This window comes from Musa acuminata, chromosome BXJ3-4, assembly GCF_036884655.1.
Source record: "Musa acuminata AAA Group cultivar baxijiao chromosome BXJ3-4, Cavendish_Baxijiao_AAA, whole genome shotgun sequence".
Classification (NCBI taxonomy): domain Eukaryota; kingdom Viridiplantae; phylum Streptophyta; class Magnoliopsida; order Zingiberales; family Musaceae; genus Musa; species Musa acuminata.
In genome coordinates this window covers 12,319,464-12,391,552 of record NC_088352.1, presented here as the reverse complement: position 1 = coordinate 12,391,552, position 72,089 = coordinate 12,319,464, and the positions used below count along the sequence as shown (strand labels likewise).

Below are 72,089 nucleotides of genomic sequence, written 5' to 3'. Positions count from 1 at the left end.
CTCAGCCATATCAGTATCTATATCTCTAGAAGGATGAAATAGAAAGGATTATAAAAGAGATGCTTGAAATAGGAGTTATTCAGTCAAGTTGCAACCTCTACTCTTCACCGGTGCTACTTGTACGCAAGAAGGACGGAACATGGCGAATATGCATTGATTACCGAGCTCTCAATGGCATAACCATCAAGGATAAATATGTTAGGATCGAGAGCACTAAGAGGGGGGGGGTGAATTAGTGCAGCGGAAATCTTTCAGCGATTAAAAACGAAAGCTGCGTTCGTTCGATAAAAACTATTTTGATGCAAAAGCCGATTCTAAGATTACTTATGATTAAGTGCAGTTTACGTTTAAACACAGTTAGCGTCTAAACGCAGTTTGCGTCTAAATGCAGATTGCGTCTAAACTCAGATTGCGTCTAAGCGCAGTTTGCGTCCAAGCGCAGATTACGTCTAAGCGCAGTTTGCGTCAAAGCGCAGATTGCGTCTAAACACAGTTTGCGTCTAAGCGTAGTTTAAGCAGAAGTATAAAGACAATGTGCTGCTATTGTACAGCTCAAAAAGTAATCTGCAGAAAGCAGATTTACGTCTAAACGCAGATTTACGTCTGAACTTTGAAACTCGTTTGTATACTCGCAGAAGGCAGTATGCAGTTGAAATCAAGACGTAAACGTAAACTGAAATCTGATGATTGTGCGAGGAAAGCCGATTTATGTCTAAATGCAGTTTTACGTCTAAATGTTGAAACTCGTTCGTAAAATTGCAGAAGACAGTTTGCAGTTGAAAATAGAATCAAAATGTAAATGTAAACTGCAAGGAAACTCGTTCGTAAAAGCGCAGAAGACAGTTCGCAGTTATAAACAGATTCAAGACGTAAATGTAAGCTGCAATGTAAAGATCGTACGAAAACACCTATTGACGTCTAAATCCAGATTCGGAAAGATCAGCACTTAGAACTTGTTCGTAAAGGCGCAGAGAGCAGTAGTTATGTAGGAGGTTTGCAGTAATGATAATGTACTCGAAATAAAAGCAAACCAGAGATTTAGAGTGGTTCGGTCAGTCTTGACCTACTCCACTTTTGGCTTCCTCCTCCGACGAGGTCACCGACGTCAACTAGCTGCCTTCTTTCAATGGGCGAAGGCCAACTGCCCTTTTACAGTTTCTCTCCTTTTGACGGGCTCAGGAGACAACCCTTACAGATCCTTTCTCTCCTCTCTTTACAACTCAAGACTTTGAAGAACAGAAAAGAGGAGAACTTTTGGACTTTACACAAATTTGAGCTCTTAGAATCACTGAAAAGATCAAGAATTCGGTGTAGATCTATATACCTTCAGTGCTGAATGGGTGGGGTATTTATAGGCCCCAACCCAATTCAAATTTGGAGCTCAAAACGATCAAATCCCGGAATTTCGGGATCAAGCGGTTGCACCTCTTGACTGGAGAGGTTGCACCGCCTGGCAGAGCTCGAAGACCGAGCTCAGGCGGTGCTACCTCTCTGTCAGGGAGGTTGCACCGCCCAGTCTTGCTCGAAGACTGAGCCCAGGCGGTGCCACCTCTCTGTCAGGGAGGTTGCACCGCCTAGTCTAGCTCGAAGACTGAGCTCAGGCGGTGCCACCTCTCTGTCAGGGAGGTTGCACCGCCTAGTCTAGCTCAAAGACTGAGCTTAGGCGGTGCCACCTCCTAGCTGGGGAGGTTGCACCGCCCAGTCTCGCTGGGAGGCTTTAGCCTAGGCGGTGCCACCTCTTGGCCTAGGCGGTTGCACCTCCTGGTGCAATCAGGGTCCGAATGGTTAGCTCCATTCGGCCCAATTTCTATCTTTTCAGGGGCCCAATTGCCCCAAGATTAAGCTAATGGGATCACCTCCCATTTTCCAACTTAATCAACGTGCTAACTACGATCAAATCTAAGACAATTTCTGCAGCTTTGCTCCGATGCGTCAATCGCTTCTTCCGGCGAGTTTCCGGCGAACTTCCGTCGATCATCCGATGAACCCTCGGTGATTCTTCTGCGGACTTCCGGCAAAATCCTGGACTTTGCGATGATCCACTTGGCGAGTTCCGACGAGCTTCGCTTGGCAAGCTTCTGGACTTCTCGAATCTGTTCTCGCAGAACCTCCGACGACCGTCCGAACTTCCGTCGAACTCTCGAACTCCCAACGTGATCATGAACTTGACTCCGGTGCAACTCCTGCTGCTTGTCTAACTTTCATCGTAGTTAATCCTGCACACTTATCTCAACACATAGATTAGACAACAAATGACAATTGACTTCATCATCAAAATCCGAGATTCAACAATCTCCCCCTTTTTGATGATGACAATCAATTGATAATGGAGTTATCCTTAACTCCCCCTGTCTATATGCCATAGTTGAGATAAGTCAACCTTGAATTCAAGACCTAAGAATTCAAGTGACGTATTGATAAGATAGATCAGTTAAACTTATCAATACTCCCATCATGATACTCATCATGATGTATCTCTTCAAAGATGATGTCAAGGCTTGACATACATCATCAAGTTTGTATGATTGTGTTTGTAACTATTCATCATGTAGTTTGAACATTATCATATTAAGCTGTGAAGCGCTATTACATGATGCACATATTTGAAATATTCTAGCAAGTTTTGCATTTTCTTCACATGATAAGATATCAACTCAGGGCATAATGCAAACTATAGCACACGTTCATATATCTCTTGGTGATGCAAGGATGGCATAATCATAACATTGTTTATAGCATCACTCAAGTATTTTGCAAGTATGACATGATCATGGCAGTTTTTATCAATTCATATGTTTCTCCCCCTTTGTCATCAACAAAAAGCATGGTAATTATGATACCAGGAAAATAATAATAGCAAGCTTATAGAGGAATTTTACATAGATTGCTTTAATTTCTTCCCCTTTTTGTTATAAGCCATTGTCTATGTAAAGATTTAGCAGGATGGAATACATACACATGAATCACTTCATCAAATCTATTTCAGAAACTTATTTTTCATGAAAGTGTACGAGAAAATTTGTTTTATAGCATTCGAATAAATAAGATGCATTCAGACAAGATTTTGTTGCAGATTTTCACATGGCAATCAAGTGATTTGATCATTCAATATAGTCCGAAAAATAATTTTAACAAGTTTATCTATTCGGACATATCAACATTCCTAATTCGCTTCTTATGAAATCAAATTGTTCTTCACTTAGAGGTTTTGTAAAGATGTCAGCTAGTTGATGTTTCGTATCAATGAATTCTATGATTACATCATGATTCGTAACATGATCTTGTATAAAGTGATGTCTGATATCAATATGTTTTGTTCTCGAGTGTTGTATAGGGTTTTTTGTTAGGCATATTGCACTTGTGTTATCACATTTAATGAGAATGTTTTTGAGATGAACTTTATAATCTTCTAAGGTATTTTTCATCCAAATAACTTGTGCACAGCATGCACTTGCTGCAATATATTCAGCTTCGGTTGTTGATAGTGCAACCGAGTTTTGTTTCTTAGATGTCCAGGAAACAAGGGCATGTCCTAAGAATTGACATGTTTCTGATGTGCTTTTTCTATCTTATCTACAACCAGCGAAGTCCGCATCAGCATAAGCAGTTAACTCAAACTTCTCTGATTTTGGGTACCATAATCCTAGATTTGTGGTATCATTAAGATATCTGAGTATTCTTTTAACTGCTTTGAGATGAGATATCTTAGGGTTTGATTGAAATCTAGCACAAAGTCCTACACTAAACATTATGTCTGGTCTAGTTGCAGTGAGGTAAAGTAAACTTCCTATCATACCCCTATAGGTTTTTTTATCGAAGCTTTCTCCACTTTCATCAATTTCTAACTTAGTGGAGGTGCTCATAGGAGTGTTAATAGCTTTTGAGTTATTCATATTAAACTTCTTTAGTAAACTCATAGCATATTTAGTTTGGCTAATAAAGATGCCATTGCTTCGTTGTTTGATTTATAGACCTAAGAAGAATGTTAATTCTCCCATTAGACTCATTTCGAATTCACGACTCATAGTTTTAGCAAAGGACTCACAAAGAGATTCATTCGTAGAACCAAAGATAATATCATCAACATAAATTTGAATAATGAGAAAATTATTTTCAAAGTCTTTGATGAATAATGTAGTATCAACCTTGCCTTTTATGAAATTATTTTCAATAAGAAAGGAACTAAGTCTCTCATACCACGCCCTTGGAGCTTGTTTTAAACCATAGAGAGCTTTAGTCAATCTAAACACATGATTAGGGAGACTATTATTTTCAAAGCCAGGAGGTTGTTCAACATAAACTTCTTCGGAAATAAAGCCATTAAGAAAAGCGCTTTTAACATCCATTTGAAATAACTTAAAATTATTACAACTAGCGTAGGCAAGGAGCATCCTTATGGCTTCCAATCGAGCCACAGGTGCGAAGGTTTCTTCGTAATCGATACCTTCTTCTTGGTTGAAACCTTTGGCCACTAATCTAGCCTTGTTTCTAACCACGATACCATTTTCATTTTGCTTGTTTCTAAAGACCCATTTAGTACCAATAACTAAATGGTCATTTGGCCTAGGAACAAGCGTCCACACCTCATTTCTCTCAAATTGATTCAATTCATCTTGCATTGCGATAATCCATGAATCATCTTTCATGGCTTCATCAACACATTTGGGTTCAATTTGCGAGAGAAAGGCGGCGTTGCCACAAAATTTCTTAAAAGAGGATCGTGTTTGAACCCCCTTTGATGTGTCTCCTAAGATTAGCTCCTTAGAATGAGCATCTACATACTTCCAATCCTTGGGTAAGGAAGTGGATGCATCCAAGTTGCTAGTTGGAGACGGGGTTTCGTTTAAATTCAAAGAATCAAAGTTAACATCATCATCAAGATCATTCTTCTTAATTTCAGAAATCTCATTGAAAACAACATGGATGGATTCTTCAACAATTAAGGTTCTTTTATTGAAAATACGAAAAGCTTTAGAAACCGAAGAATAACCAAGAAAGATTCCTTCATCAGATTTAGCATCGAATTTTCCTAAGTTATCCTTTTCATTCAAGATAAAACACTTACACCCAAAGACTTTAAAATATGAGACATTGGGTTTTTTGTTATTCCATAACTCATAAGGAGTTTTGGAGAGTAAGGGTCTTACTAGAACTCTATTCAAAATATAGCATGTAGTGTTTACAGCTTCGACCCAAAAATATTTGGGTAGGCCATGTTCATTCAACATGGTTCTTGCCATTTCTTGTAAATTTCGATTTTTTCTTTCTACTACCCCATTTTGTTGAGGATTTCTTGGAGTAGAGAAATTATGGTTGTATCCATTGAGTTCACAGAATTCTTTGAAATCATGGTTTTGAAATTCTCCACCATGATCACTTCTAATTGACGAAATCATAGATTCCTTCTCATTTTGAACAAGTTTACAAAACTTGGTAAAATATCTAAAGCATTCATTTTTCTGTTTTAAGAAGTAGGTCCATGTATATCTGCTGTAGTCATCAACAATGACAAAGGCGTATTTGCTACCTCCTAGACTCGATGTAGAGATTGGTCCGAACAAGTCCATATGGATCAATTGTAAGGGCCTAGAGGTGCTTATTTGATTCTTAACTTTGAAACTACCCTTAATTTGTTTACCTAATTGGCAAGCATCACATACATTGTCTTTGATGAACTTGATATGAGGAATTCCTCTTACAAGTTCTCTAGATGATACTTGAGTGATTAGTTTCATGCTAGCATGACCTAATCTTCTATGCCATAGCCAAGCATCCTCATTCATAACCGCAAAACACATTTCATCACATAAGTCATTGATGTCAATAGTGTATACGTTATTTTGTTTTAATGCAATCATAGACATATTTTTATGTGGTTTTTCAATGATGCAAGCATTAGATTCGAATTTGACAGTATATCCTTTATCACATAATTGACTAATACTCAAGAGGTTATGTTTTAAACCATCAACTAACAGAACATCTTCAATAAAAAGGTTGGATTTGTTACCTATGGTTCCTTTGCCAATGATTTTACCCTTGTTGTTGTCTCCGAAGGTGACATAGCCTTCGTCTATGCTATTGAGCTTAGAGAAATGAGATGGATCTCCGGTCATATGCCTTGAGCATCCACTATCAAGGTACCATCTCTTGCTCCTAGCTTGCGATGGTGTGGGTTTCTACAAGAAAGGATGATTTTTAGGTACCCATTTATTTTTGGGTGCCTCAAAGATAGATCTGCATTGTTTATCATGTTGCATGGAGTTTATCATGGTTCCTTTAGGAACCCAAATCAATTTGTTTGGACTTATTTTCTTGAATGGACAACAATGTGTCTTGTGTCCAAATTTACAACAGAAGTTACATTTGTCTTGATGTCGAATATGTAGGATGGAGCCTTTTATGAAGGTGGTTGGATTTTGGTGAGGACTTCTCACGAATCCAATTTCACTTCTTTTGGGAACGTGACCCTTGTTTGTAAGGATCATGTTCAATGACTTGCTACCAACCTCGAATTTCTTCAAGGTGTCCTTATGTAGCAAGTTTTCTTTTTGGAGAGTTTCTAGATCATGGCATTTTATGCATGGGCTTAAACTATCATGATGTTCAGCATTTAACTTATCGAAATTACAAATAAGACTATCATGCTCCTTTTTTAGCAATTTGTGTTTACTACTGATAGTCTTACACTCATCAAACAATTCATGGAAAGCATTTAATAATTCATCGAATGATAAATCTGCATCTATTGAATTTGTTACCTCATCTTCGATGGCCATTAAGGCGTAATGAGCAACTTGCTCGGTGTTGGACTCCTCTTCTTCGGATGCGCTTGAGTCATCCCATGTTGCTTGAAGCGCCTTTTTCTTTGACGTTCTCCTTTTGACTTGGGGACAATCACTCTTGTAGTGTCCCGACTTTTTGCATTCATAGCAGATTACTTGGTCCTTCTTGGGTTCAAGTTTATTTTTTGCATCATTTTTAAACTTGTTTCTTTTAAAGAACTTTTTAAACTTTCTTGTTAGAAGTGCCAAGTCATCATCACAGTCCTCATCACTTGAGTTTTCTCTCAAGTGGCATTCAGAAGTTTTGAGTGCCATATCCTTCCTGTTCTTTGGAAGGATGTCTTCTTGCTCTTCATGAGCTTTACAAGTCATTTCGTAGGTCATTAATGACCCGATTAGTTCTTCAAGAGGGAAATTTCGCAAATCTTTTGCCTCTTGAATAGCAGTGACTTTAGGATCCCAACTCTTAGGAAGGGATCTTAGTATCTTATTAACAAGCTCAAAATCCGAAAAGCCCTTTCCTAGTCCTTTTAGACCGTTGACGACATCCGTGAAACGGGTAAACATATCGCCAATGGTTTCACTCGGTTTCATCCGAAAAAGTTCGAAAGAATGTAACAGCAAATTGATTTTTGACTCTTTTACTCTACTTGTGCCCTCATGGGTCACTTCGAGTGTGTGCCAAATATCAAATGCAGTTTCACAAGTTGAAACACGGTTAAACTCGTTTTTATCAAGTGCACAAAATAAGGCATTCATAGCCTTTGCATTAAGAGTGAAAGCCTTCTTCTCCAAATCATTCCAATCGATCATTGGAAGAGAAGACTTCGAAAATCTGTTTTCGACAAGATTCCACAGTTCAAAATCCATAGAAATAAGAAAGATCCTCATTCGGGTCTTTCAGTAGGTGTAGTCCGTCCCACTGAACATGGGTGGACGCGTAATAGAATGCCCCTCTTGGTTTCCGGCGTATGCCATTTCTCTTTGGGTTTTAGTCCGTTAGAGAGTTAACCTTGCTCTGATACCAATTGTTAGGATCGAGAGCACTAAGAGGGGGGGGGTGAATTAGTGTAGCAGAAATCTTTCAGCGATTAAAAACGAAAGCTGCGTTCGTTCGATAAAAACTATTTTGATGCAAAAGCCGATTCTAAGATTACTTATGATTAAGTGTAGTTTACGTTTAAACACAATTAGTGTCTAAACGCAGTTTGCATCTAAATGCAGATTGCATCTAAACTCAGATTGCGTCTAAGCGCAGTTTGCGTCCAAGCGCAGATTGCGTCTAAGCGCAGTTTGCGTCAAAGCGCAGATTGCGTCTAAACACAGTTTGCGTCTAAGCGCAGTTTAAGCAGAAGTATAAAGACAATGTGCTGCTATTGTACAGCTCAAAAAGTAATCTGTAGAAAGCAGATTTACGTCTAAACGCAGATTTACGTCTAAACGCAGATTTACGTCTAAACGCAGATTTACGTCTGAACTTTGAAACTCGTTTGTATACTCGCAGAAGGCAGTATTCAGTTGAAATCAAGACGTAAACGTAAACTGAAATCTGATGATTGTGCGAGGAAAGCCGATTTACGTCTAAATGCAGTTTTACGTCTAAATGTTGAAACTCGTTCGTAAAATTGCAGAAGACAGTTTGCAGTTGAAAATAGAATCAAAATGTAAATGTAAACTGCTAGGAAACTCGTTCGTAAAAGCGCAGAAGACAGTTCGCAGTTATAAACAGATTAAAGACGTAAATGTAAGCTGCAATGTAAAGATCGTACGAAAACACCTATTGACGTCTGAATCCAGATTCGGAAAGATCAGCACTTAGAACTTGTTCGTAAAGGCGTAGAGAGCAGTAGTTATGTAGGAGGTTTGTAGTAATGATAAGGTACTTGAAATAAAAGCAAACCAGAGATTTAGAGTGGTTCGGTCAGTCTTGACCTACTCCACTTTTGGCTTCCTCCTCCGACGAGGTCACCGACGTCAACTAGCTGCCTTACTTCAATGGGCGAAGGCCAACTGCCCTTTTACAGTTTCTCTCCTTTTGACGGGCTCAGGAGACAACCCTTACAGATCCTTTCTCTCCTCTCTTTACAACTCAAGACTTTGAAGAACAGAAAAGAGGAGAACTTTTGGACTTTACACAAATTTGAGCTCTTAGAATCACTGAAAAGATCAAGAATTCGGTGTAGATCTGTATACCTTCAGTGCTGAATGGGTGGGGTATTTATAGGCCCCAACCCAATTCAAATTTGGAGCTCAAAACGATCAAATCCCGGAATTTCGGGATCAAGCGGTTGCACCTCTTGACTGGAGAGGTTGCACCGCCTGGCAGAGCTCGAAGACCGAGCTCAGGCGGTGCTACCTCTCTGTCAGGGAGGTTGCACCGCCCAGTCTTGCTCGAAGACTGAGCCCAGGCGGTGCCACCTCTCTGTCAGGGAGGTTGCACCGCCTAGTCTAGCTCGAAGACTGAGCTCAAGCGGTGCCACCTCTCTGTCAGGGAGGTTGCACCGCCCAGTCTAGCTCGAAGACTGAGCTCAGGCGGTGCCACCTCCTGGCTGGGGAGGTTGCACCACCCAGTCTCGCTGGGAGGCTTTAGCCTAGGTGGTGCCACCTCTTGGCCTAGGCGGTTGCACCTCCTGGTGCAATCAGGGTCCGAATGGTTAGCTCCATTCGGCCCAATTTCTATCTTTTCAGGGGCCCAATTGCCCCAAGATTAAGCTAATGGGATCACCTCCCATTTTCCAACTTAATCAACGTGCTAACTACGATCAAATCTAAGACAATTTCTGCAGCTTTGCTCCGATGCGTCAATCGCTTCTTCCGGCGAGTTTCCGGCGAACTTCCGTCGATCATCCGATGAACCCTCGGTGATTCTTCTGCGGACTTCCGGCAAACTCCTGGACTTTGCGACGATCCACTTGGCGAGTTCCGACGAGCTTCGCTTGGCAAGCTTCTGGACTTCTCGGATCTGTTCTCGCAGAACCTCCCACGACCGTCCGAACTTCCGTCGAACTCTCGAACTCCCAACGTGATCATGAACTTGACTCCGGCGCAACTCCTGCTACTTGTCTAACTTTCATCGTAGTTAATCCTGCACACTTATCTCAACACATAGATTAGACAACAAATGACAATTGACTTCATCATTAAAATCCGAGATTCAACAAAATACCCTATTCCAGTAGTAGATGAATTGCTAGATGAAAGGGAGCACAAACTTTACAAAGCTAGACCTTCGATCCAAGTATCATCAAATACGAGTATACGAAAAAGTCATACCGAAAATCACCTTTCGAACACACAAAGGCCACTACAAATTTTTGCTTTCTTCAATAAAAGGTGGAATATCTTGGGCATATCATATCAGAGGAAGGTGTAACGGTGGACCCCTTCAAAATTAGAGCAATGCAAAACTGGCCTACCCCGAGGAACATAAAATTGCTATAAGGCTTTCTGGGTTTAACAGGCTACTACCGTAAGTTCGTGAAAAACTATGGAAAGATCAGTGCACCACTTACTTCTCTACTGAAAAATGATACCTTCCAATGGTCAGACAAAGCCTCCGCTGCCTTCGACAAACTTAAGGCAGCCATGACGACGATGCCGGTGCTAGCGCTACCAGATTTCAACCGACCCTTCATCATTGAGGCTGATGTATCTGGAGACAAAATGGGAGATGTTCTCATGCAAGATGGTCAACCACTCACATACATTAGCAAGACTTTGTCTCCCCCCTATTAAAACATGTTAACATGTGATAAGGAGATGCTCGCCATTGTGCACGAACAACGAAGTGGAGATCGTACTTGATCAGGCGATGCTTTCAAATCAAGACCGACCATAAAAGCCTAAAATATCTCTTGGAGCAGAAGATATCTTCCCTCGAGCAGCAAAAATGAGTAACAAAACTTCTTGGATTTGATTATAAAATAACTTACAAAAAGTGGAAAGAGAATGTTATTGCAGATGTGCTTTCGCAACTACCCGAGCAAGCTAAATTTTTGGTCGTTTCACTTCCGACCAGCGACTTCCTTGAGGATATTAAGATGGAATGCAAGGAAGATTTGGAGACTAGTAAGATCATAAAAAAATTGGAGGAAGCACCAAGCTTCATGGCTCATTACAATTGGGACTCAAAAGAATTACACTATAAGGGACGCATTGTGCTTATGATAAATTCTACTTGCATCTTCATAAGCAGATTTTGGACAAAGTTATTCCATATGTAGGATACTAAATTGAAAAGGAGTATGGCATATCACCCACAAATCGACGGCAGACAAAAGTTGTAAATAGGTGCTTGGAGACAGCCCAAAGCCACCCACCAAATATGACTATCCAAGGAGAACTCCAGACCCAGCCAAGTGCCATTATTGATCGACGGATCGTGACTCAACGACGATGACCCACTACTAAAGTGCTAATATAGTGGGTGAACCTACCAACAGAAGATGCCACTTGGGAGAACTATGATAACTTGAAGATCAAATTCCCAAAATTCATGAATCGTTAGCCTCGAGGACAAGGCTGATTTGAAGAGGGCGGGTCTGTTAGGACTCTAGCTAGGAGAGTCCTAATTGAGAGGGACATTCATGTAAAACCTACCTAAGCCGACCCCTATTAAAGAGGTGAAGAGGCCGGCTAGGGTTAGAAGGTTGTTTCTTAGAGAAGAATTAGGAGTAATAAAGGAATAGGAGTTTTGAGTAGAAGTCCTATTAGGAGTTGGTTAGAGGTAGGAGTACTATTAGGAGTTGGTTAGAAGTAGGAGTCTTAAGTAGGAGTCTTATTAGGAGTTAGGGTTTAGAAACCCTATATATAGCCATGTATTCCTCCTCTTTTGATAAGCAATAGATGAATCTTTTCTGTAGCCTTTGAGCAGCAACTTGGAGGGAGGAACCCCTATAGAGTTCCAAGGAGGCCGATCCCCTAAAGAGATCAACCCCAAGTTTAGAATCTGCAAGGGTTTTAACAAAAACTCTAACACTTCTACATCCTAAAGATTCAAGATTATAATCACACTTCGGTGCCTTTTCATGCAGAAAAGGGTGGGGTATTTATAGCCCCCAATGACTTCAAAAATGAAGCTAAAAAGTGTATAATCTTGGTTTTCCAGGGTATTGGTGGTTCCACCGTCATTACTGTATAGTACTATTGCCTGTAGTATGATACTAGATAGTACTACCACTCAGTTTGGGCGGTACCATCGCTTGATCGAGCTCAAAGACCGAGCTCTAGCGGTACCGCCACTTGACAGGGGCGGTACCACCACTGGCAGTCTTAACTACTAGCAGTACCACCACCCAGTTTGGACGGTACCACCACCCAGACTACTTGGGAGACTGGGTCTTCCAAGCAGTGCCACCGCTAGTTAGAGTCCAACAACCTGGTTGGGCCTTGTATTCGACCCAAACCATCTTAGTTTCGAGCCCAGTCGGCCCCTAATAGAGTTGATGAGATTATCTCCCAAATCAAGTCTAATTATCATTTTAACTATGATTAAGGTAAACATGGTCCGGTACGTTAATTTTTCACTCGGCGATCCTCCGGCGAACTTCTCGGCGAGTCTTCCAGCAAACTCCCGACCAACTCTCGATTAGTCTTCCAGCATGCTTCCGGCGATCTCCTGACGAGCTTTCAGCAAGTCTTCCAACGTGCTTCTAGTGATCTCACGATGAACTCTCGGCGAGCTCCCGGTATATCGTCCCATTACACAGATCCAAGTACATCACAATATATACATGCATATATGCAATAGTAAATATAAAGTGATAAATACCAAAATATAATAAGCAAAATGACTATATGGCAAGTCACACATGCCATCACTCACGTGATTGACTTGCTGGGTACCTATGACTAGCAATCTCCTACTTAACCTAAAGTCAATCACCTATGTGTCTGATCCCTATCAAACCCTTATGACGCTCAAAGACAATTTGAGACAATGGCTTTGTTAGTGGATTTGCAATGTTATCTTCGGATGTAACTCTTTCCATTGCTACATCTCCTTGGGTCACTATCTCTCTGATCAAGTGGAACCTCCTCAGAACATACTTAGATTTTTGATGAGATCTAGGTTCTTTCGCTTGAGCAATCGCTCCGTTGTTATCACAATATAAGGAAATCAACTCCTCGCTACCCGGCACGACTCTCAAATCTATGATGAACTTTTTTATCCAGACTTTCTCCTTTGCTGCCTCTGCTGTAGTAATGTACTCTACCTCTATGGTCGAGTCAGCAGTAGTATCTTGTGTAGAACTTTTCCAACACACTGCTCCTCTATTCAAAGTATACACATACCCTAAATTCGACTTGCTATTATTGACACTAGACTGAAAACTTAAGTCCGTATAGCCTTCAACCCTTTGGCTACTACCTTCTATTAGGACCCTTTTTTTGAGCTTTTGAATAATGTTTATTGAGTCTGTTTAGTCCAGTTGTTTATTGAGTCGGTTTGGTTCAGTTAGAGTGAAGAAGAGGTTTATTTAATATTTATTTATTATTAGAGTTCAAGTTCCGATGGACTTTAGGTGAAACTCTATAAATAGGGATGTAACTGCTTCTTTTCAGTAATCTATGAAAAATACTATTCTGTCTTTGGACAAACCCTAGGAGGCCGATCCCCTCGAAGTGATCAAGGAGGGTCGATCCCCTCGAAGTGATCAAGGAGGGCTGATCCCCTCGAAGCGATCAAGGAGGCCGATCCCCTCGAAGCGATCATTATCATCCCCATTTCTCTCCTTTCTTCCACGATAAGACTTTAGGGTCTTATCATTTGGTATCAGAGCCTACGATAAGACTTTAAGGTCTTATCATTTGGTATTAGAGCATTTTCATTTCTTCCATTTCTTCTACGATAAGATCTTAGGGTCTTATCATTTGGTATCAGGGCCTACGATAAGACTTTAGGGTCTTATCATTTGGTATCAGAGCGACGATAAGACTTTATGGTCTTATCATTTGGTATCAAAGCCACGATCCTTGGCGCAGCCCGCCGCTGCCTTGCTTCCATTCTTCCCCACCACCACTACAAGGCAACTCTTTCTTCACCATTGTCGCTGTTTCTCCCCGGCCAGCGACCTTCGACCACCGCTCGACCTCCTCGCTGCCCCATCTCGATCAAAAAAAAAAAAAAAAAAAAAAGAAGAAAAGAAGAAACACGAGAGGAAGAAGAAGTCGCAGCCACCCCTGCGTCCCCTGCTTCCGGCCAGCCCACCCGCCGCTGCTGCTCTCCGGCCAGCGCCCACCATCGCCCCGCTTCCCGACCGGCGACCACCGCCGCCGTTGTTCCCCGACAGCTCACCTTGCTGCCCTTGTTTCCAGCCGCACCACAGTCGTGGGTCCCCTTGTTGCTGCGAACGCCGGCTGCCGTCACCGTCGCTGCTACTGCCCAGCCAGTGACAACGCTGCTCGCCGCCCAGCCGTGATCCTCGCAGCCTCTCCCTTACTCCGATAACAGAAACAATGTAAATCACCAATTGCCTTTGTTCCCGCAGAGCCACCGTCGATTCCTATTCTCCACTGCAACCTCAACCCCGACCACTTCAACGTTGCCTCTCCCTTGCTCTGCCTCCACTGCTGCAGCCACCGGATGCCATCATTGCAGTCTCAACCTGACTATTTAGCGATCGCTTCCGTGAGTCACAACAGTTGCAGTCGTCACCTTCCAGCCCTTGACGCTCTCATCTCACGCAGCAACTGAAACATAGGGCAGCAACTCTTCCTCCGTCGCAGCCACCGCATCGGTGAGCCCTTGCCGACGCTGCCCTCAATCGCACCACCATCGCTACCTCTCAGTCCTCAGTAGCAGCGATCCCTCCACGTAGCGATTGTAACAAGCATCGTTGCCTCTCACCAGTGCCTCCTTCTGCAGTGTGACAGAGACAGAGCAATGCTGCCTTCCATCCGCGCCATCGCAGCGACGAGCCCTTGGCGGTGCTACCCCAGCCGCACAACCATCGCTGCCTCCCAGCCCTCAGCAGTAGCGATCCCTCCACGCAACGACCACAGCAAGCATCGTTGCCTCCCACGCAGCGAACGCAGCTACATCCCCACATCCTCGTAGCAACCATTCATTCCAATAGTGCTACCACCGATTGCATCACAACAACAACACCGAGTAGGGCAGTGATTTATGCCCTAGTCTTGACACCAGAAACAGGAGTTGAGATTACAGATTTGCGGTTTTACAAAATGGCCACCGATAACTCAATGAAAGCACAAATGGAAGCATTGGAAATCAGAATTGAGAACCGATTGCAAGAAATACTTAATGATTTCAAAAAGGACTTACTGGGGAGCTTTAGTAAATTTCAACAAGGTGGGAGCTCAAGTTCTATATTGCACAAATCTGGAAATACTATAAAAGGGCCCCAAGATTGTGACACAATCTACTCGTACATGAAGGTGGATGGACAGTTGTCAAAAATTTGTCAGACTTCTACAGTGTTGGAATATCAGAGTAGGTTTGAAATATTATCAAATCAAGCTAGAGCTTGGTCGGAATGACAACTTCTTGATACATTTATTGAAGGTCTTATTCCAGAGATCCGGTGTGAAGTTAAGGCTCGTCAACCTCGCACTATGATAGCTGCGATCTCATTCGCACATCTACATGAGAAAAAAATCAACAGGGAAAATCATGGAAACAGAAGTGATAATAACTAGATGATCAGTAAGCCACCAGCCCTATCTACTCCCAATCAAAGCCTTGACACCCGAAGACTAACCCAAGAAGAACTTAAGGAAAGATCAGCAAAGGGTTTGTACTATGATGAAAAGTGGAGTATGGAGCACCGATGTAAACAAGGGCAACTTCTGATGATTGAGCCAATTAGAGAGGAACCGGAAGTAAAAGAGTTGGACTCCGATCATAAAGGTATGAAAACTGATGAAGATATTGAAGCCATCACACATACAGTGCATGCATTGGCTGGCTACACTAACCCACAAACTATGAAAATCGGAGGAACCTTGAAGCATCAACCTGTCACTATTTTGATTGATACAGATAGCACTAATAATTTTATGGACAGGAAAGTTACAGCCCAATTAGCCCACCATATTGAAGGATGTGATATATTCGAAGCTGATGGACAGATTTTAACTTATGATAGCAAAGGCCAGGAATTTCTTACAATGATTACTACACTGAAAGATCGACCTATTGCTTACACTGTCAAAAAGTGGAGACCATACTTACTTGATCAATGGGTTGTGATGCGTTGCAGATAGCCTATGACTGAAGTGCTAAAAGACAAGCTCCCTGAGATTGATGCTGCTCAGCCTTGAGGACAAGGCTGATTTGAAGAGGGAGGAACTGTTAGGACCCTTTTTCTGAGCTTTTGAATAATGTTTATTGAGTCTATTTAGTCCAGTTATTTATTGAGTCGGTTTGGTTCAGTTAGAGTCAAGTAGAGGTTTATTTAATATTTATTTATTATTAGAGTTCAAGTTCCGATGGACTCTGGGTGAAACTCTATAAATAGGGATGTAACTGCTTCTTTTCAGTAATCTATGAAAAATACTATTCTGTCTTTGGACAAACCCTAGGAGGTCGATCCCCTCGAAGTGATCAAGGAGGGTCGATCCCCTCGAAGTGATCAAGGAGGGCCGATTCCCTCGAAGCGATCAAGGAGGCCGATACCCTCGAAGCGATCATTATCATCCCCATTTCTCTCCTTTCTTCCACGATAAGACTTTAGGGTCTTATCATTTGGTATCAGAGCCTACGATAAGACTTTAAGGTCTTATCATTTGGTATTAGAGCATTCTCATTTCTTCCATTTCTTCTACGATAAGATCTTAGGGTCTTATCATTTGGTATCAGAGCCTACGATAAGACTTTAGGGGCTTATCATTTGGTATCAGAGCGACGATAAGACTTTAGGGTCTTATCACCTTCATATACTAGTAAAAGATCCTTAGTCATTCTCAAGTACTTAAGGATATACTTTACTGCTTTCTAGTGGTCCAAGCCTGGATCCGCCTGATACTTGCTCGTGACACTCAAAGCATGCACTATATCAAGCCTAGTATATAGCATGACATATATGATAGACCCTATCATTAAGGCATAAGGTATCATATCCATGTTCGCCTTTTCTTCAGGAGTCTTTGGGGACATACTCCTAGAAAGCGATATCCCATGTCTCATTGGTATGAGAACTCTCTTGGAGTTTTCCATGCTAAACCTTTTGATAATGGTTTCTATGTACCTGGGCTGGGACAAGCCAAGCATCATCTTAGATCTATCTCTATAGATCTGAATCCCCAAGATATAGGATGCTTCTTCTAAGTCCTTCATGGAGAAGTGTCTAGATAACCAAGCCTTTACTATATATAACATTCCTATATTATTCCCAATGATCAGGATGTCATTCACATATAACACCAAGAAGATGATAGCGCTCCCACTTACCTTCTTGTATACACAAGGCTCATCTTCATTCTTAACGAAGTCATAAGATCTTATTGCCTCATCAAATCTTATGTTCCAACTTTGGAAAGCTTGCTTTAGTCCATAAATAGATCTAAGCAACCTGCACACCTTATCTGGGCAGTCCTTGGGCACGAATCCCTCGGGTTGTATCATATACACCTCCATCTTGAGGTTCCCATTGAGGAATGTGGCTTTCACATCCATCTGCTAGATTTCATAATCATAGTGTGCTATAATAGCCAAAAGAATTCGGATGGATTTTAGCATTACTACGGGTGAGAAAGTTTCACCATAGTCAACACATTGCCTTTGACGATATCTCTTAGCCACTAGGTTCTACCTTTCCATCTACTCTGATCTTTTTCTTAAAGATCCACTTGCAACCAATGGGTACAATACCCTCGGGCACATCAACTAGGTTCCAAACCTTGTTGGAGTAATGGAATCCATCTAAGAATTCATGACTTCTTGCCACTTCTAGGAGTCTATACTCATAATAGCCTCCTCGTAGGTTTGAGGATCAATATCCTCAACATCCTCTCCTCCAATATGTCTCACAAATCACCAATAATAATAATCATAAGTACACATATCACACGGTCCATGATCATCCGTCCATATATCATTTAGGACTACTAGATAATAATAAATAATAATAATTAATATTTTTTGAATTCAGGGACATGCAAGGAATTTGGATGTATTTTCATAATTTGGATAAAAGGATAAAATTAGAATTTGTCAAATTCATAGGGGCAAAACTATCTTTTTGTCGAACCTAACCTTCTTTCTCCCTTTCTCTTGCTGCTGCTGCTACCCGGCCAGTAGCAACATGTGCGACAAAGGGGTGCGAGGCGCCGCCATTCCCCACGAGCGGCTTGCCGGCGGGCAGCGCTGCCCCTAAATGTGAGCACCCCCGTGGGCGGCGCCCCCACCTGCGGGCGCCCTTGCAGGTGGCGTTGCCCAACGCAGCACCCCTAGGCGGTTGTGCTCATGGGCACAGCGCCCTTAGTCGTCGTTGCCCTACGACGCCTCAACCCATGTGCGTAGTGCCCGCAAGCGCCGCTGTCGCGCGACGCCTCTGCCCGTGGGTCTAGCACCCGCTAGCGCCGCTCTTGCACGCAAGTGGCTGCCATACCTGCGGCCCTGTCTGTGGGCGCCACTGTAGGGGGCCTGCTTGCACGTGGCCGGCCTTGCGATTGCTGCTGCAGGTGGTTTTCCTACACGCAGATGGTAGTGCTGCCATCTATGATGACAACTAAGGCAGCCACAGTTGCTACCCTTTCTCGCCCTTTCTCGCTTTTGCGTCAATGATTTTGATGCCAAAAGCTTCTTCAAAACACAACACACGTAGTTCAAAACTAATCTATCGCATGAACTTGGCTCTGATACTATTGTTGGGAAATCTTGGGGGTGACATCACATGCGCAGCGTTAGAACAGAAAACAAAAATCTCCTATTCCCAAAGAGATGTTCGTCGTCATGCAAAGATTGGTGTATAAAAATCTGTGAAATTTAAAACTACATATAAGATAAATTGTGTTACCTAGGGAGATCGTATATCCCTGAATCCTTGCAGATATCTAAGATAGAGTGAAGGAGGTCAAGCGCCCTCTTCTCTAATAGTGATCCGCATAACAAGGCTGCGAAGACGCTCCTCAAAACTCCAGGCCTACTCTAAGGTGGAGAGGGGGGAGAATAGGAGAGGCAAGCAAAGCATCTAGCCTATGAACCACTGAATCCCTCCTATTTATAGAGGTCCCTTGTCAACTTAACCCTAATAGATCATCTCCTATTGGGTATTGGATCTTCATCCAACTACCCAAGCCTCTTAGATTAATGGATCTCTATCCAATATTCTCTTATGAGCTTTTATTGGATCTCATCCATGGGATCCAATAATTCAATGGCTTATTGGATATCCAATAAGATAGGGGGTCCGGCGTATATCTCATATCCGAACCTCTACTCATCGTAAAGCCTATCATATGTGTGTGACCCTCTAGGCCTAATATCGAGCTAACTGTGAGTCATACCTATTAGAACTCCTTCTAGCTCAATGAATTATTATCTCCATAATAATTCACTCGACTCATCGACTGCGGACGTACTAGGCCACTACGCCGTAGTCCCCATACGATACAGGGGAATCCAATCCATTGGACCTGTCTGTCCTCAATTACCATGTACCTATAGTCCCTCATCCATCTAATATCCTAGAGACCATATACCGGGCATGGTGCTGTCAAACTCATACGGTTTCTTCTCAAGTTTTACTCTAGTCGGGTTCTCCTAGAGAACTCTTTCTCTCTCAATCCGAATGACCCTAGGTAGGGATTTGTCTAAGCAAGAACACACGAGATATTCCACTCATGACACCGAGAGTGAATGATCCTCTATCGACACTCAATAGCCCTCGTAAGGTTGACTACCACTCCCGATGACCGGCTATACTAGATCTAGGACATCCAAACCTATAAGTCTGGTATCAAAGAATGGAGCACTCATACAGGACATCCATGGTGTCTCAAGTCTAAGGACTAGATACACTACTGGGACTACGGAATCGTTGTCTGACAATAAGGTATCATCAACCATCCAACATTCCATAAGCGGATCAATAAGTGAACTCATTCTTCATTAAGCACCTATACTGTATCCCTAGTGTCCTCACACAAGCAACTATAAGACTAGCTGCATCCATTATATGGATGGGTATATAACACACCGGTCTATCCTATTATCTCGATGTCCCTCTCGAGTAACCTATGACCGAGATTATTTAGGATCTGTGTTTAAAGGCGAATCAGTCTCATTATCATGATCTCATCACGATTCAATTCCCTTAAACAGATCCAAGGACATCATAATATATACATGCATATATGCAATAGTCAATATAAAGTGATAAATACCAAAATATAATAAGCAGAACTTGATTTCACTATAGCCATGCATGTGATGTCGCCCCTAGATTTCCCTGTAGCCCTCCTTCGCCTAAGGTGGGAAACTTGATTCTCTCCTTGCCTATAGTCACCAGCAAGGTGTAGAGGTCAAAAAACCCAATCCCCTCCTTCACCCAAGTCATGGCAATCGACAAACCTAACCACATCGGAAAGAGAAGTGAAGGTCAGGAAACTTGATTCTATTTAACTAAGGTGTGTCCCTCAATAATACAACGGGTAAGTCAGTGATGGATCGCCATCGCCAATGCCCACACCCATTGCCCATAGTCCTCCATGTTGAATCTCAGATTTTGATAATGAAACCAATTGATAAGTGTTTATGAATTGATCTGTGTTTTGAGTGACACAAGATACTTCGATCTGGATGAGACAATTAAAGCAGGAAGAATTATGTTGGGCTAGTGGAACATGTCAGAAGATTGGATGTCTAGCCAAAGGATCGGATGACGTATTGATAGAATGCTTCGGGCCATGGATTCAAGTATCGAGCTAAGAAAAGAGAAAATTATGCCAAGGATATCGGAGTTGCGGAGGTCAACTGACCAATTGGGCAATAGGATGCAAGAGAGGATGATGTATCGAAGAATCGGAAGAAGCGTTGATGGACTAATGACATACCAAACAACATGATTCATGCTTAGTAATAATTGTCTAGACCAAAGTGTGTTTTTACATATGCAGGATTAACTACGATAGCAAGGCATAAAGCAAAATGAAGTCCTAGAGTCACGAACGTGATTTTATTGGGAGTTTGAGAGTTTATCGGAAGTTAGGACGTCCGTCGAAAGTTCTATCAGAATTGATCGAGAAGTCCCAGAGCTTGCCAAAGAAGCTTGTTGGAACTCATCAAGAAGATCATCATGAAGTCCAAAAGCTTGTCGGGAGTCTGCTGGAACATTGCCGAGAGATCGTCGAAAGTTCGCCGGAAGTTCGTCGGAAGCTCACCGGAAGAAACCTAGACTTATGGACTTTTTTTAGCTAGTAAATTTCTTAAAATTCATAGTTAGCATATAATTGAGATTAGAATTGGGCCAACTCAATTAGGGGACAGTTGGGCCAAGTTTGGGCTGTGTTAGGCCAAGAGAAAGGCCCAAATAGTGATGTCGCCCCAAGATTTTCCAATAGGGATTTTGTTTTCTTATTCTTCCGCTATGCATATGATGTCGCCCCAAGATTTTCCAACAATGGTATCAGAGCCAGGTTGTTCATGCGAATAATTGGTTTTGAACTGCGTGTGTTATGTTTAGGAAGAATTTTGACGTTAAATTGTTGACGTAATAGACAAGGAAGGGTAGCAACTGTTGTTGCCCTTGCTGCGCTCGAAGATGGCTGCCATCTTCATGCAAGCAGGCCGCCTACAATGGTGGCAAGCAAGGGCGACGCCTGCGGGTGTTAGACTTGTTGAATCTCGGATTTTGATGATGAAGTCAATTGTCATTTGTTATCTAATCTATATGTTGAGATAAGTGTACAGGATTAACTACGATGAAAGTAAGACATGCAGCAGGAGTTACGCCGGAGTCAAGACAATGATCACGTTGGGAGTTCGATAGTTCGACGGAAGTTCGGACAGTCATCGGAGGTTCTACGGGAACAAATCCGAGAAGTCCATAAGCTTGCCAAAGAAGCTCATCGGAACTCGCCAAGTGAATCGTCACAAGTCCAGGAGTTTTCCGGAAGTCCGCAGGAGCATCACCGAGGGTTCATCGGATGATCGACGGAAGTTCGCCGGAAGCTCGCCGGAAGAAGCGATTGACGCACCGGAGCAAGTTGCAGTAAATGTCTTAGGAAAAATCGTAGTTAGCACAATGATTAAGTTGGAAATGGGAGGTGATCCCATTAACTTAATCTTGGGGCAATTGGGCCCCTGAAAAACCCAAATTGAGCCGAATGGATCAACACATTCGGACCCTGATTTCTGCCATGCGGTTGAACCGCCCAAGGCAGGAGGTTGCACCGCCTAGGCTCAGTCTCCGAGCGAGACTGGGAGGTGCAACCGCTCCAGCCAGACGGTGGCACCGCTTGGGCTCAGTCTCCGAGCGAGACTGAGCGGTGCAACCTCCCCTGACAGGAGGTGGCACCGCTTGTGCTCGATCTTCGAGCTCTGCCAGGCGGTGCAACCGCTCCAGTCAGGAGGTGCAACCGCCTGATCCCGGAATTCCGGGAATTGATAGTTTTGAGCTCCAAATTTGAATTGGGTTGGGGCCTATAAATACCCCACCCATTCAGCACTGAAAGGGCATGAACTTACACCGAAATCTTGATATTTTTCTGTGATTCTTAGAGCTCAAAATTGTTGTAAAGGCCAAAAGTTCTTCTCCCTCTATTCTTCCAAGTTCTGAGTTGTAAAGAGAGGAGAGAAAATTCTGTAAGGGTTGTCTCCTAAGCCCGTCAAAAGGAGTGAAACTGTAAAGGGGTGGTTGGCCTTAGCCTATTGAAGGAAGGCCTCTAGTTGACGTCGGTGACCTCGTCGGTGGAGGAAGCCAAAAGTGGAGTAGGTCAAGATTGACCGAACCACTCTAAATCTCAGTTTGCATTTACTTTGAGCATATTATCTTTACTGCAAACCTCCTCTAAAGCTTACTGCTTTCTGCGCATATACGATCGGGTTTCAAGCTTTGCACTTTCCGAATCAGCGTTTAGACGTAAATCTGTTTTTTCGTACGATCATCATATTTCAGTTTGCATTTACGTTTTGATTTCAATCATAACTGCAAACTACCTTTATATCCTTGCTTAAACTGCATCTCGCCTAATCAAGTGATTTACGAATAAGCATTTAGACGTAAATCAGCTTCTTCGTACGAACGTCGTATTTCAGTTTGCGCTTATATTCTGGTTTTCATCATAACTGCAAACTGCCTTCATAGATTGATTTTAACGTCATCTTGCTTGATCTTAAGTTAAAGTAATATTAGAATCGACTTTCATACCGAAATTATTTTTATCGTTCGAACGTGTTTTATCGTTGAAAGATTTCCGCTGCACTAATTCACCCCCCCCCCTCTTAGTACTCTTGATCCTAACAAATGGTATCAGAGCGGGGTTAACTCTCTAACGGATTAAAACCCAAGAGAGATGGCATACGCCGGAAACCAAGAGGGCCATTCTATTACACGTCCACCCATGTTCAATGGGACGGACTATACCTATTGGAAGACCCGAATGAGGATCTTTCTTATTTCTATGGATTTTGAACTTTGGAATCTTGTCGAAAACATATTTTCAAAGCCTTCTCTTCCAATGATCAATTGGAATGAATTGGAGAAGAAGGCTTTCGCTCTTAATGCAAAGGCTATGAATGCCTTATTTTGTGCACTTGATAAAAACGAGTTTAACCGTGTTTTGACTTGTGAAACCACAATTGATATTTTGCACACACTCGAAGTGACTCACGAAGGCACAAGTAGAGTGAAAGAGTCAAAAATCAATCTTCTGTTACATTCTTTCGAACTTTTCCGGATGAAACCGAGTGAAACCATTGGCGACATGTTTACCCATTTCATGGATGTCATCAACGATCTAAAAGGACTCGAAAATCTTTTTTCGGATTTTGAGCTCGTAAATAAGATTCTAAGATCCCTTTCGAAGAGTTGGGATCCTAAAGTCACTGCTATTCAAGAGGCGAAAGATCTAAGCAACTTCCCTCTTGAAGAACTAATCGGGTCATTAATGACCTACGAGATGACTTGCAAAGCTCATGAAGAGCAAGAAGACATCCTTCCAAAGAACAGGAAGGATATGACACTTAGAACTTTAGAAGACCACTTGAGAGAAAACTCAAGTGATGAGGACTGTGACGATGACTTGGCACTTCTAACAAGAAAATTTAAAAAATTCATTAAAAGAAACAAGTTTAAGAATGACGCAAAAAATAAACTTGAACCCAAGAAGGACCAAGTTATTTGCTATGAGTGCAAAAAGCCGGGACACTACAAGAGTGATTGTCCCCAAGCCAAAAAGAGAACATCAAAGAAGAAGGCGCTCAAAGTAACGTGGGATGACTCGAGCGCGTCCGAAGAAGAGAAGTCCAACACCGAGCAAGTTGCTCACTACGCTTTAATGGCCATCGGAGAGGACGTAACGAATTTAATAGATGCAGATTTATCATTTGATGAATTATTAAATGCCTTCCATGACTTATTTGATGAATGCAAGATTATTAGTAGAAAATACAAATTACTAAAAAAGGAGCATGACAGTCTTACTTGTAATTTTGATAAGTTAAAAGCTGAATATCATGATAGTTTAGGCTCATGTATAAAATGCCATGATTTAGAAACTCTCCAAAAGGAAACCTTGTTACTTAAGGACACCTTGAAGAAATTCGAGGTTGGTAACAAGTCATTGAACATGATCCTTGCAAACAAGGGTCACGTTCCCAAAAGAAGTGGAATTGGATTTGTGAGAAGTCCTCACCAAAATCCAACCACCTTCATAAAAGGCCCCATCTTACATGTTCGACACCAAAGCAAATGCAACTTTTGTTGCAAACTTGGACACAAAACGTATTATTGTCCATTCAAGAAAATTAGTCTGAATAAATTAATTTGGATTCCTAAAGGAACCATGACAAATTCTATGCAACATGATAAACAATATATATCTATTTTTGAGGCACCCAAAAGCAAATGGGTACCTAAAAATCATCCTTTCCTGTAAAGACATAAAAAAATTATAAGCTGGAGCAAGAAATAATATTCTGCTCCTTGGATTCTTGATATTCATAAAGAACTCGCAATGCTCTCTAGCCTAAATAACAGATGAAGATTAGAAATTTAAAATCACAAATGCGATTTAGATACAATCCTATTTGATTTTTCAGAATTAGAAACGCATGATTCTCAATTCATATATCCTCTGGATTTTCGAACCCATCAATTTCATCCGTTCATAACTTTTGAATCCAACTTTATATCATGAACTGACTAAGTTTGTCATGAACTTGCAAGGCTTACCAACTTGAACAAACTGTCACAAACATGTGTATGACATTATGCACGTCAAAAGATCTATCTTGATCGTGCAAAAGTTCTTATCTTAAAATGAAAACTCTTACGTAATTACGTAAGTAAAGTTGATTGCTCTGAATGATAATTCTTCTCAAGACAAAAACTCTCAAATCAGATCACACTGCGATCAGAACAAGTGCTCACCGCCTGTAGGCGGTGACACCGCCCCAGCTGGAGGTAGCACCTCCGGTTGTCACGTGTTGCAAGCGGTTGCACCGCCCCAGCCAGAGGTGCAACCGCCCGTAACTCTGCCCTTTTTAACCCAAGCTAGGGCTGGCGGTGAAACCGACCCCAACTCACTCGCTTCCCCTCTTTACTCTTCCAAAGCTCCTCCATCCCTATTTTTCCCCTCATAGCATCCCAAATACCCCTCATTTCGGAGCAAAACATCAACAATCCTTCCCTCTCTTGAAGATCTCACTAAGGTATTCTCTAAGAAGCCCTTAAATTCTATTTTTGATTCATTTACTCTTGCTCATCACTATTCTTCTAAATAGCAGTAGTTATGGGATCTAGAAGATCTTGAAGGGACAAAGGAAAGAGGAGATTAGTGGAAGATTTTGATCTCACCCTTTTCGATTCAAAATACCATGCTGAAAAGTTTTTCTCTTTCGAACTTAGGAGTGTCAATAAGGGAAAATATGTAGATTTAAATGAACTAAGAGACTTAGAGACAATCCAATGGTTTGCAAACTTAGATCTACTCCCTATTTTGCAAATTAATGAACCCATCTATCCAAGACTTGTTAGATTGTTTTACAACAACATACAAATAGATGAAGAAGAAAGAATGTCTACCTATCTTTTAGGACAACACATCTCCATTACGGATAAATTCATTTGCGACATGATAGGCATTCCCATAAAAAGTAGAGGACTTCACTTTAGAGGATCATGGGATGATGAAACTGTTGGAACAGCATATGTTGAAGCCTTAGGAACAATTTTTGTCAATCCTAACTTAGCATTTGTTCCTAAAAGTTGTGAACATCTACTGCCTCTAAACACTAAGGTACTTCATCATATCCTAACTAGCATCATTCTCCCTAAACAATATCATCATGATGAAGTAAGCCAGTTAGAATTAGGAACTATGTATTTGATCATGAAAGGACATGACATTTGTCTTGGTTATCTTATCCAACAAAACATGTTAGAACTATCTAAGAAAGACATGATGCTCCCATATGGTGGTATAATCACTAGAATAATGAAAGCCTACGATATTCTAATACCACCGGAAGAAGAAGTAATAAAAGTAGATAGGTTTAGCATAATAAATAAAAATCTACTTCACCGATTAAGATGTTTTTATAGAAACGGTAACTGGGTTAGAATGCCTAGAAGAACCGATCCCCCTCAACCTGAACCAGAACCGAAAACACTAGTCTTTAGGGGTACCCAATCTCCTCTGATCTGTCCCTTTGAGGAAACACATCCATTTGAGCAAACTCATACATCATCTGTCAAAGATATTGGGATTCAGATGGACTGATTCGAACAAAGACAAGAACGGCTTGAACATCAACAAGATCAAATCCTGTCTGAGCTGCAGCAAATTCATCGACAATTTAATTCTTTATTTAGGCACTTTAATTTTCCACCTCATAAATGAGCTTGTATGAACACAATCATCTGTTGTTATTGTAAACTCCTTATGTTACTCACCATGATGGGCTTTGTCTTGATCCTTGATATGGTTACCTGATATATTTTTTTTGTGAGCATATGCAGAGTTACAAACATCTCTCATTGTTTATCTCGGATTTTACATTGAGACTAAATGTTTTGAAAACCTTGTGCCTTGATTTCCATGATAAATATAATTTGAGAAAGTGATATATCAATGCAGTTGATAAGTCATGACATTGCCATGATATTAACACTAAACATCAACTAGCTGATATTTTTACAAAACCTCTAAGTGAAGAGCAATTTGATTTCATAAGAAGAGAATTAGGAATGTTGATGTGTCCGAATACATAAACTAGTTAAAATTATTTTTCGGACTTTATTGAATGATCAAATCACTTGATTGCCATTACATGCCTAAATAACATGTTGGAAATTATGTGTTGAATACAAAAATGTTTTGTCTTCATGATTGTATTTGAAAATCTATAGCATAGTCTTGTCCGAATACATGAAAGAGTTCATTTCATTTTCGGATTTGCTTAACAATTAGAATGCTAAAAATCGGATTTTCTCATACACTCTTATGAAAAATATTTTTTTTGAAATGGATTTGATGAAATGATTCCTGCTTATGAATTCCATCTTGAAATATGGATGATAGTATTTTTACTTGCAAAAAGCTGTTTCACACACATATCTTGACTCAAACTCACAAATAGCTGGTATCACAAATGACTTTCCTCCTTCATGCAAAAAGATTATAACAAAAAAAAGGAAGAAGTATTCAAAGCAATCTACGTATCATGCCTTCCGTTATATGCTTGATAATTTTCTTATATTGTTCTCCTGATATCACAACTACCATGCTTTTTGTTGATGACAAAGAGGGAGAAATATATGAATTGATGCTATAAACATTGATGCTATGATTATGCCATGCTTGCATCACCAAGAGATATATGAACAGATGCTATGATTAATTTGCATTATGCCTTGTTTGTATCGTGTCAAGATATCAAACAAAAAAACTTCCATCGAAATTCTACGAGTTGATATCTTACCATGTGATGAAATGCAATACTTGCTAAAATATTTGAAATGTGTACATCATGTAATGATATCAAAATCTTACTTCGCAGCTTTACATGTTGATATCATACAATATGATGAATTGCTACTATTACCATCATTCAAACTTGTTATATTTGAAAATGAATGTTAAGCCTTGACATCATCTTCAGAGAGATACATCATGATGGGAATCATGATGGGAGTATTGATAAGTTCAAATGATTTTAACTTATCAATATGTCTCTTGAATTCTTAGGTTTTGAATTCAAGAATGACTTATCTCAAGTATGGCATATAAACAGGGGGAGTTAAGGTTAACTCCATTATCAATTGATTGTCATCATAAAAAAGGGGGAGATTGTTAAATCTCGGATTTTGATGATGAAGTCAATTGTCATTTGTTATCTAATCTATATGTTGAGATAAGTGTGCAGGATTAACTATGATGAAAGTAAGACATGCAGCAGGAGTAACGCCGGAGTCAAGACAATGATCACGTTGGGAGTTCGAGAGTTCGACGGAAGTTCGGACAATCGTCGGAGGTTTTGCGGGAACAAATCTGAGAAGTCCATAAGCTTGCCAAAGAAGCTCGTCAGAACTCGCCAAGTGAATCGTCGCAAGTCCAGGAGTTTGCCTGAAGTCCGCAGGAGCATCACCGAGGGTTCATCGGATGATCGACGGAAGTTCGCCGGAAGCTCGCCGGAAGAAGCGATTGACGCACCGGAGCAAGTTGCAGTAAATGTCTTAGGAAAAATCGTAGTTAGCACAATGATTAAGTTGGAAATGGGAAGTGATCCCATTAACTTAATCTTGGGGCAATTGGGCCCTTGAAAAACCCAAATTGGGCCGAATGGATCAACCCATTCGGACCCTGATTTCTGCTAGGCGGTTGAACCGCCCAAGGCAGGAGGTTGCACCGCCTGGGCTCAGTCTCCGAGCGAGACTGGGAGGTGCAACTGCTCCAGCCAGGCGGTGGCACCGCTTGGGCTCAGTCTCCAAGCGAGACTGGGCGATGCAACCTCCCCTGACAGGAGGTGGCACCGCCTGAGCTCGGTCTTCGAGCTCTGCCAGGTGGTGCAACCGCCTCAGTCAAGAGGTGCAACCGCTTGAGCTCGATCTTCAAGCTCTATCAGGAGGTGCAACCGCCCTTGACAGGAGGTAGCACCGCTTAGAGGCTCAGTCTTCGAGCTCTGCCAGGCGGTGCAACCGCTCCAATCAGGAGGTGCAACCGCCTGATCTCGGAATTTCGGGAATTGATAGTTTTGAGCTCCAAATTTGAACTGGGTTGGGGCCTATAAATACCCCACCCATTCAGCACTAAAAGGGCATGAACTTACACTGAAATCTTGATCTTTTTCTGTGATTCTTAGAGCTCAAAATTGTTGTAAAGGTCAAAAGTTCTTCTCCCTCTGTTCTTCCAAGTTCTGAGTTGTAAAGAGAGGAGAGAAAATTCTGTAAGGGTTGTCTCCTAAGCCCGTCAAAAGGAGTGAAACTGTAAAGGGGTGGTTGGCCTTAGCCTATTGAAGGAAGGCCTCTAGTTGACGTCGGTGACCTCGTCGGTGGAGGAAGCCAAAAGTGGAGTAGGTCAAGATTGACCGAACCACTCTAAATCTCAGTTTGCATTTACTTTGAGCATATTATCTTTACTGCAAACCTCCTCTAAAGCTTACTGCTTTCTGCGCATATACGATCGGGTTTCAAGCTTTGCACTTTCCGAATCAGCGTTTAGACGTAAATCTGTTTTTTCGTACGATCATCATATTTCAGTTTGCATTTACGTTTTGATTTCAATCATAACTGCAAACTACCTTTATATCCTTGCTTAAACTGCATCTCGCCTAATCAAGTGATTTACGAATAAGCATTTAGACGTAAATCAGCTTCTTCGTACGAACGTCGTATTTCAGTTTGCGCTTATATTCTGGTTTTCATCATAACTGCAAACTGCCTTCATAGATTGATTTTAACGTCATCTTGCTTGATCTTAAGTTAAAGTAATATTAGAATCGACTTTCATACCGAAATTATTTTTATCGTTCGAACGTGTTTTATCGTTGAAAGATTTCCGCTGCACTAATTCACCCCCCCCCCTCTTAGTACTCTTGATCCTAACAAATGGTATCAGAGCGGGGTTAACTCTCTAACGGATTAAAACCCAAGAGAGATGGCATACGCCGGAAACCAAGAGGGCCATTCTATTACACGTCCACCCATGTTCAATGGGACGGACTATACCTATTGGAAGACCCGAATGAGGATCTTTCTTATTTCTATGGATTTTGAACTTTGGAATCTTGTCGAAAACATATTTTCAAAGCCTTCTCTTCCAATGATCAATTGGAATGAATTGGAGAAGAAGGCTTTCGCTCTTAATGCAAAGGCTATGAATGCCTTATTTTGTGCACTTGATAAAAACGAGTTTAACCGTGTTTTGACTTGTGAAACCACAATTGATATTTTGCACACACTCGAAGTGACTCACGAAGGCACAAGTAGAGTGAAAGAGTCAAAAATCAATCTTCTGTTACATTCTTTCGAACTTTTCCGGATGAAACCGAGTGAAACCATTGGCGACATGTTTACCCATTTCATGGATGTCATCAACGATCTAAAAGGACTCGAAAATCTTTTTTCGGATTTTGAGCTCGTAAATAAGATTCTAAGATCCCTTTCGAAGAGTTGGGATCCTAAAGTCACTGCTATTCAAGAGGCGAAAGATCTAAGCAACTTCCCTCTTGAAGAACTAATCGGGTCATTAATGACCTACGAGATGACTTGCAAAGCTCATGAAGAGCAAGAAGACATCCTTCCAAAGAACAGGAAGGATATGACACTTAGAACTTTAGAAGACCACTTGAGAGAAAACTCAAGTGATGAGGACTGTGACGATGACTTGGCACTTCTAACAAGAAAATTTAAAAAATTCATTAAAAGAAACAAGTTTAAGAATGACGCAAAAAATAAACTTGAACCCAAGAAGGACCAAGTTATTTGCTATGAGTGCAAAAAGCCGGGACACTACAAGAGTGATTGTCCCCAAGCCAAAAAGAGAACATCAAAGAAGAAGGCGCTCAAAGTAACGTGGGATGACTCGAGCGCGTCCGAAGAAGAGAAGTCCAACACCGAGCAAGTTGCTCACTACGCTTTAATGGCCATCGGAGAGGACGTAACGAATTTAATAGATGCAGATTTATCATTTGATGAATTATTAAATGCCTTCCATGACTTATTTGATGAATGCAAGATTATTAGTAGAAAATACAAATTACTAAAAAAGGAGCATGACAGTCTTACTTGTAATTTTGATAAGTTAAAAGCTGAATATCATGATAGTTTAGGCTCATGTATAAAATGCCATGATTTAGAAACTCTCCAAAAGGAAACCTTGTTACTTAAGGACACCTTGAAGAAATTCGAGGTTGGTAACAAGTCATTGAACATGATCCTTGCAAACAAGGGTCACGTTCCCAAAAGAAGTGGAATTGGATTTGTGAGAAGTCCTCACCAAAATCCAACCACCTTCATAAAAGGCCCCATCTTACATGTTCGACACCAAAGCAAATGCAACTTTTGTTGCAAACTTGGACACAAAACGTATTATTGTCCATTCAAGAAAATTAGTCTGAATAAATTAATTTGGATTCCTAAAGGAACCATGACAAATTCTATGCAACATGATAAACAATATATATCTATTTTTGAGGCACCCAAAAGCAAATGGGTACCTAAAAATCATCCTTTCCTGTAAAGACATAAAAAAATTATAAGCTGGAGCAAGAAATAATATTCTGCTCCTTGGATTCTTGATATTCATAAAGAACTCGCAATGCTCTCTAGCCTAAATAACAGATGAAGATTAGAAATTTAAAATCACAAATGCGATTTAGATACAATCCTATTTGATTTTTCAGAATTAGAAACGCATGATTCTCAATTCATATATCCTCTGGATTTTCGAACCCATCAATTTCATCCGTTCATAACTTTTGAATCCAACTTTATATCATGAACTGACTAAGTTTGTCATGAACTTGCAAGGCTTACCAACTTGAACAAACTGTCACAAACATGTGTATGACATTATGCACGTCAAAAGATCTATCTTGATCGTGCAAAAGTTCTTATCTTAAAATGAAAACTCTTACGTAATTACGTAAGTAAAGTTGATTGCTCTGAATGATAATTCTTCTCAAGACAAAAACTCTCAAATCAGATCACACTGCGATCAGAACAAGTGCTCACCGCCTGTAGGCGGTGACACCGCCCCAGCTGGAGGTAGCACCTCCGGTTGTCACGTGTTGCAAGCGGTTGCACCGCCCCAGCCAGAGGTGCAACCGCCCGTAACTCTGCCCTTTTTAACCCAAGCTAGGGCTGGCGGTGAAACCGACCCCAACTCACTCGCTTCCCCTCTTTACTCTTCCAAAGCTCCTCCATCCCTATTTTTCCCCTCATAGCATCCCAAATACCCCTCATTTCGGAGCAAAACATCAACAATCCTTCCCTCTCTTGAAGATCTCACTAAGGTATTCTCTAAGAAGCCCTTAAATTCTATTTTTGATTCATTTACTCTTGCTCATCACTATTCTTCTAAATAGCAGTAGTTATGGGATCTAGAAGATCTTGAAGGGACAAAGGAAAGAGGAGATTAGTGGAAGATTTTGATCTCACCCTTTTCGATTCAAAATACCATGCTGAAAAGTTTTCCTCTTTCGAACTTAGGAGTGTCAATAAGGGAAAATATGTAGATTTAAATGAACTAAGAGACTTAGAGACAATCCAATGGTTTGCAAACTTAGATCTACTCCCTATTTTGCAAATTAATGAACCCATCTATCCAAGACTTGTTAGATTGTTTTACAACAACATACAAATAGATGAAGAAGAAAGAATGTCTACCTATCTTTTAGGACAACACATCTCCATTACGGATAAATTCATTTGCGACATGATAGGCATTCCCATAAAAAGTAGAGGACTTCACTTTAGAGGATCATGGGATGATGAAACTGTTGGAACAGCATATGTTGAAGCCTTAGGAACAATTTTTGTCAATCCTAACTTAGCATTTGTTCCTAAAAGTTGTGAACATCTACTGCCTCTAAACACTAAGGTACTTCATCATATCCTAACTAGCATCATTCTCCCTAAACAATATCATCATGATGAAGTAAGCCAGTTAGAATTAGGAACTATGTATTTGATCATGAAAGGACATGACATTTGTCTTGGTTATCTTATCCAACAAAACATGTTAGAACTATCTAAGAAAGACATGATGCTCCCATATGGTGGTATAATCACTAGAATAATGAAAGCCTACGATATTCTAATACCACCGGAAGAAGAAGTAATAAAAGTAGATAGGTTTAGCATAATAAATAAAAATCTACTTCACCGATTAAGATGTTTTTATAGAAACGGTAACTGGGTTAGAATGCCTAGAAGAACCGATCCCCCTCAACCTGAACCAGAACCGAAAACACTAGTCTTTAGGGGTACCCAATCTCCTCTGATCTGTCCCTTTGAGGAAACACATCCATTTGAGCAAACTCATACATCATCTGTCAAAGATATTGGGATTCAGATGGACTGATTCGAACAAAGACAAGAACGGCTTGAACATCAACAAGATCAAATCCTGTCTGAGCTGCAGCAAATTCATCGACAATTTAATTCTTTATTTAGGCACTTTAATTTTCCACCTCATAAATGAGCTTGTATGAACACAATCATCTGTTGTTATTGTAAACTCCTTATGTTACTCACCATGATGGGCTTTGTCTTGATCCTTGATATGGTTACCTGATATATTTTTTTTGTGAGCATATGCAGAGTTACAAACATCTCTCATTGTTTATCTCGGATTTTACATTGAGACTAAATGTTTTGAAAACCTTGTGCCTTGATTTCCATGATAAATATAATTTGAGAAAGTGATATATCAATGCAGTTGATAAGTCATGACATTGCCATGATATTAACACTAAACATCAACTAGCTGATATTTTTACAAAACCTCTAAGTGAAGAGCAATTTGATTTCATAAGAAGAGAATTAGGAATGTTGATGTGTCCGAATACATAAACTAGTTAAAATTATTTTTCGGACTTTATTGAATGATCAAATCACTTGATTGCCATTACATGCCTAAATAACATGTTGGAAATTATGTGTTGAATACAAAAATGTTTTGTCTTCATGATTGTATTTGAAAATCTATAGCATAGTCTTGTCCGAATACATGAAAGAGTTCATTTCATTTTCGGATTTGCTTAACAATTGGAATGCTAAAAATCGGATTTTCTCATACACTCTTATGAAAAATATTTTTTTTGAAATGGATTTGATGAAATGATTCCTGCTTATGAATTCCATCTTGAAATATGGATGATAGTATTTTTACTTGCAAAAAGCTGTTTCACACACATATCTTGACTCAAACTCACAAATAGCTGGTATCACAAATGACTTTCCTCCTTCATGCAAAAAGATTATAACAAAAAAAAGGAAGAAGTATTCAAAGCAATCTACGTATCATGCCTTCCGTTATATGCTTGATAATTTTCTTATATTGTTCTCCTGATATCACAACTACCATGCTTTTTGTTGATGACAAAGAGGGAGAAATATATGAATTGATGCTATAAACATTGATGCTATGATTATGCCATGCTTGCATCACCAAGAGATATATGAACAGATGCTATGATTAATTTGCATTATGCCTTGTTTGTATCGTGTCAAGATATCAAACAAAAAAACTTCCATCGAAATTCTACGAGTTGATATCTTACCATGTGATGAAATGCAATACTTGCTAAAATATTTGAAATGTGTACATCATGTAATGATATCAAAATCTTACTTCGCAGCTTTACATGTTGATATCATACAATATGATGAATTGCTACTATTACCATCATTCAAACTTGTTATATTTGAAAATGAATGTTAAGCCTTGACATCATCTTCAGAGAGATACATCATGATGGGAATCATGATGGGAGTATTGATAAGTTCAAATGATTTTAACTTATCAATATGTCTCTTGAATTCTTAGGTTTTGAATTCAAGAATGACTTATCTCAAGTATGGCATATAAACAGGGGGAGTTAAGGTTAACTCCATTATCAATTGATTGTCATCATAAAAAAGGGGGAGATTGTTAAATCTCGGATTTTGATGATGAAGTCAATTGTCATTTGTTATCTAATCTATATGTTGAGATAAGTGTGCAGGATTAACTATGATGAAAGTAAGACATGCAGCAGGAGTAACGCCGGAGTCAAGACAATGATCACGTTGGGAGTTCGAGAGTTCGACGGAAGTTCGGACAATCGTCGGAGGTTTTGCGGGAACAAATCTGAGAAGTCCATAAGCTTGCCAAAGAAGCTCGTCAGAACTCGCCAAGTGAATCGTCGCAAGTCCAGGAGTTTGCCTGAAGTCCGCAGGAGCATCACCGAGGGTTCATCGGATGATCGACGGAAGTTCGCCGGAAGCTCGCCGGAAGAAGCGATTGACGCACCGGAGCAAGTTGCAGTAAATGTCTTAGGAAAAATCGTAGTTAGCACAATGATTAAGTTGGAAATGGGAAGTGATCCCATTAACTTAATCTTGGGGCAATTGGGCCCTTGAAAAACCCAAATTGGGCCGAATGGATCAACCCATTCGGACCCTGATTTCTGCTAGGCGGTTGAACCGCCCAAGGCAGGAGGTTGCACCGCCTGGGCTCAGTCTCCGAGCGAGACTGGGAGGTGCAACTGCTCCAGCCAGGCGGTGGCACCGCTTGGGCTCAGTCTCCAAGCGAGACTGGGCGATGCAACCTCCCCTGACAGGAGGTGGCACCGCCTGAGCTCGGTCTTCGAGCTCTGCCAGGTGGTGCAACCGCCTCAGTCAAGAGGTGCAACCGCTTGAGCTCGATCTTCAAGCTCTATCAGGAGGTGCAACCGCCCTTGACAGGAGGTAGCACCGCTTAGAGGCTCAGTCTTCGAGCTCTGCCAGGCGGTGCAACCGCTCCAATCAGGAGGTGCAACCGCCTGATCTCGGAATTTCGGGAATTGATAGTTTTGAGCTCCAAATTTGAACTGGGTTGGGGCCTATAAATACCCCACCCATTCAGCACTAAAAGGGCATGAACTTACACTGAAATCTTGATCTTTTTCTGTGATTCTTAGAGCTCAAAATTGTTGTAAAGGTCAAAAGTTCTTCTCCCTCTGTTCTTCCAAGTTCTGAGTTGTAAAGAGAGGAGAGAAAATTCTGTAAGGGTTGTCTCCTAAGCCCGTCAAAAGGAGTGAAACTGTAAAGGGGTGGTTGGCCTTAGCCTATTGAAGGAAGGCCTCTAGTTGACGTCGGTGACCTCGTCGGTGGAGGAAGCCAAAAGTGGAGTAGGTCAAGATTGACCGAACCACTCTAAATCTCAGTTTGCATTTACTTTGAGCATATTATCTTTACTGCAAACCTCCTCTAAAGCTTACTGCTTTCTGCGCATATACGATCGGGTTTCAAGCTTTGCACTTTCCGAATCAGCGTTTAGACGTAAATCTGTTTTTTCGTACGATCATCATATTTCAGTTTGCATTTACGTTTTGATTTCAATCATAACTGCAAACTACCTTTATATCCTTGCTTAAACTGCATCTCGCCTAATCAAGTGATTTACGAATAAGCATTTAGACGTAAATCAGCTTCTTCGTACGAACGTCGTATTTCAGTTTGCGCTTATATTCTGGTTTTCATCATAACTGCAAACTGCCTTCATAGATTGATTTTAACGTCATCTTGCTTGATCTTAAGTTAAAGTAATATTAGAATCGACTTTCATACCGAAATTATTTTTATCGTTCGAACGTGTTTTATCGTTGAAAGATTTCCGCTGCACTAATTCACCCCCCCCCCTCTTAGTACTCTTGATCCTAACAAATGGTATCAGAGCGGGGTTAACTCTCTAACGGATTAAAACCCAAGAGAGATGGCATACGCCGGAAACCAAGAGGGCCATTCTATTACACGTCCACCCATGTTCAATGGGACGGACTATACCTATTGGAAGACCCGAATGAGGATCTTTCTTATTTCTATGGATTTTGAACTTTGGAATCTTGTCGAAAACATATTTTCAAAGCCTTCTCTTCCAATGATCAATTGGAATGAATTGGAGAAGAAGGCTTTCGCTCTTAATGCAAAGGCTATGAATGCCTTATTTTGTGCACTTGATAAAAACGAGTTTAACCGTGTTTTGACTTGTGAAACCACAATTGATATTTTGCACACACTCGAAGTGACTCACGAAGGCACAAGTAGAGTGAAAGAGTCAAAAATCAATCTTCTGTTACATTCTTTCGAACTTTTCCGGATGAAACCGAGTGAAACCATTGGCGACATGTTTACCCATTTCATGGATGTCATCAACGATCTAAAAGGACTCGAAAATCTTTTTTCGGATTTTGAGCTCGTAAATAAGATTCTAAGATCCCTTTCGAAGAGTTGGGATCCTAAAGTCACTGCTATTCAAGAGGCGAAAGATCTAAGCAACTTCCCTCTTGAAGAACTAATCGGGTCATTAATGACCTACGAGATGACTTGCAAAGCTCATGAAGAGCAAGAAGACATCCTTCCAAAGAACAGGAAGGATATGACACTTAGAACTTTAGAAGACCACTTGAGAGAAAACTCAAGTGATGAGGACTGTGACGATGACTTGGCACTTCTAACAAGAAAATTTAAAAAATTCATTAAAAGAAACAAGTTTAAGAATGACGCAAAAAATAAACTTGAACCCAAGAAGGACCAAGTTATTTGCTATGAGTGCAAAAAGCCGGGACACTACAAGAGTGATTGTCCCCAAGCCAAAAAGAGAACATCAAAGAAGAAGGCGCTCAAAGTAACGTGGGATGACTCGAGCGCGTCCGAAGAAGAGAAGTCCAACACCGAGCAAGTTGCTCACTACGCTTTAATGGCCATCGGAGAGGACGTAACGAATTTAATAGATGCAGATTTATCATTTGATGAATTATTAAATGCCTTCCATGACTTATTTGATGAATGCAAGATTATTAGTAGAAAATACAAATTACTAAAAAAGGAGCATGACAGTCTTACTTGTAATTTTGATAAGTTAAAAGCTGAATATCATGATAGTTTAGGCTCATGTATAAAATGCCATGATTTAGAAACTCTCCAAAAGGAAACCTTGTTACTTAAGGACACCTTGAAGAAATTCGAGGTTGGTAACAAGTCATTGAACATGATCCTTGCAAACAAGGGTCACGTTCCCAAAAGAAGTGGAATTGGATTTGTGAGAAGTCCTCACCAAAATCCAACCACCTTCATAAAAGGCCCCATCTTACATGTTCGACACCAAAGCAAATGCAACTTTTGTTGCAAACTTGGACACAAAACGTATTATTGTCCATTCAAGAAAATTAGTCTGAATAAATTAATTTGGATTCCTAAAGGAACCATGACAAATTCTATGCAACATGATAAACAATATATATCTATTTTTGAGGCACCCAAAAGCAAATGGGTACCTAAAAATCATCCTTTCCTGTAAAGACATAAAAAAATTATAAGCTGGAGCAAGAAATAATATTCTGCTCCTTGGATTCTTGATATTCATAAAGAACTCGCAATGCTCTCTAGCCTAAATAACAGATGAAGATTAGAAATTTAAAATCACAAATGCGATTTAGATACAATCCTATTTGATTTTTCAGAATTAGAAACGCATGATTCTCAATTCATATATCCTCTGGATTTTCGAACCCATCAATTTCATCCGTTCATAACTTTTGAATCCAACTTTATATCATGAACTGACTAAGTTTGTCATGAACTTGCAAGGCTTACCAACTTGAACAAACTGTCACAAACATGTGTATGACATTATGCACGTCAAAAGATCTATCTTGATCGTGCAAAAGTTCTTATCTTAAAATGAAAACTCTTACGTAATTACGTAAGTAAAGTTGATTGCTCTGAATGATAATTCTTCTCAAGACAAAAACTCTCAAATCAGATCACACTGCGATCAGAACAAGTGCTCACCGCCTGTAGGCGGTGACACCGCCCCAGCTGGAGGTAGCACCTCCGGTTGTCACGTGTTGCAAGCGGTTGCACCGCCCCAGCCAGAGGTGCAACCGCCCGTAACTCTGCCCTTTTTAACCCAAGCTAGGGCTGGCGGTGAAACCGACCCCAACTCACTCGCTTCCCCTCTTTACTCTTCCAAAGCTCCTCCATCCCTATTTTTCCCCTCATAGCATCCCAAATACCCCTCATTTCGGAGCAAAACATCAACAATCCTTCCCTCTCTTGAAGATCTCACTAAGGTATTCTCTAAGAAGCCCTTAAATTCTATTTTTGATTCATTTACTCTTGCTCATCACTATTCTTCTAAATAGCAGTAGTTATGGGATCTAGAAGATCTTGAAGGGACAAAGGAAAGAGGAGATTAGTGGAAGATTTTGATCTCACCCTTTTTGATTCAAAATACCATGCTGAAAAGTTTTCCTCTTTCGAACTTAGGAGTGTCAATAAGGGAAAATATGTAGATTTAAATGAACTAAGAGACTTAGAGACAATCCAATGGTTTGCAAACTTAGATCTACTCCCTATTTTGCAAATTAATGAACCCATCTATCCAAGACTTGTTAGATTGTTTTACAACAACATACAAATAGATGAAGAAGAAAGAATGTCTACCTATCTTTTAGGACAACACATCTCCATTACGGATAAATTCATTTGCGACATGATAGGCATTCCCATAAAAAGTAGAGGACTTCACTTTAGAGGATCATGGGATGATGAAACTGTTGGAACAGCATATGTTGAAGCCTTAGGAACAATTTTTGTCAATCCTAACTTAGCATTTGTTCCTAAAAGTTGTGAACATCTACTGCCTCTAAACACTAAGGTACTTCATCATATCCTAACTAGCATCATTCTCCCTAAACAATATCATCATGATGAAGTAAGCCAGTTAGAATTAGGAACTATGTATTTGATCACGAAAGGACATGACATTTGTCTTGGTTATCTTATCCAACAAAACATGTTAGAACTATCTAAGAAAGACATGATGCTCCCATATGGTGGTATAATCACTAGAATAATGAAAGCCTACGATATTCTAATACCACCGGAAGAAGAAGTAATAAAAGTAGATAGGTTTAGCATAATAAATAAAAATCTACTTCACCGATTAAGATGTTTTTATAGAAACGGTAACTGGGTTAGAATGCCTAGAAGAACCGATCCCCCTCAACCTGAACCAGAACCGAAAACACTAGTCTTTAGGGGTACCCAATCTCCTCTGATCTGTCCCTTTGAGGAAACACATCCATTTGAGCAAACTCATACATCATCTGTCAAAGATATTGGGATTCGGATGGACTGATTCGAACAAAGACAAGAACGGCTTGAACATCAACAAGATCAAATCCTGTCTGAGCTGCAGCAAATTCATCGACAATTTAATTCTTTATTTAGGCACTTTAATTTTCCACCTCATAAATGAGCTTGTATGAACACAATCATATGTTGTTATTGTAAACTCCTTATGTTACTCACCATGATGGGCTTTGCCTTGATCCTTGATATGGTTACCTGATATATTTTTTTTGTGAGCATATGCAGAGTTACAAACATCTCTCATTGTTTATCTCGGATTTTACATTGAGACTAAATGTTTTGAAAACCTTGTGCCTTGATTTCCATGATAAATATAATTTGAGAAAGTGATATATCAATGCAGTTGATAAGTCATGACATTGCCATGATATTAACACTAAACATCAACTAGCTGATATTTTTACAAAACCTCTAAGTGAAGAGCAATTTGATTTCATAAGAAGAGAATTAGGAATGTTGATGTGTCCGAATACATAAACTAGTTAAAATTATTTTTCGGACTTTATTGAATGATCAAATCACTTGATTGCCATTACATGCCTAAATAACATGTTGGAAATTATGTGTTGAATACAAAAATGTTTTGTCTTCATGATTGTATTTGAAAATCTATAGCATAGTCTTGTCCGAATACATGAAAGAGTTCATTTCATTTTCGGATTTGCTTAACAATTGGAATGCTAAAAATCGGATTTTCTCATACACTCTTATGAAAAATATTTTTTTTGAAATGGATTTGATGAAATGATTCCTGCTTATGAATTCCATCTTGAAATATGGATGATAGTATTTTTACTTGCAAAAAGCTGTTTCACACACATATCTTGACTCAAACTCACAAATAGCTGGTATCACAAATAACTTTCCTCCTTCATGCAAAAAGATTATAACAAAAAAAAGGAAGAAGTATTCAAAGCAATCTACGTATCATGCCTTCCTTTATATGCTTGATAATTTGCTTATATTGTTCTCCTGGTATCACAACTACCATGCTTTTTGTTGATGACAAAGAGGGAGAAATATATGAATTGATGCTATAAACATTGATGCTATGATTATGCCATGCTTGCATCACCAAGAGATATATGAACAGATGCTATGATTAATTTGCATTATGCCTTGTTTGTATCGTGTCAAGATATCAAACAAAAAAACTTCCATCGAAATTCTACGAGTTGATATCTTACCATGTGATGAAATGCAATACTTGCTAAAATATTTGAAATGTGTACATCATGTAATGATATCAAAATCTTACTTCGCAGCTTTACATGTTGATATCATACAATATGATGAATTGCTACTATTACCATCATTCAAACTTGTTATATTTGAAAATGAATGTTAAGCCTTGACATCATCTTCAGAGAGATACATCATGATGGGAATCATGATGGGAGTATTGATAAGTTCAAATGATTTTAACTTATCAATATGTCTCTTGAATTCTTAGGTTTTGAATTCAAGAATGACTTATCTCAAGTATGGCATATAAACAGGGGGAGTTAAGGTTAACTCCATTATCAATTGATTGTCATCATAAAAAAGGGGGAGATTGTTAAATCTCGGATTTTGATGATGAAGTCAATTGTCATTTATTATCTAATCTATATGTTGAGATAAGTGTGCAGGATTAACTATGATGAAAGTAAGACATGCAGCAGGAGTAACGCCGGAGTCAAGACAATGATCACGTTGGGAGTTCGAGAGTTCGACGGAAGTTCGGACAATCGTCGGAGGTTTTGCGGGAACAAATCCGAGAAGTCCATAAGCTTGCCAAAGAAGCTCGTCAGAACTCGCCAAGTGAATCGTCACAAGTCCAGGAGTTTGCCTGAAGTCCGCAGGAGCATCACCGAGGGTTCATCGGATGATCGACGGAAGTTCGCCGGAAGCTCGCCGGAAGAAGCGATTGACGCACCGGAGCAAGTTGCAGTAAATGTCTTAGGAAAAATCGTAGTTAGCACAATGATTAAGTTGGAAATGGGAGGTGATCCCATTAACTTAATCTTGGGGCAATTGGGCCCTTGAAAAACCCAAATTGGGCTGAATGGATCAACCCATTCGGACCCTGATTTCTGCTAGGCGGTTGAACCGCCCAAGGCAGGAGGTTGCACCGCCTGGGCTCAGTCTCCGAGCGAGACTGGGAGGTGCAACTGCTCCAGCCAGGCGGTGGCACCGCTTGGGCTCAGTCTCCAAGCGAGACTGGGCGATGCAACCTCCCCTGACAAGAGGTGGCACTGCCTGAGCTCGGTCTTCGAGCTCTGCCAGGTGGTGCAACCGCCTCAGTCAAGAGGTGCAACCGCTTGAGCTCGATCTTCAAGCTCTATCAGGAGGTGCAACCGCCCTTGACAGGAGGTAGCACCGCTTAGAGGCTCAGTCTTCGAGCTCTGCCAAGCGGTGCAACCGCTCCAATCAGGAGGTGCAACCGCCTGATCTCGGAATTTCGGGAATTGATAGTTTTGAGCTCCAAATTTGAACTGGGTTGGGGCCTATAAATACCCCACCCATTCAGCACTAAAAGGGCATGAACTTACACTGAAATCTTGATCTTTTTCTGTGATTCTTAGAGCTCAAAATTGTTGTAAAGGTCAAAAGTTCTTCTCCCTCTGTTCTTCCAAGTTCTGAGTTGTAAAGAGAGGAGAGAAAATTCTGTAAGGGTTGTCTCCTAAGCCCGTCAAAAGGAGTGAAACTGTAAAGGGGTGGTTGGCCTTCGCCTATTGAAGGAAGGCCTCTAGTTGACGTCGGTGACCTCGTCGGTGGAGGAAGCCAAAAGTGGAGTAGGTCAAGATTGACCGAACCACTCTAAATCTCGGTTTAAATTTACTTTTAGCATATTATCTTTACTGCAAACCTCCTCTAAAGCTTACTGCTTTCTGCGCATATACGATCGGGTTTCAAGCTTTGCGCTTTCCGAATCAACGTTTAGACGTAAATCTGTTTTTTCGTGCGATCATCATATTTCAGTTTACGTTTACGTTTTGATTTCAATCATAACTGCAAACTGCCTTTATATCCTTGCTTAAACTGCATCTTGCCTAATCAAGTGATTTACGAATCAGCATTTCGACGTAAATCAGCTTCTTCGTACGAACGTTGTATTTCAGTTTGCGCTTATAGTCTGGTTTTCATCAAAACTGCAAACTGCCTTCATAGATTGATTTTAACATCATCTCGCTTGATCTTAAGTTAAAGTAATCTTAGAATCGGCTTTCATACCGAAATCGTTTTTATCGTTCGAACGTGTTTTATCGTTGAAAGATTTCTGCTGCACTAATTCACCCCCTCCCTCTTAGTACTCTTGATCCTAACAAGACCCATGGGCAAACACGCCGCAGGGCAGCGACGCTTGTGGCCGCTGCAGGGCAAAACCCCCGCAGGGGCGGTTGCTCGACGAGGCAGCACCGCCTGTAGGCGTTGCCTTGCGGGCAGAACCACCCGCGAAGGGGGTGACACCCATAGGGGCGCCCGCCCGTGGGGGCAACGCAACCCACGGGGGTGCCCACCTGCAAGGGCGGCGCCCCGACCCTACCGCACATGTTGCGGCCGGCAAGGTGGCGGCGGCAGCAGCAGCAACAGTAGGGAAGAGGGAGAGTGTCTTAGGGTTTTGGGCAAAAAAGATAGTTTTGCCCCTCAAAATTTGAAAAATTCCACTTTCTATCTTTTGTCCAAATTATGAAAATACCCCTAGGAATTCCAAAATTTCCTAAATATCCCTAATTTCAAAAAATATTAATTAATTAAAAGGTTTAGTTGATTATTTTTATTATTATTATATAGTAATCCTACATGATAATGATTTATATATGTGATGTTTGATGTGTGGATGGATGATCATGGACCGTGTGATGTGTGTACTTGTGATTATTATTATTCTTGGGGTCTGCGAGCCTCCACTATATTTCTCGGTTATTGTCGGGCCTATGTGCCTATGATTAAGTTGTAATCATTTGAGGAGGCATAGCGGGAGCGTGGATGCGATAGTGGGACCCACAAGACAGACGATCATGATGCATGAAGATGCATCGAGATGTCGACGGAACCGACGAGGACGAGGTGGAAGATCATACAGAGAGGGCGAAACAAAAGCTTGGAGAAGCTTCATGTACATTCATGATCAGTCTCCATTTGTCAAACTCTTATGATAACACATGGGTATTGGATACCAGTAGTGCTTATCATATATGCAATTTGTTGCAGATTCTAGCAAGGCCTAGGAGACTAGAGAGAGGTGAGATGAACCTCAAGATAGGCAATGGAGTAAAAGTTGCTATAGTAGTTGTTGGCGAGGTCGTCCTACATCTACCTGGTGGAGCTTTTATGGCATTAGATACATGTTAATTTATTTCTTCTATTATCAAAAACATTATCTCAATTTCATGTTTGACAATTAGTGGATATAAATTAGTTTTTGAGAACAATAGTTGTTTGATATTATTAGATGATGAGTTTATCACGAAAAGAACATTGCATAATGGTTTATTTATGCTAGACACTACTCCACATATCATGAATGTAAGTGTATCTAAGAGGAAATGAGATGAGGTGAACAGTTGCTAAATGATGAATATTTAGATCCATTCGACTGTGAGGGAAGGATTCAAAAGTTGCTAAATGATGGATATCTAGATCCATTCGACTATGAGTCGTATGTAACTTGCGAGCCTTGCCTTCGTGGAAAACTGACCAACTCTCCATTTGGTGGAACTGGAGAGAGAGCCACTAAGCTGTTGGAACTCATACATAGTGATGTATGTGGACCCATGTCAACTCATGCAATTGGTGGTTACTCCTACTTCATTACCTTTACTGATGATTTCTCAAGGTATGGATATGTGTACTTAATGGAGTACAAGTCCGAGGCCTTTGAAAAATTCAGAGAGTATAAAAATGAAGTGGAGAACCAGACTGGAAAGAGTATCAAGACTCCTCGATCAGATCGAGGTGAGTACTTAAGTACAGAGTTTACTCAGTTCCTCAAGGACCATAGGATATTATCTCAATGGACACCTCCTCAAGAATGAAGATGAGCCTTGTCTATATAGAAGATAAGTGGGAGTGCTATCACCTTTTTGGTATTCTATGTAATGACATCTTGATCATTGGAATGACATAGGAATGCTATCCATAGTAAAGGCTTATCTAGACACTTATCTATGAAGGACTTAGGGAAAGCATCATATATCTTGGGGATTCGGATCTATAGAGACAGATCCAAGAGGATGATTGGCTTGTCCCAATCCAGGTACATAGAAACCATTGTCAAAAGGTTTGGCATGGAAAATTTCAAGAGAGGTCTCATACCAATGAGACATGGGATATCGCTTTCTAGGAGTATGTCCCCATAGACTCTAGAAGAAAGAGCAAACATAAATATGATACCTTATGCCTCAGCGATAGAATCTATCATGTATGTCATGCTATGTACTAGGCTTGATATAGTGCATGCTCTGAGTGTCACGAGCAGGTATCAGGCGGATCCAGGCTTGGAGCACTGAAAAGAAGTAAAGTGTATCATTAAGTACTTGAGAAGGACTAAGGATCTTTTACTAGTATATGGAGGTAGTAACCTCAGGGTTGAAGGCTACATGGACTCAAGTTTTTAGTCTGATGTCAATGATAACAAGTCAAATTTGGAGTTTGTGTATACCTTGAATGGAGGAGCAGTATGCTGAAAGAGTTCTAAGCAAGATACTACTACTGACTCGACCATAGAGGTGGAGTACATTGCTGCAGCAGATGCAGCAAAGGAGGGAGTTTGGGTAAAAAAGTTCATCACAAATCTGGGAGTTGTGCCAAGTAGCAAGGTGCCGATTTTCTTATATTGCGATAACAACGGGGCGATTGCTCAAGTGAAGGAACTCATGTCTCATCAGAAATCTAAGTATGTTCTGAGGAGGTTTCACCTGATTAGAGAGATCTTAACCCAAGGAGATGTAGTAGTGGAAAGAGTTACATCCGAAGATAACATTGCAGATCCATTGACAAAGCCGTTGTCTCAGATTATCTTTGAGCGTCATAGGAGTCTAATGAGGATCAGACATATAGGTGATTGGCTTTAGGTCAAGTGAGAGATTGCTAGTCATAGGTGCCCAACAAGCCAATCACGTGAGTGATGGCATATGTGACTTGACACAGAATCTTTTTGCTTATTATATTTTGGCATTTATCACTTTATATTAACTATTGTATATATACATGTATATATTGTGATGTCCTTGGATCTATGCAATGGGAATCGAATCGTGATGAGATGATAATAATGAGATTGACTCACCTTTAAACATAGATCCTAAATAATTCTGATCATAGGTTACTCGAGAGGGACATCGTGAAAACCGGACAGACTAGTGTGCTGTATACCCGTCCATATGATGGATGCAGTTGGTCTCATAGCTGCTAATGTAGGGACACTAGGGATACAATACAGGTGCTCATTGGAGAATGAGTTCACTGATTGATCCGCTTACGAAATGTTGGATGGTTGATGATGCCTTATTATTAAACAACGATTCTGTAGTCCTAGTGGTGTATCTGGTCCTTAGACTTGAGACACCAATGATGTCCTGTATGAGTGCTCCACTCTTTGATACCAGATTTATAGGTTTGGATGTCCCAGATCTAGTACAACTAGTCATTGAGAGTAGTAGTCGACCTTACAAGGGCTATTGAGTATCAATAGAGGATCTTCCACTCTCGGCATTATGAGAGGAATATCCCATGTGTTCTTGCTCAGACAAATCCCTGGCTAGAGTCATTCGAATTGAGAGAGAAAGAGTTCTCTGGGAGAATTCGATTAGAGCGAGACTCGAGAAGAAACCGTATGAGTCTGACAACACCATGCCCAATATACGGTCTCTAGGATATTAGATAGATGAGAGAGATTATAGGTATACGATAACTAATGACAAACAGGTCCAATGAATTGGATTTCCCTATATCATTTGGGTATTACGACGTAGTGGCCTAGTACGTCTATAATCGATGAGTCGAGTGAATTATTATAAAGATAATAATTCACTAAAATAGTAAGAGTTATGACAGGTATGACTCACGGCCAGCTTGATATTAGGCCTAAAGGGTCGCACACATATGGTAGGCATTGCGATGAGTAGAGGTTCGGATATAAGATATCCGCCGGAGCCCTTATCTTATTGGATATCCAATAAGCCCCTGAATTATTGGATCCCATGGACAAGATCCAATAAGAGCCCATGAGAGATTATTTGATAGAGATCCACTAATCTAAAAAGCTTGGGTAATTGGATGCAGATCTAATACCCACTAGGGGAGGATCCATTAGGGTTTGATAGGGGACCTCTATAAATAGGAGGGATTCAGTGGTTCATAGACTAGAGCCTTTGCTTGTCTCTCTTATTCTCCTCCCCCTCTCAACCTCAGAGCAGGCCTGGAGTTTTGAGGAGCATCGTCGCAGCCCTACTGCGTGGATCGCCGCTAGAGAGGACGCTTGACCTCCTTCACCCTCTCCTAGAGATCTGCAAGGAAACAGGGATATACGATCTCCCTATGTAACATAATCTATTCTATACGTAGTTTATTTCATAAATTTTGCGCACTAATCTTCGCACGATGACGAACATCTTTTTGGGAAATTAGGGATTTTGTTTTCTTGTTCTTCTATTGTGCATGTGATGTCGCCCCAAGATTTCCCAACACTTTGTTTAGCTTAGTAAATATCTTAAAATTTGTAGTTAGTACATAACTGGGATTAGAATTGAGCCAACCCAATTAGGGGATAGTTGGGCCAAGTTTGGGCTGTGTTGGGCCAAGAGAAAGACCCAAACAGTGACTAAATAGGTGAAACCATCGTGGCACAGTCTCCGAGACTGTGTCAAGCACTGGAACCGCCAGTTTGACCGGTGGTACCGCCCAAATTCAATCTTCGAGACTATCTGGGTGGTGGTACTGTCCAGTGTCAGGTTGCAGGCGGTGGTACCGCCTAGTGCAGGGGGTGTTACAGCCCGTACCGTGAAATTTCAGGGGTTTAAATTTTGGGCTCCAAATTTGAATCCATTTGGGGCCTATAAATACCCCAACTATTCCTGCATGGATAAGTAAGAAATATTGAGCAAAACCTTATGATTCTAAAGTTGTAAACCTTAGAAAGTTGAGTTCCCTCCTCCCAAAGCTTAAAGAGTGTTCTAAGGGAGGTGTGAGATGGATATCTTATAAAAGAGGGTTGTAAAAGGTTCTCTTAAACCTATAAAAAGGAGAAGAGAGGTGTAAAAGGGTAGTTGGTCTTCGCCCATTGAAAGAAGACCGATAGTGGATGCTAGTGGCCTCGATGGAAGAGGAATAAGCGAAGTGGATGTAGATCACGATGATCGAACCACTTTAAAAATCTAGTTTGCGATTCTCTTATGCAATTTACTTTACTTGTTTTACATCTACTATGCTCTTCCATACGTTTTCAAAGTTAATACCTTTATGAAATGATTTTTCGTCAGAAATGAATTTAATCGCAATGAAGTTTTGAACCGACGTAATTTTTACCACTATACTAATTCACCTCCCCCTCTTAGTGCGAACTCTTTTCCTAACACTCCATATTTAAAGGAGGATTAGGTTCACATCGACAAAGATTGATCCTCTACCTAAGAGGGTTCATCGATGAGGAGTGACCCCTTGCCAAGGGACAAGGGTCGTCAATTTAAGACGCGAGCGCCCCCTGACCCTTTTAATGTTCGCCTAATACACGAGGTTGGAGAATCAATCGAAGAGGCATAAGCTTAACATGACAAATGTACTAGATGTCACACTTCGAGTCCCTCTTGCGAGAGCCCCGAAGCATGCCTTCAAGGTGTATAAATGATACAAAGTATACTATTAACCAATCATCATCCTATACATAATCATCATATGGTGTCCAGGGTAAAAGGAGAAGACAGAGGTTACCCTCCACCTGTCTGCCCACATATGCAAAGGTCGAAGACAAATGATATGGGTTGTCCCCCTTTTTGTCACCCGCGTGGATAAGAGGCCAAAGGGAGGCTATTGAAAATGGTTAGAGGCTACCTCTCTATAAAATATTTCATGAGATATTTTATCCCTTTACGATCATGTATAAAAGCTCGTTATTAATATAATGAAAAAAAGAAGAGGGAATCACTTTTTGACTACTCGCATCTGCACTTATCTAGCTCGGGTTACTAACTTGGGAATCAGAGGATCCGAATAGAAAAACCTCTCCAGACCTTAGTCTTCATGTATATATCATGTATATGATACCCTAGAAGCTCATACCACTTCGGGTTAGATCAAAACATGACTTCCTCTCATAATAAACTCAATAAAATTTATAAATCAATTATCCCATCAGAATTATGATAATTGGTACCAAAACTAATCTAGCGTGATGAGAAAGGACTCATCGTCTAATTTGAAGGCAACGCTTATGTGCAGTGTGAAATGCCCATCTACAACTATATTTCTCGTGCAAAACCAGAAGCATAAGAGGAAATATAAACTTTTACAACATCGAACATTTTATCCAACTCCAAACCAAATCGCCAATGTTCGTCGGGGTTCACAGAGCTTGATTATTCATGTTGGATAACCAGCATCAAGGCTGCTCTTCCTCCCCCAAACTTCAAATCTTCTACAATTCCAGTACATTTGCTATACAGAAGTTCAAATTTCCCACTGTGACATCATATTCATTGTAAACCAAGCAAATTGCAAGCACAAACAAAAGCTTCAGCTGCACCAGCAACAAGAATATTTAGGATAAATCAACATGATAGTTCCATTAAAAAATGTCCAAATCCCACACCATGATAATGCAAGTACAAGCAAGACAAACCACCAATCCCTTCCTCACAGACATAAATGCAATCCTAGAAAGGCTTAGAAGAGCTTGTAGGGGGAGGCATCCAAGGGGTGGATGAGGTAGGTGAGAACCAGGGCCACAAGCATTAGCAAATAAGCAATCCCCTGGTCGATTGATGTGCCTGCACAAGAGAAGAAAGAGTATATCAATCCAACAATCCTTCAACAGATAACGATCAAACAAGACTTATACCCACATCAAGATCAATGAATTTGCAGTAAGAGATGCATTAAGAAAAAATAGTCTTCATTACATCATACGATCGCAACTAATTTGCAACATTTAACCAACGTTTAGCCCTAAAAAGAGGAACTTTACAAAATGTTAAGAACACCGAACCTATTAGCGAAACCCTAATCCATGTCACGCTAGATCCGTAGACCTTCAACATTATCTCTGATCTAAAAAATGAGCGTGTACTTCAAAGATACAAACTTTTACTCCAATACGGCATGGATGTACGAACGAACAGAAATCTACACTTGAACCGGATCCTAACTGTTACAAACTAGTAAAATCTACGAAAAGGTAACAGAACAAAAGGGGAAGAGAACACATCCAGCACGAAGAACATAAAAAAGGTCCGGTTTTTGGCTTCTATAAAATAACTGGATATATAACGTGAATACGAGAAAGAACGAAGGAAAAGATCAAATCACCGTCGCTGGTAGGTGATGGGGCGGGAGCCTGAGCCTGGACGGACGGCACAACAGTCGCCAAGGCGAGAACCAAAACGGCCACTAAAACTTTAGGGATTGCCGCCATCTCGGCCGTGATCTTCCTCCGCTTCGAAAAAGACTGGAACAGACAGACAAACCTGAGATCTCTCTCTTCCTTCTCTGAGCGGAGCAGAGAGGAGGAGGAGAGAGATCTGCGGGAGGCAATGTGCTTCGAATCGATTTCCTCCTCTATTCCTATCACGGCGCGAAGGATCGGGTTTTAACGCGGCATCGGTCACTAAAAAAAGTACAGGAAGCAAACGAATCCGGGACGCCGATGTTGTGGTCCCCACGTGTTATTCCTCCCACAAACGAACCGGGTCAAGCCAAGGGTGGCCCGGGTCTACTGGCGACAGCTCGGACGGCCTACGTGCAGCCACATCGCAACCGACCCCCAAAAAAATGAATTAAACAAATATAGGAAAGTTCTCGATTGAAAATAAGAATGTTAGGGATGATAATTTGATAACAGACTCGGTGCATCGTCTGACCTGGTTGGATTTGATCACATTTCACCGGAGAATAGGGAAGAGTCGGATCATAAGATGAGCCAGCATCGGGATCGGGATCTCATTAACCGACATCGGAATGAGAACACAGTCTCTAATTTTTAAAAATTACTATTTAATCTTATTTTAAATATTTATAATCACAATGGGAGATTCGTCAGGATAAAATAAGAGATTAGGAGAAAAATAAAATAAAATCGATAATACGGAAATTTCAAATAATAAAACAAATATTATTTTTTGATATTATGAATAAATAAGTAGGAGGTTTTTTTTTCCATGGCCCGAAGCCCGTTCGTGCCATCTAAGAGCTCAGAGAGACAGCTAGTGATTGAGAAATCCAAATTACAGGTCGATCAGAATGAAGAATGTGGATTTTCCAACTCACAAACTAAGAATCAGTAATGGAAACTGCAGAGTTGAAGTTCTGATGTAAGTCATGCAATCGAATTGGCCAAACACAAACCATTTTATAGATGGTTGGGTTGAGGACTGCATTACATTGAGAACAGATAATTGGATTATAGCATTTTTTATAATTTTGCCACAGTAGTGCAGTATTCAGTATTAATGTGTAGTAATGTACGATCAATTTAATATCACTTTGGGGCCAATCTAATATATCTGAGGATTGAACTAAAAATTCCGAAACACTAATTAATAATTATTGTATATTTAACTGTTAATATTGATTATGACGTTCTAATTCCGTACTGCGATTTGATAATTAATAAACCTTTGGCATCCTTGTAAAACATTCTATCTCTCACTAAGATGATGACCTTCCAACATTTATGTAGGTCTTATTATCTTATAATAATCATAACAAAAATCACCTACATAATTAAAAAGATATCATCTTGTAATGAAAACAAAAGTCTATTTGTGCTATACCATCAAAAGACGTCAGTGATTCTTACGGTTCCCCACGTCTAACGCGTGATGTGCATAACGTTCCTTATCATAAAGGATTATTTTATTATTTTAACACAATCAATATAATTCTCAATATCACATTACGTGGACTTAATATAGTTCATTAGATTTCACGATTAGGACTAAATTGCTCGATCCAAATTTTATATTTTCTTTTGTGAGATCTACAACTTTAAGAGGTACTCTCCAGATGTGAATACAATGAAAATATTATTTGAACTTGAGTGCAAAAAAAAAAAGGGACGGGAGGGAGAAAAAGATATTGTCGTACAAAACAGTCTACTTATGCTATCCCCTTGAGCCCGTATCCATAGCATGTTGTTCTAATTTCTCGTCTCCTCGGGTTCAAACCTCTCGTGGGTACAGATTGAACCCAACATGACATCAACTACAGAAGCCAGATCTCATCTTTACTGTCCCTAACACCTTCCTATGTTTCTAGGTTTTCATGTGCCAAAGTGTCGTAGATTGCATGAGAGATGAGCCAAAAATTAGCTAAGCTACAATGCTCCAAAGTATCATCAAGAAAAATTGAAAAGTTAATCAGTCGCCGAGAGGATCTGTAGCCGTGTACGAGACACCAGGAAAACCACAGAGTTCAGGCGTCGTACGATCACGGCAGGCTTCACTTTGCGAAGGTTGTACCGAGAAGTTAGAGAGGTCTCAACTCACGAGTTCATCACCCCTCTGCTGGGCCCTTCGCTCTTTTCGTCCCCTCTTACTCGATCTTCTACATGGATCTCTGCCAAACACTATTCTAGATGTGCGAAGAACGGATCGAAAGAACGACCCGGAGATCACCCAAACTCGAATTCATCTACGAGTCCGGCCGTCCCACCTCGCTTTTACTTCCTATCCGAAGGCAAACTTGGAAAGAATAGCACCGCGTAAGAAGCGATTCCTCCATAGGTCCTTCGTTTGGCAAGATACTAAAGAAAGGGGGAAAAGAGAGTAAAAGAAAGAAGAACAAAAGAGGAGGTGGAGGATGCTCAGTGAATACGAACCAAATTAGATGGACTTCATGTCGCCGGATCCGAAGAGGAACCCGACGATCACAGTAGAGAATGTTTTCTCTTCATCGCATCCGAGAACGGGAAGCAGTATGAAAGAGAGACGAGGCTTTTTTGGAACAGTTTGATGGCAGGAGACGGCCGAGGCGAGGATGATATCCGGCGCAGGTTGGCCACCTGGGGGTATTTATAGAGGTGGGATATTAGGGCAAGTAGTGCAGCAAGCGAGAGGGGTTGGGTTCGGGGGCGGTCGAATTGGACATCGACCCGATCCCTGTCGAGTGGTGTAGAATTGGGTCCGGTTGAGTCTCTATATAGTAGTTGAGGAACTCGGCTGAAACCAGATCGGATGTAATTAGGAATATAGCGGCCCAGATTTAGATCAAGAGATCTGACCGTCAGAATGATTTCAAGCTCCCGTAGTGAATAATGTTTTTTAAACAGATGAAAATTATTGAAACGGAGAGGATATAAATAATAAAATTATATTTTATTATTTTTACAGAGGATTCTTAAAAGAGGGGGCTACCAAAAATGGAATTCATCGAGTTCGGATTCATTCATGCCATCGAAAGCGGGATACTTTTTCTTTACCCATCTCATCAGCCGACACAGACAAACCGGGAAGAATATTTGCGATGCATGACAAGCTTATGCGGAGAAATATAATAGCTTTCAAGTACAACGCTCCGAAAGAACTCACAACAAATGACCAACAACTACTATTCAACCATAAAAATAGGAAGTTCAACAAGTATATCTTCAAAGGTTTAGCAATATTTGATTTCCTGTAACCATCGTCCCACGTCCTCAAAACGTCGATGAGAAATGACTTTATCGGATCAAATAGCTGTTTGTGACAAATATAACAACAGCAAGTCCTTCAAACTCCCAGCACTCCACAAATAACAAGGCCATTGACGCTATTTTTCTCGGTGAACTTTAGTGCCTGAAATTATTCCGTTATCTATCATATACCATGGATGAATTATGGGCAATTCGGTGGAGCAGTCTCACATTATAATTTCAGAACCCCTTCATGGTGGTAACTCAAATAATAAGAAAGAAAACAGAGGATTCGGAAATATAAAGAAGACAAATTACAAACAAGCAAATTTACCATGCCACCAAGGCTCACCCACTTAATCATTAACATAGTATAGGATGGATATATCCTTAACACAATTCATTACGTTATCAGAAAATGTATTCAACAATGTAAAGAACCCTTAGCTTAGTTCTTCATAACATATGTTAGTCTAAGCAGTATAGGATTCATGAAATAAGAATATTTACTTCGTTTTACCAATCATCATCTATGTTCAATAACAATACAACAGCATATCGAAAGTTCATGTACCCATCTCTTCCTAAATTACAAAAGAAGAGCTAAACTTTAAGGAATGTAATAATTATCATCAAATGATGCTGAAAAATAAGTATTAGTACCTAACAAGTACATAAACATCTCAAAGTAAATGTGTTTTTTCATGACCTTAATGCATCTACAGCTTTTAAAAATCTATGAAACCACACGTTATTTTAAGTTCACAATGATCATAAGGTAAACAACCCGAAGAATCACTCAAGTAATCATCAAAAGGTCATATTGACTCTCACCGAACTGGTTATCCCACACCATTAACAGAGTAATAATCTAAGATGGTTATAATATGACAACAAGCTCCATATAATACCAACCCAACATCCACCACCTTGCTTGAGCATAAACTTCAGATTCTACAATCCAGACTTATTTGCATAGTCATCATGCAACATAGAACAGTGGACAAACAGGAAGAAAAGAACGCATCACAAAGTGCATCTAGTGCTCCAACATGAAACCTGCCTCTTGTTACATCAACAACAGGAAAAACTCCATAATGATGAAGAGAAACACAAAGAATACTCAATGATTCATAGAAATGACATGTATGTAAATAACATAGATTTTCTAAAACAAATCACCATTAAAATAAAACTAAATTGTCTTACTTGGTACAATAATAACTCCGATCCACATCATAAAACTCAGAATCACTTATATTAACCCATACTGATAATGTCCATGCCTCTAATTAGGAACTCAAAAGGAGAGTTCTAAGCAAATATGGATAAACAGTCATTACACCGATCGAAAACCATCACTAGCCAATTAACTGCCAAAATCAAACTGCAACCACACAGATCCTTCAACTCTATTGGAACTTCTTATCCTTCAATGGCCCCTTTGGAATCTTGCTCAAGTATTTTGCATGAATCACGGAATAATGCTTCTTGAACTCAGTTTGTGCTTTCTCAGCAAAAGCATCAACCTTGTCCTCATACTTCTCATACAGTGGCGGCACCGTATGCAGTGTGACAAACGCTGTTACCCAAACTCAAAGATGTAAATAACTAAAACTATAATTATTAGGGCAGCAAAAAGATAGGTACTACTGCAAAATTTCAATTACCTATATAAAATAAGGTCAAGAAATTGCAGAAATTGCCGATGATTGAGAAAACCCACAGGCCAGCAATGACCTATAATCAAAGCAGCAGCCATTAAAGGCACAAACAGGGCACCAAAATATTGAACTTGCAAATAAGAACTATGAGGCAACATACAGAAAGGAATTTCTTAAGGTCACGCCCTAATGCGATGTCCCTCAGAGCAGAAAAAGCCCAGTTGATCTCATATCGAAGCGAAAGTGCAATGTTCACAGTCATATCTTCCGGAATGCTTACCTCTGGAAAGCGTGGAGGGGACCTACAAACGAAGCACAGAGGATTGAGCCACTGAAGAGGGCATACAGAACGAAGCAACAAAAAATTGCAGAGCCAAACTCACTTGTTGATGAAAGTTGATGCGTTTGACCAGAGGAACATGATGGCCAGGGACAGGATGAGACTATGGCAAACAAAGGTCAGCAAGTGGTACTCCATCAACTCAAACAAGACCCAGATGGCCGTCGCTCCACCGAGCGTGGCAGCCGATACCTTCTTATTCCTCCATAGGAAAACATCAGCAGCTGCTCAAGAATCGGTCATTAAATCATCCTAGTCTTATAGCTAATCCACCCTCAACAGGTTATATTTAAGACCCAAATATAGTCTACTGAGATATTTACGATTCGCCCAACATAAAAGGGTATAATATATCAAGACGAAGAGGTAGCTCGATCATCCAATAAACTTTACAAACTAAGGACAAATAAGGATATCCATTGATCGAGGTCAACAAGATATCCGGAGCCGATTTAGGGTTTCTGTTCGTATGTACTCAAAAATAGAAAAAAGTAATTTTTTTCCTTATTCAATAAAAATGGAACCTGAAAAATTAAAATCTACATCCGATTCAAATAATAAGTTCGCGAATCACTGAACCACATCTTAGAAAAACCTACAGATCCCGTCCGTCATGCGAGTCGGCGAATACGATCGAGATCAAACCGATGAAGAAAAAAATGGAAAATGGTTTTATTATATTAAAAATGCAAGCAAAATCTTTCAACGGAAAGGGCATTAGGGAGGGACGATCCGTACGTTTCCCACCGCCCAAGACCTTGTGGACGGGCTTCTCGCGCCCGAAGAGGCGGTAAATCTTGGCCTTGACAACCTCGGCGGCGGACGGCGCCGAGGAGTCCACCACAGATGATTTCTCGCCGTCCGAATCTGACGATGAAGAGTCCCCGCCGTGGAACTTCTCAGTGATCTTCTCCAGCAGAGACTCCGCCACCGACTCCTCGTGCTCCGCCATCGTCGCCTCACAAAGAAATATCTAAACCTCTCTCCGAATACTCTCTCGCTGTGGGAATAAGAGGGGATCGGCGGCCATCGAGGAGGCTTTATAAAGGACCGGGGCACGGAGAAGCGATCACGACCGTCGGATCGAGGCAGGGCTTGGTTTAGCGGTCAGATGGAAGAGCGGATGGAGGGGCAAATTTGCCCGAAGAGGGAAGGAAAGATTTAAGTCGAGAACAGTCAGAAGGGTTGTTTGCTTGACGGCGACTTTGAATTGGAGAGGGAGATTAATGACCGTGTTGACGGCAACGTCAGTTTGCCGTTACTTTTTGGGACGGCGTGGCCAGCACGACCGGCCTGGGAGCCGTGCCTGATGCCATTTCCGGCCCACCGGTCACGTGACACCACGTGGACGGGGAAAGCTGTCCTAAATAACACAGCAAACACGTCCGACGCTCACGCGACGCTGTAAGCCAGGACGACGCCGTCGGCCCCACAACAACGGGCATTGAAGGCCGATGAGTGGCCAGGAAAGGTAAATGGTACATCAAAGGTAAGACCGATCGCACGCCGCACTCAACGGTGGATGTCATAGGTGGGGCCCGAGGCGACACGAGAAAGGAGGGGGTGGCCGGTGGGGACTTCGGATGAGGACAAAAGTGGAATCTCGTACATTTTTTGAGTTTTTTTTTCTCCTTTTTCCTTTCGGCTACAGATTTGAACTCGCAATTCCTACCCGTTCGAGGTGATGAAAAAAGCTGCGTGCAACGCAACAAAGGAATGGACTTCTTCCCCGTTGCCAACTCCTTAATACCTAAGGATACACTGAGACCTAAGGATACCTAAGGAATGCATCTAAATGCATGATTGGAGGCGCAGTGATCCAAGAACCTCATTGCTTCCTATCGAAGGAAGATCAATATCCAACAAAAACTCAAAACTAGAAAATTTATTACTCAACAAATTAATTCATAAAGAAAACTAATTCAAGATGCTACTAACTTTGTTTTACTTTATATATCACATGAGTTACATAACACGCTTCTGTACTCCGATCTTAAATAATAGTTAAATAAATCTTCTACCGGCAAACCAACACTAAATTTATTTTATTTTATTTTTTTAGAAAATATTATTATATAGAGAAAATCTAATACTCTAATGATCGAACATCACATCATCATCATTTCATTATTAACTCAAATGTTTTGTAAATCTTACATAATAATCAAGCACATCATGTTGTTAATCATAAGACTCACACGATTCAATTGACTATTTGTATGTAAGTAATACTTGATAAATTTATGTGATCTTCCTGTAAATTAACTTCTACCTACTCTTTATACTCACTAAACACAAGCTTTAGGTAGACTTATTTAACAAAAGATTCCTTTGATACTACTCAACATTTTAAAACATTTGAATCAACTTAATTTTTGCACTAATTTAGACATCTACTTGTCTCAAGTGCATCACTGATGCAATTTTATAAAAATCTCAACTAGATCTGAATGTACCTATAGTCCCTCGTCTATCTAATATCCCAAAGACCATATATCGGTATGGTGTTGTCAAACCCATACGATTTCTACTCGAGTCTCACTCTAATTAGATTCTCCTGGAGAACTCTTTTTCTCTCAATCCGAATGACCCCGACTAGGGATTTATCTGAGCAAGAACATATGAGACATTCTTCACATGACACCGAGAATGGATGATCATCTATCGACACTCAATAGCCCTCATAAGGTTGACTACCACTCCTGATAATCAGCTATACTAGATCTGGGACATCCAAATCTATAAGTCCAGTATCAAAGAGTGGAGCACTCATATAGGACATCCTTGGTGTCTCAAGTCTAAGAACCAGATACCCCACTGGAACTACGGAATTACTATTTGACAATAAAGCATTATATCCCTAGTGTCTCTACATGAGTAATTATGAGACCAGATGCATCTATCATATGGACGGGTATATAACACACTAGTATGTCCGGTTATCTCAATATTCCTCTCGAGTAACCTATGACCGAGATTATTTAGGATCTGTGTTTAAAGGCGAATCGGTCTCATTATCGTGATCTCATCACGATTCAATTCCTATTGCTGGATACAATATATATACATATGCATATATGCAATAAGTAATATAAAGTGATAAATGCCAAAATATAATAAGCAAAAAAACTACGTGTTAAGTCACATGTGTCATCACTCACGTGAATGACTTGTAGAGCATATATGACTAGCAAGATAAAGAAAGATCAATTCGTAAATGATTCATCTTAACAAATCTCATTTTTAGTATATAACAAAAAGAATCTTAGGACATCAATTAGTATGAAAAATCTTAAGTCATGAATTTCAAAAAAGATATTCTCTTTGGTAAATCATAAAAAGAAAAAAGAAAAAAAATCTCAATTCATAGAAAGATCTCAAGTATTAAATATTGAGAAATCAAGATCGTGATTTGGATTAATAACTCATTCAAATCTAAGTCATCAAAATCACTTTAGAGATTCATAAAATAACATAAATAGATTCATCAATCTTTTTTTTTAAATCGATAAAATAGAGAAAAAAAATTTCAAGAAAAAATGCTTTCCTCTTTATAGTTGTTTCAATTTATGTGATTTATTTCATATAAGTATGCTTAAGTTTTTTTCTTATGAAAACCATCTATCATGTTTAAAATCGAAAAGCAATATAAAATCATCAAGATACACATAATTATTTCTTATAATATATAAGGAATTAATCTTATTTGATGTGCAAGTATTATTACAAAATATACAATTGTCATGATATATATATATATATATATATATATATATATATATATATATATATATATATAATTATTAAAAGCACTAAGTAATTTTATGGTAAGGAAAAAAGAGATTCGATCGAGTCGCTTACCTTGTTGACGAAAGCTGTCAAAATGCAATTCGCCACCTTACCCTTGTTGGTTTGCTCCTCGTCTTCGGATGCACTCAATTCATCCTTTACCAACTTTTTCTTCAGTTTTATATACTTATCTTTAGAGTGACCTAGCTTCTTGTGTTCATAGCAAGAAGTTGTGTTCGTTTTAAGTTTATTTTTATTCTTTGATTCTTGTTTTAAGAACTTTTTAAGTTTTATTGTGAGGAGTTCAAGTTCATCATCACTTGAGCTTTCGCTCGAATAGTCTTCTTTTGTTCTAAGTACAAAATCCTTTATGTTCTTTGGAATGTTGTTCTCAAGTTTGTCATATGTCATATAAGCTATTTCGTAGGTCATCAAAGATCCGATAAGTTCTTCAATTGGAAAATGATTCAAGTTCTTAGATTCTTGAATAGTCGTGACTTTAGGATCCCAACTCTTCGTAGGAGATCTTAATATCTTGTTAACAGTACTTATCAAAAAAATATCTTGTTAACAAGTTCAAATTTTGAAAAACTTTTACCAAGAGCTTTTAAACTATTAACGACATACATAAAACGGGTGTACATGTCAATAATAGTTTCGCTTGGTTTCATATGAAACAACTCGAAATTATGCATCAAAAGATTGATTTTAGAGTCTTTAACTTTACTAGTACCTTTGATTTCAAGTGTATGCCAAATCTCATAAGTTGTTTCTCAAATAGAAACACGATTAAGTTAATTTTTGTCTAAGGCGCAAAAACAAAGCATTCATAGCTTTGGCATTCAAAGAGAAGGGTTTCTTCTCCAAATCATTTCAATCGTTCATTAGAAGAGAAGACTTTTGAAATCCATTTTCGACAATATTCCATAAATCAAGATTCAACGAAAGCAAGAAAACTCTCATCCAAGTTTTCCAATAAGTGTAGTCTGTCCCATTGAACATGAGAGGGCGAATGATCGAAAATCCCTCTTAAAAGCTGAAAAGAGTCATTTCTCTTGGGTGTTAAACCAAATGAGAAAAACGTTACTTTGATACCAATTGTTAGGATCAATAGTAGCACTAAGAGGGGGGGGGGGGAGGGGGGAATTAGTGCAATGAAAAAATCATCAATTTTGTAAGATATTCGTTCATTGAAAATCAATTTTAGAAAGTGCTTGACTTTAGAGTAAATGAACTAGTAATTAACTTAGAAAGTAATAGCAGTAGTAAAATACAGAATGGAAATAAGAACACCGGAATTTATAGTGGTTCGATCGTTGTGACCTACATCCACTTCTGATTCATCCTCTATCAAGGTTACCGGCATCCACTAATGATCTTCCTTCAATGGAAGGATACCAACACCCTCTTTATAGCGCTTTATCCTTATCACGAGTTTAGGAGATAACCCTTACAAGGCTCACACCTCTCTTGAATGATAAAGTGAGGAGAACTTTTAGCACTTTTACAACATTTTTAACACCCCAAGACTTCAAGATATTTTTCTTACTTTCGTGCCCTTTCATGCACAAAAGGGTGGGGTATTTATAGGCCCCAATGGCTTCAAAATTGGAGTCAAAAAGTGTCATATCCCTAGATTTCGGGGTACTAGCAGTACCATCGCCTGATACTCTCACACACGATGATACCATTGCCTAGTCTAGGCAGTATGATCGCTTGATAGAGCTCAAAGACTGAGCTCTAGCGGTACCACCACTTGATAGGGGTGGTACCATTGCCTGGTAGCATTAACTGTTGAAGGTACCACCACCAGCCATGTCTTTAGATGCTGAATGGGCTGTTCAACTGGCCCAGTTCATCCTTATTAAGGGCCCAATTGGCCCCTAACTGAGTTAGTGGGATTATCTCACAATCCTAACTCAACTTAAAGTTTAACTATGATAGTTCATGACATTAACTAAGCAATCTCTGTCTGGTATGTCAATTGTTTTCTCGACGAACTTTTAGCGAACTTCTGACGAACTCCTGACGAACACTCAACAAACTCCCGACGAACTCTCGACGAGCTCCCAACGAACTCTCGGCGAGCTTCCGACAAACTTCTGGTACATCGTCCGAATCTTCGACATATCGTCCGATCTTTGACTCCGACCCAACCTCTGCTTTATGCCTTATTGCTATCGTAGTTAATCTTGCACACTTATCTCAACATATAGATTATATCAAACACTTTACCAATTGATTTCATCACCAAAATCCAAGATTCAACAAAATCATGACATGAAAGATATTGATATGAAAGATCAATTCGTGAATGATTCATATTGACAAATCTCCTATTTAGTAAATAACGAATAGAATTATAGGAGATCCAATAAGATATCTTAATTCAAATAAATCTCAAATTATTAATATCAAGAATCAAGATTCATTTGGTTAAATCTTCTCTTAAATGAATAAATCATACGTGAATCAAGAAAAATATTTTATATAAAGTGCATCTCAAGTCACAAATATCAATAAATGATTCGATTGGATATATCATCTCATTATTAAAACAAATCATACAAAAAGAAATCCAAAATCATCATCAAAATCACATTTTGAAAAATTTAAGAGATAACATTGTTAGGATCGGAATGGCACTAAGAGGGGGAGGGTGAATTAGTGCAGCGGATTAAAACTTTGGTTTCGACAATTGTTTTGATACAATGAAAACCGAACTTGAAAAGTTTAACTTGAACGCGTGTTCATAAAGGTATGCAGCAAAGGTAATGAGGAAATAAAGTACGTAAGAAGGTTTGCAGTAATGTAAATAGCAATAATGAAATACAAACCAGAGATCACGTCGATTTTAAAGTGGTTCGGTCAAATGACCTACATCCACTTGCGAGGCCCTCTTCGATGAGGCTCCCACCTTCCACTAGCAAATCTCTTGAAGGGGAAGGGCAAATACCCCTCTTACAACATTTTACAAGCGGTTCACACTCTTACAAATTTTCAGCAAGAAAGAAAGAGGTGAACACTCTAGCAAATTGAAAATAAGACTTGCTAAGACTTTTCTAAGACCTTTCTCTCAATCAATTGCTTCTCAAAAGTTGTTATCTCAGCTGAGATTTGAGGGGTATTTATAGGCCTCAAGAGGATTCAAATTTGGGCTCCAAAATTTGAATTCTCTTTGGTTCCCGATGCTAGCGGTGCCACTGCTTGTCAGTGTCTGACACTGACAGTGTACTGGCGGTGCCACTGCCCAATCCGGCAGTGCCACCGCTCAGTCCAGCGGTGCCACCGCTTGGTTCTCGGGTTCTAGGCGGTGCCACCGCCTACACTATTTCAGCTCATTGGTTGGGCTCCAAACTTGGCCCAAACCAGTCCGAACTCGGGCCCAATTGGCCCCTACTTGAGTTATAGGATTAACACCTAATCCTAACCCTAATTAGCATGCTAACTACGAATTTAAAGATATTTTCTAGCTATTACAAAGTCCGTAAGTCAAGACTTTTTCCGGCGAACTTCCGACGGTCTTCCGACGAACTCTCGGAAACCATTCTACGGACTCCCGGCAAGCTCCTAGAATTCACGATTTGATCTTGACGAGTTCTAATGAGCTTCTTCGGCAAGCTCCGATCTTTCTCGGCGAGGTCCGCGAACTTCCAACGAACCTTTCGGCAAGCTCCCTACTCATTCTCAGCTAGTTCCGGCAGCATTCTTGACGAACCTTCGGACTTTCATCGAACTCTCGAACTCACAACAAATCCTTTGCGCTTGACTCCGACACTTTGTTTCGCTTTATGTCTTCGTCGTTATCGTAGTTAATCCTGCACACACAAGCCAAAACTCTACTCCGATCTAGACAATTATTACAAAGCGAATTAACATTCTGTTGTCCAGCACGTCATTGGTTGGCGCTTCGTTCGATTCTTCGGTGCATCGTCCTCTCTTGCGGCTTGTTGCCCAATCGGCGGTTGACCTCCGTAACCCCGATATCCTTGACGTAATTCCGCTCTTGGCCCGATGCCCGACGTCCGAAGCCTTCTCCCATCCAATATCCTAACGTGATCTCCTCCAGCGCAACGTCAATTCCTCCTGCGTTAACTATCTAATCCTGATCGAGTAGACCTGCATCACTCAAAATGCAGTTAAACATCTAAATACAATCAATTAGTTTCATCATCAAAATCCGAGATTCAATAATCTCCCCCTTTTTGATGATGACAACTAATTGATGACTAACGGAGTTAACCAAACTCCCCCTATCAATATGCCATCGATAGAACACTTGGATTATCCCAAATCCAAGTAACATTCATCACATGTTATGAAAAATATTTAAACTATCATGCAAATATATATAAAATATTCAATTCAATGCATGAAGTCATCAATATACTTCTCCCCCTATGTCATCAACAAAAAGGAGAAGTAGCTCTAGCTATTTTAAAAGATATTCAAGTTTTTGTAATATGAAGCTAGATTTTCATCACAACATATAAGCACAAAAGCATAGTAAGATTCTTAAGTTCAATCATGGCAATTCAACACTTGCTTCTTGTGCAAGATTGCACTTTGCTTTTCTTTGCATGTTCTAACTAGCAAAAGCTTTCTCCCCTTTGTTTTTGTCGAAAAGAAGGGAAGAGTACAAGCTAGCCAGCATTTGTCTTGAGCTAGCAATCTTTCTCCCCCTATGTCATTGCCGAAAAGAAGGAGAGGAACCAATGATTTAGACTTTTACATAAATTATGAATTTGCATCAATCAATATTTCAATCATCACATGATATATACAAGATAAAAATGCAAAGAAATCATGTCATGAAAGACATCAATTGTTAAACATGATATGATAATAGTCTCAAAAATTTCAATTTGCGATACATGTGATACATTGCGATACTAAAAAATTTAATGTGATGCTTTTAAGGATATCAACCTATTTTTGATACAAAGCATGGCAAGAGCAATTTTGTTGCAAGTTTTCGAAGTTTTGCACTTTTTGCTTCTTTCGATAGGTAAGATCTTTCTTCTCTTTTTGAGAAGTGCAAGCTTGCAAGTTTTACTTCCTTAGCATGCTAGGAAGTTTACTTTCATTTTCAATGCACAAGCTAGCAAAACCTTCTCCCCCTTTATCAAAGTCAAAAAGAAAGGGAGGACTCAATGGCTAAAAATTTCAACCATTCAACAAGCTAAATATGCAAAGAATTCATGAAATATATCTATAAGGATCAATTCATGAATACCAAAGATATGATTCATGGTTCATTAAAATTCTTCTTAACAAGTTCACGATCAAGATTCATTTAAAAAAATATAGCACAAAGAGCAACTTGAAACATTCTTATCAAGATCACATTTTAAAATATTCAAAGTATCAAGAGGAATTAATTGGGTGATGAGATAAATATTTCACGAATATATGGAATTGTATAAAAAATCATATCATAAGTGTTTCATACATTCAAATCATCACATGAAGGAATATAAAAAAAAATTAGTGATGAGATATTACTTCATGAATACAATAAAATTCATATAGCATATCATGGTTTATTAGAATTAGTCTTCCTTTTGGTGAATAGCAAAAATAATAGTAGGAGAGCAAGATCTCAATTCATGCACATCAAATATTCAATCATCAAAATCATGATTCATCTAGAAAATTCTCCTCTTTAAATATTCAAAGAGAGAATCTAATAATTCAGGGGCTTATTGGATATCCAATAAGATAGGAGCTCTGATAAATATCTTATATTCGAACCTCTACTCATCGTAATGCCTACCATATGTGTGTGACCTGCTAGTCATATATGCCCTGCAAGCTAATCACATGAGTGATAACACGTGTGACTTGACACACAATCTTTTTGCTTATTATATTTTGGTATTTTATCACTTTATATTGACTATTGCATATATGTATATATATATTGTAATTTCCTTGAATCTATGCAATGGGAATCATATCGTGATGAGATCATGATAATGAGATTGATTCGCCTTTAAACACAAATCCTAAATAATCCCGGTCATAGGTTACTCGAGAGGGACATCGAGATAACCGGACAAACTAGTGTGCTATATACCTATCCATATAATGGATGTAGCTGGTCTTATAGCTGCTCGTGTGGGGACACTAGGAATATAGTACAGGTGCTCATTGGAGAATGAGTTTACTGATTGATCCATTTACGGAATGCTAGATGGTTGATGATACCTTATTATCAGATAGCGATTCCGTAGTACCAATGGTGTACTTGGTCCTTAGACTTGAGACACCAAGAATGTCCTGTATGAGTGCTCCATTCTTTGGTACAAGACTTGTAAGTTTGGATGTCCCAAATCTAGTACAGCCGGTCATCGGGAGTGGCAGTCAACCTTACGAGAGCTTATTGAGCGTCGATAGAGGATCATCCACTCTTGGTGTCATGAGAGGAATAACTCATGTGTTATTGCTCAGACAAATCCCTGGCCAGGGTCATTTGGATTGAGAGAGAAAGAGTTCTCCGGGAGAATCTGATTAGAGCAAGACTCGAGAAGAAACCTTTTGGGTTTGACAGCACCATGCCCGGTATACGGTCTCTGGGATATTAGATGGATGAGGGACTATAAGTACATAGTAACTAAGGACAGATAGGTCCAATGGATTGGTGTTAGGACAATAGCTAGGAGAGTCCTAATTGAGAGGGATATTCATGTAAAACCTACCTAAGCCGACCCCTATTAAAGAGGTGAAGAGGCCGGCTAGGGTTAGGAGGTTGTTTCTTAGCGAAGAATTAGGAGTTGTAAAGGAATATGAGTCTTGAGTATAAGTCCTATTAGGAGTTGGTTAGAAGTAAGAGTCTTGCGTAGGAGTCCTATTATGAGTTAGGGTTTAGAAACCCTATAAATAGCCATGTATTCCTCCTCTTTTGATAAGCAATATATGAATCTTTTCTGCAGCCTTTGAACAGCAACTTGGAGGGAGGAACCCCTATAGAGTTCCAAGGAGGCCGATCCCCTAAAGATATCAACCCCAAGTTTAGAATCTACAAGGGTTCTAACACCTGGTATCAGAGCAGCGTTCTTGGTGTCTCGCTGCCCTTCCACAGCCATCTATCAACCCTCCACAAACATCCAAAGCAATTCCCACAATTGCTTAAAAGATCGTCATCAAATTCTGTCGTCATCTCCACCACCATGGATCATCCTTTGATCTCCCCGTGAATTGCAATAGGTTTTGGTTTTCTACCTTACTGCCACTGCAATTTAGTTATCCTTATTTGAAAATCCCAAAAATACTATTCCTATATTTCTGCATAAACTTTTCGTCATAAAGTTTTCATCTCTAGGACGAAAGATACATTGCAGAATTCCAACCGTATAGCACCGTCTGTTTGATCTTGCTACTGTGTTTTTTCTATCCAAATCTCTATGAAATTTTTATGACATTTTTTATACTTCCTAACAGCAGATTTTCCTTTGGTTTTGTCAAAAAATTCTCAATATAAACCATTGATATTTTACATCTAATCTGCTATAGTTGAAAATCTGCACTGTAAAACTTCCGTCGCATAGCACTGTTTTTTTATCTTGATACTACGTTGTTTCTATCCAAATCTCTACAAAATTTTTATAATAGCTTTGACACTTCCTAAAAGTGGATTTCCCTTTGGTTTCATAAAAAGAAATCTCAATATAAACCACTGATCTTTTACGTCCAATCTGCTATACCTAAAAATCTATGCTACAGAAAATTTCAGCCGCATATTGTTGCCTTAACCCATCTATTTGCAATCTTTTTTGAATGAAATTTCTTATACACTTCATAGATCATCTTGGCTTCCATCTAAGATTGATCTATTAAGAAATTCATCTCTAAAAATGATTTTATGTTTCTGCAAATTTTTGTCGTAACCCGTTGAAATTTTTCGACGAGAATTCTGCAATCGTAACTTGCACCAATTTCGTTGCTATTATACTGCCAAAATTTTCTTGATTAAATTAGATATCCTTGCTATCATATAAACTGTGATTTTGCTATCAATTCCCTCCTCAATTCTCTCAAGTTTTTGGTGGAAATTACGTCGAGAAACCGTTGTTTCTTCGACGACAATTCTACTCTTACAAGACAGCACATCCTTGCTGCAACTTCCACTGATTTCTATCAAACCTTTGCTACCATCTACCACAGATCCAAAACATTCATCCACAGCCCTAAAACTCCACCAAACCACACCCTCAAACTGCACCCAAAATAGCCACAAAACAATCCTAAACCGTAGCCTACATCCACCAATCTACCAACCCTTTCGACCATCACCTCTCTCAACCAATACATGCCTTTAACCCGACAACAAAAGAGAGATCTTAACATCACAGATTTGATGGCATATACTATGGCATTTGGGGAGGTAATCAATGCTAAATTTGAAGCCTTCGAGGTGCGAATGGAGGATAAGATTCGGATGCTATTTACCGAACTCAGATTGGGCCGACCACTAAGCCCGAAGAAATCACATTAAGGAGAGAGCTTTGCCCAATGACACCAAGCCCGAAGATATGACTTCCAAGAGAGGGGAAGCTCTATGCCCAACCCCAACTATCCATGCATGAGAGTGAACTTCCCTAGATGGGAAGAAGGAGACCCAATTGGTTGGATCTCGCGCGCGGAGCGATATTTTTGATACCATAAAACCGCGAATGCATCTATAGTGAAAATTACAGCTATATATCTTGAAGGGGATGCTATGCAGTGGTTTGACAGGTTTGAACATACTTATGGAGTCCTTTCATGGCGACAATTCAAAGAAGGACTACTGATCCTCTTCAGACCAATCGATTACGAGAATATTGACGGACAACTAGCAAAGATCCGACAAACCTCTACCATTCAAGAGTACCAAACCAGGTTCGAAAGGTTATCTAATCAAACTCATGATTGGTCTCAAAAATAGCTATTAAGGACCTTCATTGAGGGCTTGAAGCTGGAGATCCAAGGAGAAGTTAAAGCACGACAACCGTATACGCTTATGGCAGCCATCTCTTTCGCACGACATCAAGAGGAGCAATTGAACCATGAAGCTCGGAGGACTAGGGTCACTCCTCAACTAGTAATATTGAAGCCCTTAGCCCTCCCTACTATCGACCAAGTCCCTACACCAAAGAGGTTAACAAGAGAAGAGCTTCGAGAGTGATATGCGAAGGGGTTATGTTGGCATTGTGACGAGGCGTGGAGCCGTGAGCATCACTGTAGTAAAGGGGGACTTCTTATGATTGAACTGATAGAAGAAGAGGTCATTGAACATCCAAAAGAGAGCCTTGAACATGAAGAAGAAGATGTAAAAGAAGAGCCACAACCGATCGAAGTTACGATACATACACTAGCTGGCTACTCAAACCCGCAAACGATGAAAGTTGGAGGCCTTCTCAAACAACAACCGATTACTGTTCTCATCGACACTGGCAGCACTAATAACTTCCTAAACAGTAAGGTTGCTGTCCATATGAACTTACCTATTGAGAATTGCAGCAGGTTTGTCGTTAAGGTTGCCAACGGACGGATTTTGAAGTGTGATCATAGGTGCCCGCAGGTGAAATTATTGCTGCAGGACCAAGAGATAATTGCAGATTTCTTCCTCCTCCCTCTTGATGATCATGAGGCCATACTCAGAATTAAATGGTTGATGACATTAGGTGATATTTCTTGAAATTTTATGCAACTAATTATAAAATTTTATAGTAAGGAGAAACAGGTGATATTGCACGGGAAACGTGAGGGCGACGTAACGACGATTTGCACACAACAAATGGAGAAGGTTTTGCATAAAGCATGCAGCGGCTTTTTGGTACAACTTGAGCAGCAAACTAAGGGAGAGCCAACAAAATTTGAAGATCCAAATCTACTTCCTTTGCTTGTTGAATTTTCAGATATATTTGACGAACCGCGCAACCTACCTCTTACCCGTCGGCATGATCATTGTATAACGATTCTTCTAAGCAAATCTCCAGCAAATGCTCAGCCATATCAGTATCCACATCTCTAGAAGGATGAAATAGAAAGGATTGTAAAAGAGATGCTCAAAACATGAGTTATTCGGCTATGTTGCAGCCCCTATTCTTCACCGGTGCTCCTCATACGAAAGAATGATGGAATATGGCGATTATGTGTTGATTACCGAGCTCTCAATGGCATAACCATCAAGGATAAATACCCTATTCCAGTAGTAGATGAGTTACTAAGGGAGCACGAATCTTCACAAAGCTGGACCTTCGATCCGGGTATCATCAAATACGAGTATGCGAAGAAGACATACCGAAAACCACCTTTTGAACACACAACCACTATGAATTTTTGCTTTCTTCAAAAGAAGGTGGAATATCTTGGGCATATCATATTAGAGGAAGGTGTGGCAGTAGACCCCTTCAAAATTGGAGCAATGCAAAACTGGGTGACCCCGAGGAACATAAAATTGCTACATGGCTTTCTGGGTTTAATAGGCTACTACCATAAGTTTGTGAAAAACTATGGAAAGATTAGTGCACCACTTACTTCCTTACTAGAAAAAGATGTCTTCCAATGGTCGGACAGAGCCTCCACTGTCTTCGACAAACTTAAGGCAGCCATAATGACAACGCTAGTGCTAGCGCTACCAGATTTCAACCGACCCTTCATCATTAAGGCCGATGCATCTGGAGACAGAATGGGAGACGTTCTCATGCAAGATGGTCGACCACCCACATACATTAGCAAGACATTGTCTCCCCCCTATCAAAACATGTTAACATATGATAAGGAGATGCTCGCCATTGTGCATGCAGCAACGAGGTGGAGATCGTACTTGATCAGGTGATACTTTCAAATCAAGACCGACCATAAAAGCTTAAAATATCTCTTGGAGCAGAAGATATCTTCTCCCGAGCAGCAAAAATGGGTAACAAAACTTCATGGATTTGATTATGAAATAACTTACAAAAAGTGGAAAGAGAATGTTGTTGCAGATGCGCTTTCGCAACTACCTAAGCAAGCTGAATTTTTGGTCATTTTACTTCCAACCAGCGACTTCCTTGAGGATAGATATTAAGATGGAATGGCAGGAAGATTCGGAGACTAGTAAGATCAAAAAAAAAAATGGAGGAAGCACCAAGCTCCGTGGCTCATTACAATTGGGACTCAAAAGATTTATACTATAAGGGATGCATTGTGCTTATAATAAATTCTACTTGCATCTTTACGAGCAGATTTTGGACAAAGTTATTCCATATGCAGGGTACTAAATTGAAAAGGAGTATGGCATATCACCCACAAATCAACGGTCAGACAGAAGTTGTAAATAGGTGCTTGGAGACAGCCCAAAGCCACCCACCAAATATGACTATCCAAGGAGAACTCCAGACTCAGCCAAATGCCATTATTAATCGATGAATCGTGACTCGACGACGACGACCCACTGCTAAAGTGCTAATACAGTGGGTGAACCTACTAACAGAAGATGCCACTTGGGAGAACTATGATGACTTGAAGATCAAATTTCCAAAATTCATGAATTATCAGCCTCGAGGACAAGGCTGATTTGAAGAGGGCAGGTCTGTTAGGACTCTAGCTAGGAGAGTCCTAATTGAGAGGGACATTCATGTAAAACCTACCTAAGCCGACCCTTATTAAAGAGGTGAAGAGGCCGGCTAGGGTTAGGAGGTTGTTTCTTAGAGAAAAATTAGGAGTTGTAAAGGAATATGAGTCTTGAGTAGAAGTCCTATTAGGAGTTGGTTAGAAGTAGGAGTCTTGAGTAGGAGTCCTATTAGGAGTTAGGGTTTAGAAACCCTATAAATAGCCATGTATTCCTCCTCTTTTGATAAGCAATAGATGAATCTTTTCTACAGCCTTTGAGCAGCAACTTGGAGGGAGGAACCCCTATAGAGTTCCAAGGAGGCCGATCCCCTAAAGAGATCAACCCCAAGTTTAGAATCTGCAAGAGTTCTAATAATTGGATTCCCCTGTATCGTTTGGGGATTGCGGCATAGTGTCCTAGTACGTCTGTAGTCGATGAGTCAAGTGAATTATTATGGAGATAATAATTCACTAAGCTAGAAGGAATTCTGATAGTTATAACTCACGATCAGCTCGATATTGGGCCTATAGGGTCATACATATATGGTAGGCGTTATGATGAGTAGAGGTTCGGATATGAGATATTCGCTAGAG

The 72,089-nt window shown here is 40.1% G+C and overlaps 2 protein-coding genes and 1 non-coding gene across 3 annotated transcripts; all 3 read right to left on the bottom strand.

The window, feature by feature from the left end:
* Window positions 1-50,034: 50,034 nt before the first annotated feature.
* Window positions 50,035-51,092, bottom strand: LOC103974933 (arabinogalactan protein 20). Its single transcript, XM_009389835.3, has 2 exons — window positions 50,822-51,092; window positions 50,035-50,283 (listed from the first exon to the last, which is right to left on the bottom strand). The coding sequence occupies exons 1-2, from the start codon at window positions 50,925-50,927 to the stop codon at window positions 50,180-50,182; spliced, it is 210 nt and encodes a 69-aa protein (XP_009388110.1). The 5' UTR covers window positions 50,928-51,092; the 3' UTR covers window positions 50,035-50,179.
* Window positions 51,093-52,882: 1,790 nt separating this feature from the next.
* LOC135637402 (small nucleolar RNA snoR145) lies at window positions 52,883-53,031 on the bottom strand. The gene has a single exon (XR_010496255.1). It is a non-coding gene; the product is annotated as a small nucleolar RNA snoR145 (small nucleolar RNA).
* A 2,242-nt stretch (window positions 53,032-55,273) lies between these two features.
* Window positions 55,274-57,149, bottom strand: LOC103974934 (reticulon-like protein B1). Its single transcript, XM_009389836.3, has 5 exons — window positions 56,865-57,149; window positions 56,170-56,350; window positions 55,947-56,088; window positions 55,793-55,862; window positions 55,274-55,704 (listed from the first exon to the last, which is right to left on the bottom strand). The coding sequence occupies exons 1-5, from the start codon at window positions 57,076-57,078 to the stop codon at window positions 55,535-55,537; spliced, it is 777 nt and encodes a 258-aa protein (XP_009388111.2). The 5' UTR covers window positions 57,079-57,149; the 3' UTR covers window positions 55,274-55,534.
* Window positions 57,150-72,089: the final 14,940 nt, after the last annotated feature.

What these genes read in the sequence shown, in the direction of transcription:
- LOC103974933 (XM_009389835.3), bottom strand. Translation starts at nt 50,927, where the DNA reads ATGGCGGCAATCCCTAAAGTTTTAGTGGCCGTTTTGGTTCTCGCCTTG. An exon ending in CCCATCACCTACCAGCGACG is followed by an intron (nt 50,284 to 50,821) that starts GTGATTTGATCT and finishes TCTCTTGTGCAG; the next exon opens with GCACATCAATCGACCAGGGG.
- LOC103974934 (XM_009389836.3), bottom strand. Translation starts at nt 57,078, where the DNA reads ATGGCGGAGCACGAGGAGTCGGTGGCGGAGTCTCTGCTGGAGAAGATC. An exon ending in GGTCTTGGGCGGTGGGAAAC is followed by an intron (nt 56,351 to 56,864) that starts GTACGGATCGTC and finishes ATTCTTGAGCAG; the next exon opens with CTGCTGATGTTTTCCTATGG. An exon ending in GCATCAACTTTCATCAACAA is followed by an intron (nt 56,089 to 56,169) that starts GTGAGTTTGGCT and finishes CTTCGTTTGTAG; the next exon opens with GTCCCCTCCACGCTTTCCAG.